Source organism: Mytilus galloprovincialis, chromosome 7, assembly GCF_965363235.1.
Source record: "Mytilus galloprovincialis chromosome 7, xbMytGall1.hap1.1, whole genome shotgun sequence".
NCBI lineage: Eukaryota > Metazoa > Mollusca > Bivalvia > Mytilida > Mytilidae > Mytilus > Mytilus galloprovincialis.
In genome coordinates, this window is record NC_134844.1 from 51,986,497 (window position 1) to 52,047,262 (window position 60,766).

General features: G+C 31.9%; 2 protein-coding genes across 6 annotated transcripts; one reads left to right on the forward strand and one right to left on the reverse strand.

Moving 5' to 3' along the window:
- The first annotated feature begins 479 nt into the window (after positions 1–479).
- On the forward strand, positions 480–47,751 carry LOC143083243 (uncharacterized). 5 transcript variants are annotated; one of them, XM_076259493.1, is made up of 17 exons: positions 480–612; positions 2,445–2,621; positions 3,789–3,907; positions 4,433–4,592; positions 7,488–7,604; positions 11,581–11,763; positions 15,887–16,138; positions 30,176–30,254; positions 32,341–35,388; positions 38,655–38,822; positions 39,751–39,860; positions 40,984–41,125; positions 42,010–42,129; positions 42,844–43,029; positions 44,180–44,332; positions 44,877–44,952; positions 46,793–47,751. In XM_076259493.1, the coding sequence occupies exons 9-17, from the start codon at positions 35,334–35,336 to the stop codon at positions 47,133–47,135; spliced, it is 1,353 nt and encodes a 450-aa protein (XP_076115608.1). In that variant the 5' UTR covers positions 480–612; positions 2,445–2,621; positions 3,789–3,907; positions 4,433–4,592; positions 7,488–7,604; positions 11,581–11,763; positions 15,887–16,138; positions 30,176–30,254; positions 32,341–35,333; the 3' UTR covers positions 47,136–47,751. The 5 variants fall into 5 exon arrangements, with proteins under 5 accessions (XP_076115608.1, XP_076115610.1, XP_076115607.1 ...); XM_076259495.1 differs by lacking the exon at positions 46,793–47,751 and adding an exon at positions 46,161–46,270; XM_076259494.1 differs by lacking the exons at positions 480–612; positions 2,445–2,621; positions 3,789–3,907; ... (3 more) ...; positions 15,887–16,138; positions 30,176–30,254 and adding an exon at positions 31,946–32,076.
- A 598-nt stretch (positions 47,752–48,349) lies between these two features.
- LOC143083242 (uncharacterized) lies at positions 48,350–60,309 on the reverse strand. Its single transcript, XM_076259491.1, has 8 exons — positions 60,255–60,309; positions 56,585–57,135; positions 56,155–56,222; positions 55,421–55,488; positions 54,659–54,781; positions 53,399–53,545; positions 52,265–52,356; positions 48,350–51,695 (listed from the first exon to the last, which is right to left on the reverse strand). The coding sequence occupies exons 2-8, from the start codon at positions 57,105–57,107 to the stop codon at positions 50,866–50,868; spliced, it is 1,851 nt and encodes a 616-aa protein (XP_076115606.1). The 5' UTR covers positions 57,108–57,135; positions 60,255–60,309; the 3' UTR covers positions 48,350–50,865.
- Positions 60,310–60,766: the final 457 nt, after the last annotated feature.

A 60,766-nucleotide genomic window follows, 5' to 3' on the forward strand; every position in this document is an offset into this window, starting at 1 on the left:
AAAATTCACTGTTGTGCTGGTAAATCTACTATTAGAACCTATTGCATCATTTTTAAAATTCTATTCTCGTTCTCTATTTGAAATAGTTGTCACTGAACGGTAAGAAAACAACCATCAAACATGCAACTTTAAGTTTGTGGAATGTATTTCCATGTGTATAGGTCGTTTAGTGCTTGGTCTGTCTAAAGTAAACGTATGTTTTTTTTATTTACTTTTTGTTATGTTTTTTTTCTCATCGTCGTATTTCATACCTTTTCTCATTTTATCCATATACAATATTTTGCTTTTTTTCATTTATTTGCAAAAATGATTTTTTACTATAATTTGATACATAACTGAAACATTTTAAAATGTATACAAAATAATATTTAAGATCTCAATTATACAGGAAACAAGATATAATTGCATGTATTTTTCTTATAAATAAACTAAACCTATCAAAGGAAATTGATTAGATAAGCACTAACTTCCGATTTTGGACATAATTAATAATAAATGGGGTGACAGCACTTGTAACAACATATTTAGTAGTTATGGCGTATGTTATGTCATGGCATGGTTTAGCTTTCTGCGTTGTAACTAATATTTTTGGTTTAGTTAATACTCTAAACGGTAAGTTTTATTTCTTATTTGCATTTTGATAAGATCGAATTCGTTATTAAAGTAGCATTTTTTTTAATTTTTTTGTATTTTTTGTTACTTATTTTTTTTATAGCTACCTTCTGCCAAACGCACAGGCAATCGTGATAGAAAATAGAATTTTACAATATTCTTTTTTATTTCTCTATTTCCTTCTGACCTGTATGAGTATACCTATACACGTGCGATTTTACTAAGGTCGTACGTTATACCGTTGGACAATATTTTTTTTATTTTTTACTATAAAAAAGAATATGTGGTATGATTGCAAATGAGACAACTCTTCACAAGATACCAAATGACACAGAAATTAACAACTATAGGTAACCATACAACCTTCAACAATAGCCCATACTGCATAGTCAGCTTTAAAAGGCCCCGGAATGACAATGTAAAACAATTCAAACGAGAAAACTAACGGCCTAATTTATGTACAAAGAATGAACGAAAAACAAATATATAACACAGAAATAAACGACAACCACTGAGTTACAGGTTCCTGGCTTGGGACAGGCACATACATACGAATGTGTCGGGTTCAAACATGTTAGCTAACTGATATTAAGCTGTTGAAAGGATTTTTAGATAAATCATACTACTGAGGAAAAACATCATTTCAGATTAAAGTTATTATGATAGAGATCCATTGGTGTTAATGTCCAGTTGCCAATATGCTAATGATGTACAAGAAGATGGGGATACTGATAATATTAGGCCGTTATTGTCTCGTTTGAATTGTTTAACATTTGTCATTTCTGGGTCTCTTATAACTGACTACGTGCATTGTATGGTTTTGCTCATTGTTGAAGGCTGAACGGGGACCTACATTTACTTTCTGTGTCATCTGGTCTCTTGTGGAGAGTAGCCGTCTCATTACAAATCATATCACGTCTTCTTATTCTTATATCGAGAGTTTCTGATATAACCAAAATTTGGGGAAAATCAAAACAATACCATGACCTTTAGTCCACTTGGATTTAAACAGAAAAAGATGGATTGAGAAACACGAGCCATGCTAAACACTTTTGGCAACCCGAAATGTCCTGGCTGATAAGCAATATTTCGCAACAAATTCACGTCCTAAAGTAAAAAAAAAAAAAAAACCGCATTTGTGTCTACAAAAGTGCACATTTATCTCCTCATTACATTGTAAGCATTTTATTCATTAAAAGTAGTCTACATACTGTTTCTTTCTTTGAAGGACGATAAGGTTTTACAATTTCGAGTTTATTTTAGGGGGAAGGTTGCAAATAGGGCTTTGATATTAAGCGACACTCTTTCAGTCGTTTGGTACATGTATTTTGGTTAAACATTTTTGTTAATGCCGTTACTGTACCTCCTTGTAGTATATAGTAATATAATATTTGCACGAAATTATGTGTAAAATGTATATCAAACTATGCTCATTTATACTCAAGTGTAGAAATATAAAAAAAAAGAGGATGTGGTATGACTGCCAATGAGACAACTCTCCACAAGTGACCAAATGACACAGATATTAACAACTATAGGTCACCGTACGGCCTTCGACAATTCTTTAAACATCGAATGCAGTGTTCTCTATATCAGTAAAAGAGAGACGCGAAAGATATCAAAATGATATTCGAACTCGAAAATAAACTGACAACGCTATGGCGAAAAACGAATAAAAAAGAACAAAACACAACGTAGAAAACTACAAATAGAGAAAACGAACCCTACCAAAAGCTGGAGGTGATGTCAGGTGCTCTGTTTAGTTAATATGTGCTTTTTGTTCAATGTCTTATTTCAGTTATTCTACTTTAAGTGTTTATATCTATTCTCAGATGAACCGTTACGTGTGTATATAACCAGTCGAAATTACACGTGGTTTGAAGCCAGGAAACTCTGCACCCTATTTAAAGTTGAGTCTACACATGTGCAGATAAACGAGTTGACCGTTACCTCTCGTCTAATGTGGACACATGGGACTGCTACATTTCTACCTTGGGTAGAATATCTAGGTAATATAAAATTTCAGAAATAATTCTTCATGTCAGGATTTATGCTCATTTAATCATGGGTTAACTATGTAATGTCAAACATTGCCTTAGTCACCATTTCACAAAAAGTATTATATATACACTGAACAATGGTGTATAGATCCTAAACATATTTCTAAGCATATCTTTTGTGCGCTTTTTTTCCATATTTAGGTCTAAATATGTCTCAGAACAATGTGTGTATGATTGTGTTTAGAATCGTGCTGAGAAATATGTGTATAATTTCTAAACACTTTCATTTTTAAACACATTGAAATTATTAGAATTCAAGTCATGTTTAGATAATATGTGCTTACTGAGAAATTAAACGTAATCCTAAACACGTTTAGATCTAAACATATAACACAAGTGTTTAATTTCTAAGCACGACTTTTACAGTGTATGATATATGAAAGATGTGATAAGATTGCAAATGATATCACCTTCAACAATAACTCTACCAAATGACACCAAAATTAACAGCTATAGGTCACCGTACGGCCTTCAACAATATTTCACACGGCCTTCAACAATGAGTAAAACCACTACCGCATAGTCAGCTACGTTAAACATGGGCACTTCATGTTCTATTGGAAAAGGAACATTTGCTTGGTCAACCAAGAGAAAGAAAACGTCATATCTAAAAGAAAGTTTTGTACACACGTCATTGTAATATCCAATTAGCAACTGACAAACGAACATATACACACAATACTAATGTAAAACTAAATTGAGTATTAAAATGAAATTGGATTTATTAGAATTTTTGAATGTATTGTTTTCTAAATCTATCATATAGATATAAGAAGATGTGGTATGAGTGCTATAATGAGACAAATCTCCATCTATGTTTTTGTACTTTTTATACTAATGTATGCAATGTATATGTTTGCATTTTGTTTGATTTTCATGGAGGGCCTCAGGGAAGATTAGTTATATAGCTAACTGTGTAGCCCTCTGAAAATAAATATATTGTTGTTGTTGTTGTTGTTGTTGTAGTCGAATTTTCAAAATAAAGTAAACTGTTATAGCCCTAAATAGTACAAGTTATGAAGAAATTGTTAATATAATATAAAACTTGTAAAAAAATTTCACAAAGTAAATACATAAAGTTGCAGAAAATAACATTTTTTTTTCATTTTTTAAAAGGTTGTTTCGAACTGCAGAAAGAAAGAATAAAGGAAGCAAAAAGTGTAATAGTGAAAGAAGGAACACAGTTATCAAATTGCTTGCTGTATTGCCAAGGATTTAAATTCATTGGCTTGCAGGTAAGAGGGAGGTGGGGTAGGACCTTTATCGGGATTCCGGGATCGGGATGTTTTTAGCTCAGAATTTTGGGATTGACCCATTTAGGATCCGAGAATTCTTCTTTTTTTTCGAATTTCGGGATTTGGGATTTCAATTCATTTAAATTCGGGACCTCGGGATTTTGTGTTTTTAAGCCCCGGATTACGGGATCAGGACCCCTCCTTCCCCTCAGGTAATATATATAATTATGAAGACTGTGTTGAAAGAATCATTATCTGTTTGATACGCATATGAAATCAAATCAAAGTTTGAGTGGATTGATGACATACAATTTTCATGAAAACAGTCATAAATTAAAAGGCATTTTGAATAGTTAGCATCCACAATTTCATTATAATTAGAATAGTAATTTCAATTAAAGATGTGCAAGTTTCATCCTTTTCGAACCCCTGCAAGTAAATATATACACACGCGTGTGTGTGAGTGTAAAATATGTCGTTTAAGACTCTATTACTTTTCTGATATCTTTTTCGTCTTTTTTTCAGCAACACAAGTGCATCTGTCTAAATGATATCGAGTGGAACTCTCACTTCATTAGAAGTCCTTGTAATATATACCCGGTTAAATGCCGAGGAGATCCAGACACTTTTTGTGGAAAGCAAGGTGTTCCGAAAGATTCCGGTTTCTTTTCTGTTTATAAAACGGGTAAATACAAAAATATATTAAAAAAATTGTTATAATCATGCTACATGTAGCTAAAACTTTCAAAAAACAGCGGTCAATTTTTCATATGCAGTTGTTTATTTATTAACTACTTTTCTGCGATGATGATTCTCCGTAGGCTGTTAAATTATAGCGTCTAGTATTTCCTGGGACTGATGTAAATTAACATGATCTATTGAATGAATAAAGGTTCCAGCAGTTTCCTGCATCTTTCTGTATTGAAATTTGACAAAGATCTACCAGGTGCTATACACATAATCGTGTCTCCCTTAAGATGGTATTTGTGTCTTTCGCCATCTTGGATTGTAAAAAGCATGGAACCTAAGGGCCAGATTTTCACCAAATTAGCAAAATTTGTTGCAGGGATTGCAGATAACTTATATGAATGTTTATTTTAAAGAACTAATTTAAAAGATTATAAGTGTAGATTATTTTTTACTTTAGTTCAATGTTTTTAAATTGGCATTTTGAGGGGAAGTAGCTCTGAATAGTGCAGATTCTGAAGGAATCTACATATAATTTTCCTATTTTGTATTTTAGCTGGTAAAAACGTTCGATGACCCGGTGCCAATGAGGCATCTCTCCATCAAGTCACAATTTATAAAAGTAAACCATATAGGTCAAAGTACGATCTTCAACATGGAACCTTGACTAAGTTGACTCACACCGAACATCAAGCTATAAAGGGCCCCAAAACATTACTAGTGTAAAACCATTCAAACGGGAAAGCCAACGGTCTAATCTATACCAAAAAAGAAAGAAACGAAAAACACTTATAAAACAAATCAACAAACGACAACTACTGAACATTCCTGACTTAGGATAGGTGCAAACTATTGCAGCGGGTTTAAACGTTTTAATGATAGCAAACCTTCACCCTTATCTGTAAATATTTTTTAAAGCTATTTTCTCGTATTTTAGTTTTTAAATTCTATCCTTTAGTTTAGCTTCTAATCACATAATGCTTGTTCCTGTATAATCCATACGAAATGTGTCATTTTGTCAAATCCTGTAGCTTGAGAAAATGCGCGGTGACCTTTCACTGTTATACGGCTGTCAAAATTTTGACGGGACGTATTATGGTATACAAATGTCCGTCTGTCCGTCTGTGAGTCTGTCTGTCCGGCGTTCACATGGCACATCGTTACTTGAGAACCGCTTATCCAAATGTCATGAAATTAAACATAGTTGTTTCTTATGATGGTCAAACGATATGTATACTTTTTGGTGAAAAAAAGGATTTAAACATTTTTTGATTATTGCTTTAAACTTCACACACTTTTTAATTGTATTAATTAATTATTAAAGATCTGTATACTTTTTGGTGCTGAATAAAATTTTTATCTTAGAGTAATTGAGTAATTTTTTGTAAAAAAGGGGGGTTGGTTTTCACATGTCGCATCGTATCTTAAAAACCATTAATGACTATTGCTTAAAACTTTACACACTTCTTAGTTATATTAATCTCAAGATCTGTATATTTTTTGGCGATGATTCAAAATTTTCTTTTTTTGAGTTAATGAGTTTTTTGATAAAAAAAGTTTTGTGTTCACATGTCGCGCCGTATCTTAGAAACTTTTTATGATTATTGCAAAAAACTTCTCACACAAGACAATGGGCGTATCATGCGCTCATGGCGCAGCTGTTTATTATTATATTTTTATGCCCCACCTACGAAAGTAAAAGGGCCTAATGTTTTCTGGTCTGTGGCTCCGTTCGTCCGTCTGTGCTTCCGTTCGTCCGTCCGTCTGTGCCTCCGTTCAGGTTAAAGTTTTTGGTCAAGGTAGTTTTCGATGAAGCTGAAGTCCAATCAACTTGAAACTTAGTACACTTGTTGCTTATGATATGATCGTTTTAATTTTAAAGCCAAATTAGACTTTTGACCCCAATTTCACGGTCCACTGAACATAGAAAATGAAAGTGGGAGTTTCAGGTTAAAGTTTTTGGTCAAGGTAGTTTTTGATGAAGCTGAAGTCCAATCAACTTGAAACTTAGTACACTTGTTGCTTATGATATGATCTTTCTCATTTTAAGCCAAATTAGACTTTTGACCCTAATTTCACCGTCCACTGAACATAGAAAATGAAAGTGGGAGTTTCAGGTTAAAGTTTTTGGTCAAGGTAGTTTTTGATGAAGCTGAAGTCCAATCAACTTGAAACTTAGTAAACTTGTTGCTTATGATATGATCTTTTTAATTTTAAAGCAAAATTAGACTTTTGACCCCAATTTCACGGTCCACTAAACATAGAAAATGAAAGTTGGAGTTTCAGGTTAAAGTTTTTGGTCAAGGTAGTTTTTGATAAAATTGAAGTCCAATCAATTTGAAACTTAGTACATATGCTCCCAAAAGTATAATCTTTCTAATTTTAATGCCAAATTAGATTATTACCCAATTTCACGGTCCATGGAAAATGGTAAAGGATAGTGCGAGTGGGGCATCCGTGTACTTTGGACACATTCTTGTTGAACATATTTCAATACATACTACATTTTATCAAAGAATGAATTCGAACAAGTTCTATTAGTACAGCAGCCGATATTTGAATATATGATTTCGAAATGTAAAGTATTTTGGTATTGCTTAAGAGAAATACGAGTACTCATTAGTACAGTTTTATTGAAAAGAGAGAATGTTTTATGTCTTCTGAGTAGTCAATGATTTACACAAATGAATTCTAAATTGAGAGAATTCCTTTTCAGTAGTAGGAAATGTTATGTTATAGTGTAAGGATATATTTATTTTTAGACAATGATAGTTAACCTCATGACTGCCTATGCTTATTCAAAAAATATAAGTGTTTTAGGGTTTTTATTAAAAACAATCGAATATATCAAATGAAATTTGATGGTTTTCAATTTGTTTATTTTATGGAAAAGCAACCGTCAATGAAGCAAATGGTTTTGGAAACTGCCTGGCTATTTCTATTAGACCCAGTTCATCATATTTCTTAGCATTGAAATGTTCAACACGACTTTATCGACTTTGCCTAACTAGTAAGTTCAATGTATACAGTTTATATATATCAAATTATTCATGTTATTAGTACCCTCCACGTCAATGCAAACACCATCGGCTTCGGCTTTTTTTCTGCTCTTTGGTCGGGTTGTTGTCTCTTTGTCACATTCCCATTTTGCTTTCTCAATTTTTATCATCGGCATGTTTACTTAGAAGAAATTATATTACCCTTATACTTTTATACTTTCAACCAGTTCACCAAAAATTGTTTTAGTAGATAGTTTAATGAAAATTGAGCTTTTGATAGAATTCTATTAAATTAAATGCAAAACAAATATTTTGCAATTATTCTGTTAGAATTTGATAAATAGAGTGTCATTGTAATGAAATTAAGTGGTAGCGTAGTTTTATAACACAAGTATCAGTTCTGACTACGAACTGTAAATATACAACGTCTATTTGTATAAGATTACTTTTACTATCAGGAGATGTGTCTTTAAATCCTGGGCCAGTAAAATCTTTATGTGGACATGCGAGAAGGGAGTCAGAAAGAACCAATGATTGTAACGCTTGGTTCCAACTAACATGTATAGACCTACCCCTAAACGAATATGCATCCAAAGAACTTTATTGCTGCATATGTTAACATTAACAGTCTCAGATACAAATTTGATGAGGTAAAAGAACTACTCACAGATAATATTGTTGACTGATGATTGCCGATTCAAAATTGGACAGTACCCTTTAAGACAACCTATTTCAAATTGCAGGTTATAAATTACAAAGGCGTGACAGAAATCAGTACGGCGGTGGCTTACTTACCCTGATTAAATCAGACTTTCTATCAAACAATGTTTCGAATCTGATATACTTGAAAATATTTGCTATGAAATTTATATAAATGATGCCAAATGGCTTATTTTGGGAGCATACAAGCCTCCATCCATGAAAAATTATGACTTTATTGAAAATTTTACAAAATCACTAGATAAATGTTTTGTGTCATATGACAATATTATTATTTTTGGTGACCTAAATTTTGATATGTTGTCTGCTGAAAAATCTCAGACTCTACATGATATATGTGATATTTTCAACTTGTCCCAACTGGTTAAAGACCCAACATGTTTTAAAAAGGGTTGTAACCCATCCTTTGTAGATGTTATTATTACAAATAAAAAGAATTTGTGTTTTAAAACAATAAATAGTCCAAATGGTGTTAGTGACTGTCACAATATTATTTCAACAGTTATGAAAGGGAATTTACCTGCACAAAAAAGCAGGGATGTAACATATAGAAGTTACAAAACTTTTGATATAATTGATGAATTTACAAATGATTTACAGAAAATAAAGATTTCAGAAAATTGTACTGAGAAAGATTTAAATAGTATATATGATGATTATGAAGAAGATTTTAAAAACATATTCAATAAACATGCACCTGTAAAATCTAGGAGTCAAAGAAATAAACCACTTCCATGTATGAATAAAGAACTGAGAGGGGCCATATATAGAAAACAGATGCTCTATTCACAATATGCTAAAAACTGGAGTGACAAAAATTGGGAGGAATTTAGAAAACAAAGAAATTTGGTAACAAAGATAAAGAGAAAATCAATAAAAGTATACTTTTTAGAACGTTGCTCTGGTGGGTTAAAATCTTGCGATTTTTTGAAAACAGTCAAGCCATTTTTCTCAAAAAGGGGAACAGTGGAGAGCAAACAATTTAATTATGTGAAAATGACAAAATGGAAAATTGTTCAAATGAAGTTTTAATAATTTTTTCTCCACAGTAGCAGACAAAATTGGAGCAGATGTGGTATATGACCCCTCGAATCCCCCAAGTATAAAAGAAATTTTAATTAACAGAAAGCATGATTCTGATTTTGAATTCAAAAAAGTATCTAAAGACAATGTCGAAAAAATTTTAAATAAAATAAACATAAAGAAGGCTACAGGAGCTAATGTTATTCCAGCAAAAATAGTAAATAATTGTAAATCTTATATTGCACCACAGCTGACAACTCTTGTAAATTTGTGAATTGAAAATAACTGTTTCCCTGATAAACTTTAAGAAGCCAAAGTTACCCCCTTCATAAAAAGAGTGATCCATTATTAAAAACAAATTATAGACCAGCTAGTGTCTTACCCATATTTTCTCAAATCTTTGAAAAAATATACGAAATTCAATTGACTGATTATTTTGATAAAATATTTAATCCATTTTTGTGTGCATTTAGACGTGGACATGGATGTCACACCACACTTCTCAGAGTTTGAGAAGACTGGCGTGAAGCTCTTGATAAAAACCAGTATATTGCAGCGGTATTAATGGATCTTTCTAAGGCTTTTGACTGCCTGCCTCAAAATATTATGCTAGATAAATTATCAGCATATAGTTTTACCCCCAATGCAGTTGCTCTTTTAAAGTCCTATTTATCTAATCGAAAACAGCAAATTAATAAAAGTCAACCATGTTCTGAGTGGTTGGGCAGACATCCATAAAGGCGTACCACAGGGTTCGATACTAGGGCCATTGTTGTTTAACATATTTATAAATGATATTTTTCTTTTTGTTAAAAATTGTAGTTTACATAACTATGCAGATGACAATACTTTGTCTTTCTGTACTCCAGATTTCGATTTATTAATTTCAACTTTGGAATTGATTCAAAAATACTTATTGAGTGGTTCAGGGTGAATAAAATGCAAGCAAATCCTGACAAATTTCAAGTTTTGGCTGTTGGCAAAAAGACCTTTGAAAAGAACCCATCTATACATTTTCAAAATTCGAACCTTACATGTGAAAAAACAGTAAAATTATTAGGCATAGAAATAGACTACCAGCTAAAGTTTGATGTTCATATCAGCTCAATCTGCAGGAAGGCATCACAGCAATTAAATGTTTTAAAACGTTTAGGCTCAGTTTTGGGTAGACTTAGTAAACTTACTATATTTCATACTTTTATTCTTAGTAATTTTAATTTTTGCCCTTTGGCATGGCATTTTTGCACTGCGAAAAATTCCAGAAAACTAGAAAAGGTGCAGGAAAGAGCACTCCGTTTTGTATATGAGGATTTTACCAGTTCCTACTAGGACCTCTTACTTAAAGCTAAGGTACCCTCCTTACAGATCAGACGGATAAGAACAATGGCTCAAGAAACTTTTAAAATTATTAACAACATAGCTCCTGCGTGCTTACAAACTTTGGTGAATGTCAAAAAATCTAAATATTCTTTCAGGTATGTAAATATTCTTGAAATTTCACAGGTAAAGTCAACCCGTTACAGTAAAAAAAAGAAATCGTTCAAATTTGCTTCTGCTACTTTATAGAACAGCCTTCCAAACCATTTCAGGACTGAAAACAGTTTTTCACATTTTAAAAGTCTTGTTCGGTCCTGGAACGGTTTGGAATGTCGCTGTTCTGCTTGCAGATAATTCTTGAGCTGTTTTATTATTTATGCTGCTTTTGGTTGCTCTGGTCTAGCATGTTTTTACTCCATTCGAAAATGTTTTGTTTATTTCTATTGCATGCTATGTATTTGAGATTTCAACTTTGTATTACAGGTTGTTTTATATGTCTAAATGCACTGTTTTTATGTTATTTATATGTTTTTATATTCGGTCAAAAGCTCCTTAGAGCTTGTGTTGCTTATTTGTACTTATGCGGAATGATAATAGTTTTCCTATCTTATTCAACGTAAAAGATGGTTTTATTTTCTAGATAAAGTTAATTGTTGCTATATGTCATTTTATTTTGGAATAAGATTTGCATACACTATAATATATATTTATTGAAAGATGTCGCCTGAAGTTATGTCTAAAACATGATTGGCGTCGTTTAAATATCGTTTGAAAACAGATTTTTTTTGTCTCCGTACTTAAAAAACTTGTATATTTGTTTTGATATTCTTTGTGAGAACTCTTGTGGATGAATATTATATTAGCGAACATACCACATATCCTTAGTTTTGTTTAATTTTTATTTTTTTTTTTTTTTTTACTTTACAGAAAGCGTTTATTCCAATGACTTCTATCAACAGTCTAGTTCTCGCTTGTCGTGGATCAGTTCATTCCAGACATGCCCGGACTCATACATGTTAGCCCGTTACAGTATGTTGTCTAGTAACACACGTTTAACAGTCGACGGGACATATTGGTTATCCAATACTAGGAGGTGGATTCAAGAACAGCGTAAGTGTCCATGTTAGAGGATTCAAAACATACAAATGAATTGTCACAAAAACACCTTCTGTATATGGTTTTCATTGATTTACAGAACATCTTACATGTAGGAACCTGTTGTTTAGCGGTTGTTTGTAGATGTGGTTCGTAAGTATTTCTCGTTTCTCGTTTTTCATATAGATACGACTGATGGTTTTCCTTTATAGATGGCTATTCGGTATGAGCTAAGGCTCCTTGTTAAAGGCAGTACTTCGACCTAAACTGTATTACTTTTAAAAATGTGACTTAGATGGAGAGTTTTCTCATTTACACTTATATCTCATCTTCTTATATCTAGTGGAAGATATTAGCAAGCAAAATCGAAGGAATTGTGCAAATGATGATACAAGCATGAAAATTACCACAAAGCATCATTATTATATTCTTTGTAAGAAATAACTGCTGGCCATTAAAAAAAATATGTTTTTCAAGATGACCACGGCCATTTTCTAAAATGGCTGTTTTCTTTAGTTTGAAAATACGGATTTTTCTTGCAAACTTTTCTTTCAACTTCTTTTAGTAAAACCAATTACAAGGTTTGGTGGCTACCTTCCTTACATCACATATTTATTAAAAATGAATATTTGACATATCCAGCATTTGCGCATGCGCGAAAATGTAACAAAATTCTTTCAATGTTTTTGGATTTCTAATGATAAAATTATTATGAATTGGTTTAATAACATTTTTCAAGGTTATGATACACATGTGTTTCACACCTTTGCGCATGTGCAAACTTTTTATTGAAATCGAGAGCGATTTGTATGCACTACCAGGCAATTCTCAGGTATTCGATGGCTAAGGCGAAAATGTAGTTGATCTGGAGAAACATCAAATGTAACTGCAGATCAGCCACCTTTAGAAATGCCTAAGCAAATTCAGTGGGAATGGCCTGATTTGTAAGGAAAATATAAGTGTATCGTCATGTTTGGTGGATTGCACATTGAAATGACTTGTCATAAAACTCTGGGTGATATATTGCGTGATAGGGGATAGGACGTGTTGTCTTACTGAAGCCAATATTACAAGACCAAGAACGGCAGATTTTTTTTATGTATGTTCAAATGTACCTAGGACTAGACAGGCGCGTCAGACAACTGCATGTATTTTGCTTAAAAATTATTAATTTCAGATTATGAAAGCTAAACTCAGAATATATAATTATGTCATGACACTGTGACGTTCAATGATTTAAAAGACTGGTGTAAGGAAATAGAGTCATCTCGACCACAGTTTAATTCCTGGCGTTCAATTATAAATTAAGAACTTCTGATTTTTGTATTATGCTCATTTCATGAGTGAGATTTCGTACTTTTCAAACAGTCCATATAAAGCATGATAGCTTATTGTTTTAGGTCTTGATCGTGTGAATTATGCTTGATCGTTACCGACTCATCTCCGAGATATGACTTCCCTTCCCGAACATCACCCACAGGTGGCAATGGAATTTGAAAATGATAATTTCACTGTACGTAAGACCAGTAAATTTCTTTCTTGTAACACAATTGATCAGACACAAAAACAGAATAATGCAATTGTGAAGGGCGATATTGGTGTCATAGGATTAACCGAAAATCCCATTAAGACAAATGGATGGTAGCTGGACCAGGAGTCAGTATACTAGAAGATTAATTTGAAAGATCTAGTCGTTTGGGTCATTCTAAAACAGACAAGACAAACGACATAATGAAGACTTTACGAAAACACAAAAAAGATTTCTTTAAACAGCTTTAAAGGCTTTGCAAAGTGATGTACGGGTTTGGAAATTCATTTCTAGAAGAGTCGTCAGATTTGTAAAAAAAATCCTCCATTTAGGGAATTGTTGATTCGGAAACAGCTGGTAAGATATGTAAATAAACTCCAAGATATTGATCCAAACAATGCGAAGATCTTTTGAAGCAAATGCAAAACGAAGGAGAACCTGCTTTTTACAACCAAATAAAAAAGAACAACTTCGTATTTTTGCCGAAAAATGAAAATGGAAACGTCTTTGTCAAAAACAAAGCTAGAGAACCTTAACAGTGATTTCGATATCTTTTCGATATCTTTTCTAGACTTTTCATTTCTTGTCACAGTAGACAGTTTTACTTGGAATATTTCTTTATCCATAGAAACCAAACTGCTCTTCCGTCTTTATCTCAGGATGTCACTTGAAATAGTGGTACTAAATCGCTGCAAATGGGTTTACTTGAAACATTCTGCGATTTGCTGGTCCAAATACGGACGCATTTATCGTTGATGGGGCAGCAATGGTTAATTCCAGGTCACAAATTTGGGCAAAAATATTTGATGATTATGCTAATGATGTCATACTACCTTATATAAAATCTTGCATCGATAAGTATTCAAAAGTAGACACTGTATTTGATGTTTACTAAATGAATAATTTAAAGGCTGTAACAAGACAAAGGCAAGGTTCTTGTGCCAGATGGTGTTGGTTCTGGTAGAACACCAAAGGTATGGAGTAGATTTCTCTGTGAAGATGACAACAAAACGAAATTGTTCAAGTTTCTTGCTGACAAAACTGCTTCTTAAGAGACTAATAAAAATGTGTATGTTACTCATGGTGAAAATATTCAATAAAGATACTTGCTATCTATCCCCTTGTAATCACGAAGAAGCAGATACACGAATGTTTGTCCATGTTTGGCATGATTATGAAAAGTGTTGTAAAATGTAATTTTAGGTAGTACTGACACAGATGTAATAGTATCAAGAATTGCAGCAATCGCAAAATTAGGTAGAACAAATTGTGGATAGCTTATGGAAGGAATAACGACTTTTGATGCCGTGACATATCAAATGCGGTTGGTCCTTGTGTAGCTGCTCTTCCTTTCGTTCAGGCATTTATTTAGTGGATGTGGCACTTTGTCGAATTGTCATGAGAAAGGCAAAAGGTCAGCTTGGCTAACAATGGAAGGTTTTCCAAATGTAAAGGAGGTTTTTGTTTAGGCTTAAGTATGAAGCGAGGCACGATGTGAATTGTTTGCCAGGAAGCAGCGGCATTGTGATGCAATTCCGCCTACAAGAGGTTCTTTTCCAGAGCACATCAAAAGAGAAGTATATCAAGGAGGAGTTGTTTGGGCTCAGTCTGATTCATGTAAATGATGTATTCGACAGGTACGTGTTCCAAGTCATGAACACTGGGGTTGGATGAAAGATAAAATCAATGACAGTTGGAAACCAAAATGGACTTCTTTGACTGCCGTTGCATCCTCGTGCACCCTTTGAAATGCAGAGGCGAAAATCGAGCTGTGTTGGTAACTGTAGATGCTACCGTTCTGGCCTTCCTTGTACGGGTTGTTGTATAGGCAACTATCAGATAACTATAAAATAAGCAACCTGTCTTTCTAACCAAACTAGGCATTTAAACTTAACAAAGAGTGTTAACACTTGTTAAGTTGATGGAAATTATAAAAATATTTTCGACGTATTTCCCGCAATTTTGGAACCGGAAGTCACTATTTTTCTTCATTTATGTGTTGTTTTGTCGTACTTAGGAACTTTTTTAAACGTTTTATCATAACTTACATTGGATTATACATCCCTTGTGAAGTTGCTTGAAAGTATAAAAATTGAAACTTTTGACTTTTTTGCCGGCATTTTGAAACCGGAAGTCACCTTTAGTTTCATTATCGTATTGTCTAGTCGTAATTTAGGAACTGTCATTACTTTTTATCAAATCTAACATTGGATTTTACATATAACACACATTTTAAAGGATTAACGAATTATTGTCGATTTGTAATGACGCCATTTCCGAACTGAGTGGTGGCCATCTTGAAAAAAATGATTTTTTTTTTCTGGCCAGCAGCGGATTTTTTTTAAGTATCATTTAGTCAACCTGTATACCAAATTTCATGCTTGTATCACGATTTGCACAATTATGTCCATAATATCTCCCACTAAATGAATGAAATAAAATGCTATAGAAAAGTAAAAAAAAAAAATTGACTGGGCTATCCTATCATAGGAGATAGGAGTAACAATATTTTTTTATTTCTAATGATGTTGTTTTATTTCCTTTTATTTACAGTTATATCTAGTAATTATATATGATTTAATAAAATGTTTAATTTGCATCTTTATTTAGTGACAAACCCTGAATATTGCATCGCTGCAAGGGTTCAGCACAATGGCTATCTTGAAAGTTTTCCCATCAGATGTAATGAAAAATTCCCAGGTCTATGCATAACTCCATCATATAGTCCACATGATGGTTCCACTGGAAGAGAAATGTTAACCTCTCAAGCTCCAACTGGGGAGCCAAAGACAGAACAAAATGGAAATAATATGATATCAAAAGATCAATATGGAGTGACTACTGGTCAGAGTTCGACTAAAAGTAAGTTTTAATGTTATTCTTAGGAAGCTATTATTTGATTTTTAAGGGTGAGGGGGGATTTTTATTAGTGTATCTTTACTTTCTTTATATAAATTGTCATCCTGCCTTTTTTTCTATTTTATCTATTTATCTTCGACTTTGAGGATCATTGCAGATTTGGGTCAATTTTAAGCATTAGTGTAATCTAATGAAAACACAATTACTGTACAGTAGTTATATATGTGTCAGCTTACGCTTAAGAAAAGCATGAACAGTTATAGCAGGAAATGTTTACCTTAAGGGCAAGATACAATAACAGGGGAATTAATGACATTGTTATCCTAAACTGATATTGTTTGCGACGTAAAACTGCTGCATTTCGAGAAAATATGCATTTTCGAGTGATGAATTCACAGAATTTAATACAGACTTAAAGATTAAAATGATGCGCCCGGTAAAAATAACCATTTGTTTAATCTTTGCATGGTACCTGTTTAGCCCATTCATTAAACCATCTAGTAAGTCCCTTATCAATTAAGAAGGGAGGTTTTTATATAAAAAAGGACAAATAAAAATGAACAGTTTGAATTTTCACATAATGTTATTCGTCCGTGTACATTTACGCCAAACATTTTTCATTTTAAAATGAAAAATAAATTTTCAAATTGCTCTGCAAATCTTAAAGGTAGTTGGTTTGAAAAATGTAACAAAAACCTATAGAAATCACTTTCGAAAAACCATTTTCTCTATGAGATTTGAAATTTGTTATTTTCATGAAATTATATTTTTGATTTAACGAAGATATTGAAACAAATAACAATAACTTGCTGTTAAAAATGATTTTATTTTGTCAAAAGTTTAAAATTATTAAAACATTTGTATTTGCTTGCTTTAGAAAACAAAACATATTTCAATCTCATTCTTAAAAGCAAATATTGCAAATACTGACCGTTAGCATTTTTCAATTTAGTTTACAATATTGACAAATGGAAAATGATCTAACGTGGAGCATTTTTCAATTTGACTTACAATATTGAAAAATGAAAAATGCTCAAGCGTGGAGCATTTTTCAATTTGTCTTCAAATATTGAAAAATGAAAAATGCTCCAACGTGGAGCATTTTTCAATTTGACGTTTAATATTGAAAAATGAAAAATGCTCCAATTTTTCAATTTTCATTTTACTGTGCAATATTCAAATTTGAAAAATGTTCATTATTTAAATGTCTAATAATGGGAACGAAATGTAATTTGTTTCAATGTAGGCGTTTTAAATGTTAAAATTGTCCCTTTTTATTAAATGTTTTACTATTTCCGTTTTTTTTTTTTTTTGTCTTGTTTTCAGCGCAATATGTCTTGAAGATCTTTTTAAGGTGTGTTTGTGTGTGTGTGTGTGAACTATGTGTGGTATCAACAAATTCCGAACAAGAATGGTACACTGACAAGTACGATAATGACCACAAAGAATCATTCTTTCTTTTTATCTATATACAATGTATATAGCTGTCTTTGTAGCTACGTGTTTATATCTATCTTTCGATCTATCAATCTGTCATTCATTGTATATATCTTGCTATCTGTCTATCTATCTGACTTGTTTTTCTTTGTCTTTTCTTTCCGTAAGTCGTTTTTGTTCTGAAAATGGAATTACTAGGCGATGCGGAGTAGACGAAGTTGCATTGAACCATATCGTGGCTGAACGTGTCAAACATGTTAGAAAAGAAGAGAAAATATTAGATTATAAGATATTGTCCCTGTCAGTTTCTTTACATGCTCAAGGAGCAGGGTTCGCGATTCGAAAGGGATGGGGAGGGATGGGTGTAGATGTTAAATTATTCTGATCACTGTGCTAGTATATGTTTTCAATTTTGTATTTTTCTACATTGTACAGCGTTTCCTAATTTTGAATCTGTTTAATACAAACTTGTTTTTCCCAAGCTTATGATATTCACAATTTCATTCGCAGAATTTCAAATAAGCAATCATCGTATAAAAGAAAATATGAAATTAACTTGCATGCATGTATGTGTGGTAAATGTATATTTCGAAGAATGAAAGACTTCTTATATTTGCTTTTACCGAAAACAAAATGTAGCAAAGAATATATAATAATTATGTGAATAGTATTTCAACAAACATGAAACAGTTCCCCCGAGGTTCTGTATTATGTACATTCCATTTTCATGTCTTTAATATGATTTTACATCTTCAATATGTGAAAGCAAAACGAGTATTATAGGACAAATATGTCGACACAAATAAGGGGTCTCAGTCAGTGACAATCTTCTTTTGAAATACAAAAAGGAAAAAATAACAGATCGACACAAATGATCGAATTTCAAACCGTATGCATCATGTACATGGAACAAATACTAGTAGTTACATTTATCAAACAAAGGAATCAACGTGTGTGAAGCTAGAGTTGGTAAAGCATTAGCGATAGTTAACCCTCGCTACCATCATTTACGACAGCAGCAGTGGTTGATCCAGAACTTTTCATAAGGGGTGGCACTGACTGACCTTAAGGGGGTCCAGTCATGCTTCGGCGATTTCCTATATAATCAACCAAATTTTCCCCACAAAAGGGTGGGGGAACCAACGGAAATACATAGTGTTTCAACTTCTGCAATGATGACAGCGTATAATGCACATGGTCGACGCTTCCACAAAGCCAAAGTAAGGGACAACATCAAAAGTTCAATGTAGGATAATAAAAAAATACTTAATTTACATATATAGTTTTTTCACTGATTATTTATTCTTAACTTAATTTGTGAAATATTGATTGTAAAAAACGGACATATGTAAAATCGATTTTGGATAAACAAAACTCGCAGCAATTCCACACCCCTCCCCCTCTATCACAAACATCGAGCACGCTTGTCTCTGTACTATATGTTTAGCATTTTTTATAACTTGTTTCTTTGTTTGTATACGCCCGTCTAAAACGGGACATATTATGGTATACCGTTGTCCGTCCGTCGTCCACACTTCGGACAATTAATAAAAAACGCTTCCACCAACTTTTATGGAACTTTATCGAATTGTTTATATCTATTAACGTAATCTCCCTTTCGATTTTTATAAAATTCAAATTTTTCGTTTCCATGTTATGAATTTTTTTTCCTTAAAAAGGGGGGAGTTTTCCAGTTTTCGGAGACTAATTCTAAAATGCTTCCATCAACTTAATGAGACTTTGGTGAATTGTTTAAATCTATTGACGTATGCTCTGATTTAAAAAGGGGGAATTTTCCAGTTTTCGGACAATCACTCATAAGCACTTAAACAAAATTTTATGACAGTTTAGTGAACTGTTTAAATCTGCTGACTTAAGCTACCTTTCATTTTTTTTAAATTTCAGATTTTACGTTTTTTAGTTATGAATTTTTATATTGAAAAAAGGGGATTTTCCCTGTTTTTTTGGACAATAACTCAAACACGCTTTTACCAACTTTTATGAAACATTTACATTTTTGGAGTTATGAAGTTTTTATTCATAAAAAAATGAGGCTTTTTTCCAGTTTTTCGGATAATAAATCACTGCTTTCAGCATTTAATGATTAGACTATGGTGACTAGTTAATATATCTAATAATTAAACTAAGTACCCTTTTGATTTTTATATAATTTCTGATTTGATGTTGTACAGTTTTGGGGATTTTTTCTTCTGACAAAATGTCGGGAACGGTCAAGGAAATTTTGCATGACGAAATTGAATAAATGGTAATAGACACAAAAGAGAGTACTGACAGTATAACATGGAAAGACGGAACAAGAATTGTGGAGCTTTTAAGTATGGCACTGAATAACTGCAAAACACTGCACGGCCCAGCGGAATCTGCTCAGCGTAGAGAAAGAAATATTTCAAGGAATTGGGATCTATCTTACTATTTGTTGCTTAAACTGTAACATGCTGAAAAACAAAATTCGGAACAAAACGACCTGCAATAGCTAATTATGAGTATTGGTAGCTGCTTAACGTACAGCGGCAAATATTTTTGCACATTTATGACATCCAAATGTTATTTTAATGAAACTTAAAGAAATGAGAAAACGTATGAACCCGTAATTAATGAGAAAAATTTAACAAAATCTATGGCGCGTAGGGTATCCGAATCTGGTCTGGTGTTGAAATCCATACACAAAAGTCATTACTACGGCGTGTTGTACAGCTGTGCAATATTTTTCATGACGAGAACAGTTATTTTCATTTATTGATAATGAATTTGAAGTAAATAATACTATCTTGAATTCTTTTCTTGTTTAGCATTTGGCAGCCTCCAAATTTTACGGAGAATTGTCATTGTAAGGCCAAATTTAACATACTATCAATGAAATAACAAAACCGACTGCATGTGCGAGACCCTCATTGGTGGACAAGGTCGTATAACACCTCTATTCGTAAATAGAATAATAAGTAAAGAGAGTGTCTCATCCTATTCTGAACTTGAAATTGGTACATAAAAAAGCCGATTTTAATTGATATTTTAAAAACATATAATATTGTATGTGTATGAAAAAACTGTCAATAAAAATCCGTTAAAAAGATTTCAAAAAATATATTGGTGTCGTTTTTGGTTTGAATTTAAGCAAAATATTATCAATAGATGCAGCATTGTCACACGTTAGTTTGTTAAATTGGTTGTACATGTATTCTTTTTGTATATGAAACTGGATGTAATAGACCAAAACAAGAAAACGCCCGTTCACATGCTGTTAAAAGGGCTTGTAATTAACGGTGTCTTTTGCTATTGTTCATCATATTTGTATTTTGTTCATTGTTTTGTACTTAAATCAGGCCGTAAGTTTGAGTTTTTTTGCATTTGTCATGTAGGTGCCTTTCATAGCTTACTATGCGGTATGGGTTTTACTCTTTGTTGAAGGTCGTCTGATGTCCTATAGTCGTTTAGTCATTTGTCTTCTTATTTGTAAAAGCATGTCCCTATTGTACATTTTTTACTTCAATGTATTGAGAGATAAAAATTGAAGTATCGGCAAATGTACACTAACTGCAGACAGACAGATCAGAAAGTGTACACACGTTAAAACTCGTCGTATAGTTAGACGATCAGACAGACGAACAAAGTGTTTTCAATATAGCTCTTCTTCTAGACAAACAAGTATGCAAATATTCATACGTATACGCCGTAAAAAAAATGTTATGTAACTTATCTATTGATAAAGACATCGTTCAATATCATTCTCTTATACCGGCTGCAGTACTTCCTATGAAATATTATATTACAACTTCATTTTCGGTCGATTGATGCAATAATGGCATGAGTTAAATTGCACAAAACAGCTCTTAATATAAAACAAGAAGTACTGCTCATAATTTAAATTTGAAAGATAATTATCTTTTGAGTGTAAAAAAAAATAAAATCAAAGTACGTCGGGACCTTTTAAAGTTGATGATACGGTATCGGTTTTGTCATTGTTGACGGTTATATGGTATGATCGCCTCACTTAATTTATAGTTGGTTCACATTTTGTCATGTCAATAATGTTGTCTATCATCCTACAGTACATCAAGCAATTTAGAACTAATGTCGGACGGAGATGCACCTTTATACTTCTAGCAGATCTACATCTGACAAAGCAATCTGCTAGAATCCTTCATTTATATAAAGTATCAACGCTTTGAAAAACACCTGCATAAACTTGACAGCGAACTCGTGTACGGCGGGAATGATTACACGACGTTGTTGCGATTAAAACTTAATTTAACGTAATTTAGCGCCATACTGACAGACGTCGTAAAAAATAAAGATGTATGGCTTTTATTGAAAAAACAAGCACATGGACCCCAATTGTTTTCTTTTGCAATCAATCAAGTACTGTTTCAAGAACACTACACCAAAATTTCAGGAAAAAAACAACGATCAAATTTTTTCTGCACTTCCGAAAAGACGCAAAAGTATGGTCAATTTTTTATTTCGAATATAGCAATCTTAATCCGGAACATGATGATTTGGTTTAACCTTAAACTTGTTTCAGTATGTTGATGTCATGGATCAAGGGAATATTTTACAAAAACCCGGTTAAGTTATGACTTTTCGTTCAAAAGTATTGTTACTTTCTTTAAAAGTCATAATTTATAAAATTTCAGGGATTTTCTTCCAAATATGCAAATTTCGAACCAAATTATCTCTAAAAGTAGGTAATGAAGGTACTTTTTTCTTTGCATATTTAAAAAGTACACATTGAAATTGACCTTCTATCAAAATTTTAAGAAAAAATCAACGAGGGATCTCTACTGTATCGTATGCCCTTAAAGCATAAAGACAAGAGGAGTACCATGCGCTTACAGCGGAGCTCTTTATTTATTTATTTGAAAAGTCTTTTCAAAAGAGGGACGAAAGATACCAAAGGGACAGTAAAACTCATAAATCTAAAATAAACTGACAACGCCATGGCTAAAAATGAAGAAAACAAACAAACAAACAATAGTACACATGGCACAACATAGAAAACTAAAGTATAAACAACACGAACCCCACCAAAAACTAGGGTTGATCTCAGGTGCTTCGAAAGGGTAAGCAGATCCTACTTCACATGTGGCTACCGTCGTGTTGCCAATGTGATAACAAATCCGGTAAATAGTGTTATTCGGTAGGTCACATTCATGAAAGGGAAGGGGATTGTAGTTACGACGTAAGGAACATATCCGATATCATTTGTGAAACGATTCAACTGTTTTTATAATATGCTTTTTATCACTGTTCAATGTTAAGGGGATGGTTGTGCACATAAAACGAGTTTAATCACTAAGAGTCCTATATATGCGCCGTAAAACTAATTTTTCTCGAATGAATTGAATTGTTTTTAAATTTTTCTTTTTGGATTCTCTTATAGATTGTTGTGCGGTAATGGTTTTCATCAATGTTGAAGACTGTACTATGAATTATACTTGTTCACTTCATCATCATTTAATGTCTGGTGGAAAAAATTGTTTCTCTCGCAATCATACCACATCTTTTTTTTTGTGAAATTATGAATAAAACAAAGTTTATCACTAGTATTCGTCAGTTTAGTTACAGAGCATTCCATTCACGAATTGAGTAAATGAATACATGGAGAGCGCAGCGTTATTTATTTTCATGTGCTATACATGCTATACATATATGAATTTTTATAAATGTACATGTATCAATTGGTGATGTTTTTTGTACTTGCTACCTGGGAAACTAAGAAAAAATAAGATAGCACAGTTTCTTCGGTATTGGTTATGTTTATTGATTACGTTACGACCAATAACAATAATAACAACAGTTGAAATTACTGAACAATAAGTGATATATATTTCACGATTATTAAAAAATGTATTCTGACACGATGAAAGCAGGAAACGTACGGTATCAACAATTCAAGACAAGAACCAGTTGCTCATTTTGATCAGTAGGAAAGGTAGAGAAACAAGGAGCATGTTTTATGCCCAAGTCACACTAGACCACTATTGCACCACGCTCACCACGATCTTAAAGGTGAGGTCCCGGTACGAGCAGGATGAAAGTTTGGATTTTCATTGTTTTCACGATGCTACTACGATCCCGCTACGGGTCACGTTCTCATCACGCCTATTCTGAGTCTTCAATACGATAATCACGATTTATTACGCTAATTACGTTTTCATAACGACAATACATGCGCGATTTATTCGATTGCAACACGATCTTAACACACTTTTTCTGCGATTATAGACCGCTCTTACATCGACCGGTCTAAGTCCTTTCCACTTTCAAAACGTAATATGACTACGCTCTCGTCATTATCATCAACATCATATTGCATATACATACTGTTTATAAATACTGTTCCCTTTAATTCTTCTAATTGTCATTTAAAATACGTAGAATTCTCGCAAACAACACAGACATACCACCAAAATATACCAGAACTAGTGGGCGTGATGGTAGAGATAGAGGTAGAATCAGAGGAGCCTCTGATACGAATTCTGATCCAGTAGACATATATGCATGTCAGATCAACCAATCCAACCTGAGTCACAACGCGATGTTGATCCATCGAGATCAAATGGCGATATTTTATTGAACAATAGAGGAAATGATATAGATGTGTCAAGCATGGTTGTGCTTATCAAACCTTGACCAACGTTAAGTTTTTGATATTTGGTCTTTTTTTCTAACACTATATAATGCAATATGTAATCTTTGTTTGGTGTATGGAAATATTTAATGATGTGCATGTCAGTCTGGCAGGATTTATTTGGCCTTGACCTCATTTTCACTGTTCATTGCACAGTATTCAGTTTTTTTAGTTTTGTTCTGATTTTCTTAAACTATAAGAAATAGGTTAACTTTACTTGCTGTATGGAATTGTAAGTTGTACACTTCTGCCTGCCATGGTTCAGATCCTTGACCTTAGTTTCGTGGTTCATGTGTTTAGTTTTCTCGGTTAAGTCTGTGTCTTAGAAACTATTAGCATGGGTCATTTATACTTAGTGATTTATTGTAAGGTGTACATGTATTTCTTGTTTTGTTTATATGACCTTGTCCTAATTTTCTTTGACCATGTAAAGTTTATGTGATAGTTGTAGTAAAGCTTTATATTTAGGACTATCAACATAGAGGGTGGGCAGGACCTTTTTCAGGACGTCAGGATCGGGTGTTTTTAAGCTTGTGATTTCGAGATTAACCCTTTCGGGACCCGGGATTTTTTTTTCATTCAGGACCTCGGGATTTCATGTTTTTAAGTCCAGGATTTTGGATCAATATAGGATTAAACACATTTTTTCTAGAGGTTATTGATGGGTAAACCGGGGCGATTAACTCACAAACTGAATAAAAGTCCGAAGGACTTTTATGTTGAGTTTGTGAGTAAGAGCCCCGGTTTACACATCAATAACCTCTAGAAAAAAATGTGTTTAATCCTTATAATTCTTCAGCCAAACATTTGTGATATTTAATAAACATTTTTGTTGTTGATGGCTACTATATATATTTACCATCAAAAGCACAATGGCAAGTCGTAACTAAGGAGTACGCCGCCATCTTGACTTTCTAAAAACCATAAATGTCCGATAAATAAAACAGAATCTTAAATGAAATAGCACCTACCTCAAAAACTTCATTTTAATTAAATGTTATCCGAATTTGAAGCGTACACGTAACGAAATAATGTTTCCCTTGAAAATTTCCATTCGTATGACGTCGTGCTTTGCCATCACGTAAATTCGCCCGAAATCCTTCATGAAATTTCGCGGAATTTTATTGAATTTTATTTTTATACATTTTCGAAGCTTTAGTGAATTAAATTTATATCTTTTTTGTGTTATATATGCACTAGAATAGTCACAACTGTTATGCAATTGTTTTATATCTCAATTTGCTGACAATCCCGGGATCACTGCAAGCTTGTGTATCGCACATGAATAGATTACAAAAGTAGTTTCGGAAACATGGTTTATCGAAGTGTAAACTTAGAAAAAAATTATAATTGACCAATCCAATTCAAGTATTTATAGATATGCAAATCATATAAGAATTATCATAATATCAATGATTAGTAAAGAAGGCGAGACATTTCAGCGTGTGCACTCTTTTCGTAATTTGAGAAATTTTAAATAATTTGAACATTTATCGAAATTGCCTCTTTGTTGATACTATTATATTTTTTGTAGCTCGTCCGCTCCCCTTTTATATTCGTTATGTAAACAGAAAGTCACAACTGTTTTGTTTTTTTACAGGGATCACGAAACTTTTAGCCTGATCCATATCAGGCTGATAATTCTGAGCATACAATCCATCTTGATCAAAATGAATTTTGCAAGTAGCCCCAGAAGTGGGATATAGAGAGGGGTGCTATTGAGGTTACAAAAAGGGATGGTCGGATATAGGATTATTAAAATGTGGGTAATGAAATCAAGGGGACACCAAAGGTGGGATCTGGAGAACAAACAAAAAAGATGAATTTACGGAAAGGCGCACACCGAGTCACTCCAACCTCATTCACGTGAATGAAATGAAATCCCATCTGTAATGTCAGAATAAGATTTTAGTGTTGTTTACTTTTTTTAGGGGGAGGACGGGCGGGCATCATAGGAATATCTCCCATCTCTGACTCAAAATATGGATAATTTTATGTCAAGGGTTTTATGATTCTCCCTGACAGCTTCAGACATAATAATTTTGTATCTTCTATTTTTTTAAATAGACAATCCAATTGAGAATGGAAATGGGGAATGTGTCAAAGAGATAATAACCCGACCATATATATAGAACAGACAACAGCAGAAGGTCGCCAATAGGTCTTTAATGCAGCGAGAAACTGCCGCACCCAGAGGCGTCCTTCAGCTTGCCCCTAAACAAATATATATATATATACATGTACTAGTTCAGTGATAATGGACGCCATACTAAACAAATTAAAAACTAAAAACCTAATTTAAAAATAATACAAGACTAACAGAGGCCAGAGGCTCCTGACTTGGAACAGGCGCAAAATAAGTGGAGTTAATCATGTTTATGAGATTTCAACCCTCCCCTGATACCTCTGACCAATGTAGAAAAGTAAAGGCATAACCATACACCCAGTAAAATTCTGTTCAAAAGAAGTCCGAGTCCGATGTCAGAAGAGGTAACAAAAGAAAATAAACAAAATGATAATAACACATAAATAACAACAGACTACTAGAAGTTACTGACATGTCAGCTCCAGACCTTAATTAAACTGATTTTAAGATTACGTCTTCATTATAGGAATATCAGGCAACTCCCGTTAGGGGTTCAGTATTATACAAATTATAAAATATTTAAGAGAAGAACATAACCCGTGTCATGCCAACAACTGGTTTTTAAAAAAATATGTTTAATCCCGATGTAAAGACCCTATAAGTGAAACAATATTAAAACCAAAATATGCAAACTTTAATAATCTGACAACCACAACAGAATCGTACTATATCCCTTCTTCCTAAGTCTGTTTAACAGGTTTTTTTTTTATCTTCTATAATGTTCCTTGTTGTTGTTAGTTGATGTGATTCATAAGTGTTTCTCGTTCTGTATATAGATTATATCGTTGTTTTTCCCGCTTGAATCGTTTTACATTAGTCATTTTGGGAACAATTTATAGCTTATTGTTTTATGTGAACCATGACTCTGTGTTGAAGACCGTACTTTGACCTATAATGGTTTTTATTTTAAAAATTGTGACTTAGAAGGCAAACTGTCTCATTGGCACTCATACCACATCTTCTTATATCTAGAGAAATGTAAACTAGCTTCACATTTGAAGTTAATTTTTAGCTAAAATGCCACCGCACATTCATTCCAAATAAAAGAAAATCTGTCTCAAAATGAACAAACTTTAAGTAATCAGCAATATCAGTCTTGACAACATTAAACATATTTTGACTATACATTGACACAAAATGTACCAAATAAACCACACTATAAAAATAAAAGACCACAGGAACAATTATACACCTACATTTTCAAAACTTGTCTCCTAAAGACAGTCGTATTTAATTCCACCGAGCACTGACTCAAATGTCTGCTTCATTTCTGATTAGTTTTCCCAAAATATTGTATTTCAGTTTAAAACAGAAAAATCGCTGTAAAATTCAACATCAACCTCGCGGGACCAACATTTAGCATTAGTAATTCTGATTGAGATTCGGAGATGTAAACCACAGCTTGTTCTAGTTGTAAACAGAGACGATGGATGCCAAATGTTAAAGCACTATTGGTATTAAAATAGCTAAGTAATACTACCCCCCCCCCCCCCCCCCCCAAAAAAAAAAAAAAAAAAAAACCACAGTGAACAAATTATTTAATTCATTTTATCTAGTTAAGAAAGGGAGCATTCAATGACTTCCAAAATGAGCTGTATTTAGAAGGAAAATGGCATATTAATCAACCTTATACAGAGAGACTGGGAACATAACAGCTTTCCTAGGTGTTGTTTTTATCTTTACATATTTTCTAGGTTGTCAACGAGGGTATCACCAAATCCGTAGCAATTGCATGAAAGTACAAAATCTTATGTTACAATATTTTTCATTTACTATTTATTGCTGAATAGCTCTCAGCTTTGGTGAAGCTATTCTGTCGTTTAGGGTTTTATAGGGCATATTGTAACTGCTTTCTGCTATGCTAAATCCTTAAATAGCAATAACCGAACCGTGTTGTTACGAGCAGGGTTATATATGCCTTGATGTATGCCTTTCCGTATTGCTCAGATGTTATCATAAATGTATATTAACTTTTTAAAGAAGTTTACAAATGTTTTGCAACGGTGCAAGTACTAAACTTTGGAGTAAAAATAAATATCTCTATCAATGAATTAAACAAACCAATATCCATTTGATTTAACAGATATAAAGATAATATGTAGTTAACCTGAATGTGAATAACAAAATAGGGAAATATAAAGTTAAGGGTTTTAAGCAAGGGAAATAACAATAATTTTTTGCCTAATAATCCTGCGCCACATCACAAAATTTTGCTGGTGCGTTGTTGTTCTCCTATCTTTTCGGGGTAAGGTAATAAATGTGTATACACGGGTTCACACATACACATATGTGTATTATATTTAAAGCATAAAATCAAAACTTTGATTAAACAAATTGAAAAATCCTCAACACAAAAAAAAAAACATTTTCATTTTTGAGAAAAAAAAATTAAAGATGAAAATTCAACATTTTTCATTTTTCAATATTTCAAAGCAAATTGAAAAATGCTCCACATTGGAGCATTTTTCATTTTTCAATTTTTAAAGGCAAATTGAAAAATGCTCAACGTTGGAGCATTTTTCATTTTTTGATTTTTGAAGGCAAATTGAAAAATGCTCCAGGTTGGAGCATTTTTCATTTTTCAATTTTTAAAGGCAAATTGAAAAATGCTCCACGTTTTAGCATTTTTCATTTTTCAATATTTTATGGCAAATTGAAAAATGCTTAAGGTTAGCAATTTCAATATTTTGTCCTTAAGAAGGAGATTGAAATTTGTTTCTTTTCTAAAACAATCAAATTCAAATGTTTTAATTTATTCAAACTGTTGATAAGATGAAATCTTTTTAAGACAAACTTATCATTACTTTTAATATTATCCTCGTGAAATTAAATAATGTAATGTCATGAAAATTACAAATTTCAATTCTCATAACGAAAATGATTTTTCAAAAGTGACTTCAACAGATGTTTGTTACATTTATCAAACCAATTGATTTTAAAATTTGTAGGGTATTTTCAAAATCTATTTGTTCAGCTTAAAATGAAAAATGTTTGGCGTAAATATACACGGTCTGTTATTTCATTGTTAATACTTTTTTTCTTGATGACAATTTAATTTGATCTTTCGCTTTATAAACAAATACCTTTATTTGGAATATTGTTCAAATCTATGGGTTCCATCATGTTATATGACGTTATGAAAAAGATCTGCCATAGATTTGGAGAAAACAAAAATCGGCTATAGATTTGATTTGTTTGACGTTTGTAACGTCACATTTGCCATAAATTAGGAATCTGCCATAGATTTGAAACCCGCCATAGATTTGAGTCCTACCTATATAAGAGAGATAAATGTTATAGAACAGCCATTGCATAACAATAAAATACAAGAAAATGGCCAACATAAAAACATTATTATTTTAATCATATTGTGTCATAGATCCAATTTATTCGTTCAGTGTATGTTTTCTTTTTGTAAATATGTTTCTTTAATTGAGTTTAACCATTTATAGTTTGCTGTTCGGTGTGAGAGAAGCCTGGTGTTAAAGGTCGTTCTTTGACCTTTGACATTGTGTCTTGGGTTAAGATTTGGCACTCTTATCACATCTTATTATTTATAGTTCCATACAAAACAATAAGTTAAGTGTGATCATTATGCAACTATCTTACAGATTTCTTTCATATTGGATTACTTTTTACACATTGTGTCTTAAACGTTTGATAGATAGACTCATCAAAGATACCTGGATTGAAATTTTGTATTAGTGACAGGCGCGCGTTTGGAGATTTGACATTCATACCACATCTTCTTATGTCTAATTAAATAGAAAATCAGTTTAGTTTTGATCATTATAAAACTATCTTGCAGATTTAATTCGTATTGGATTGATAGCTGTATCAAGTCTGACATTTCTAGTGGTTCTTGCAATAATTATTGTGTGCATAAGGTTTGTATAATATGATCATTTTATAAGATATTATACACTTAAATGGTTTTAGTAAACGACTCTACTGTATATTAACAGTTAAAACATATAGGTATTTTAATTCTAGCTAATTAGTAAGGGCTTATAAAGTCATGTATATATGGATTTGAAAACTAGTAAACTGTACGATAAAAAGGTATATCAAAAATGCCGAACTCCTATGTAAATTCAAAAAAACAAAGTCCACAATAACCGATAAAACGAAGTTCTGACGTGGTACAAGAAATGTTGAAGAAAATTATAGTTTAAACTTGACGAACTGCAAACGAACTACACAAAGGTAGTCGCTGGATTATGAAACTTGCACATGTTTCAATAGAGATCTATTCCAAAATCTATTATTACTTAGGTGTGTGACAAAACGGATAATTATTTCAGATAGTAAGAATGAATATACTAAATGATAGAGTAAAATGTATTGTGAAAATAAATATGTGATACGATTGCCAATGGAATACTTCTAAATGACATTATAGAATTTAGCATCAATGAGCAAAACCCATACCTTATATTGATCTATAAAATGAGTAGTATATAATTGAGAAACCGTATCACTGTCAGTAGCAACCGATATATTCGGTTTTATATACAATACAACGAGAAGACATAAATAATAAAGAGGACAATACAACAATACTACTCACAGAGTAACCGACAATACCTGAATCAAACTAAAAACGAACAGACATTCATCAGACTACAAACTTTACCCAGTAATCTAAAGAATGAGCAACATAAACCCCACTGAAAAAGCTTGATGAGCGAACCAATCTTTGACCTTCCACGAGCTTGTATATCCGCACATATACATATATCTTTTGTGTGATAATGTCACTTGTTGTGTGTCCCTTATTATTTTCAATTGTTGATGAAACGGAAATTTTGATAAAATTGCTTAATAGAACGAATAGGGAAAAGTATATAATCAATATCCACACCACGTTGACTAGAAAGGTACTCTCGATCTTGTTTCTTTTTCAACGTTCATGCCTGGACTAAAGCGTGTTGTTATTTTTGTTTGTGTTTATTTTTTTAGTCATTATTTGTTTTTAAATACAATATTCTTCATATCGTCCATTTATAGTATTTTCTCAAGGAGCACAGAAAGTTAAAAAAAAAAGTAAAATCGCAAAACAACCAAACTCTGAGGAAAATTCAAAACGGAAAGTCCCTAATAAAATGGCAAAATCAAAATCTCAATCACATCAAACGAATGGATAACAACTGTCATATACCTGATTTGGTACAGGCATTTTCTTATATGTAGAAAATGGTGGACTGAACCTGGTTTTATAGCTAGCATAATCTCTCACTTGTATAAAAATCCATTATATTGACAACGATGTGGGTACAAAACAAACAGACATCAAAGGTAAAAATATTAAAATAGGGGTACAGCAGTCAACATTGTGTTTTAATCTTAATCACTATAAAAACAAACGAAATATGTAACAAAGAAACAAATAAAACACAAATGAAAAATAAAAATACAAGAATTTATCAAAAAGAAACAAATGTATACCATAACACGTTATATAGATGATAAACAACGTCAGTGCTCAGAATCTAAACTTCAAGACCATCGGGTATTATTTTTAAAGTTGATATAGAATATAAAACAAGGACTTGGTATCTTGCGATGATTTTTTTTTTTTTTTTAAAGGTTGAGACGTTCTTTGACATTCCCTTGTTTCATCAACTTTCTGTTCAGACACTGAGTCTGAGTAGCAGCTACAAGCTCTTGAATACCAAATAAGTTCTGAAATGTATATTCCATACGCAGGTGAAGTTGATATATTGCTACTAAGGTGGGGGGGATTGATTACTTAAAATATTAAAAAGAATTATGCAAAGTGATGCTATTCTCAATTAAAAGATTTTGATTTTACTGTTTTGTTTTTTGTTTCGTTTTTTTTTTTTATCCCAAATGAATCAGGCTTATTTTGAGCTTCACAAGCTTTTGGTTGTATTACACTTACACGTGACATGTGTCCTGAATCAATAAATCTAAATGCAAATTATATTTCATACGTTTTGTCAATTGTAGAATGAAGAAACTACCTTCAAATTCTCAAAATCATTCAGCGCCTGGAAAGGATGTGGTTTATGCAAAGGTTGAAAAGTCAATTAATCGAAAAGGAAGCACCAATCAAACAGCAGTGCCCTCTACATCAGAGGACACATACGATCATATAGACCATCGTCTTAATCGAGAAAACCCAGACGGAAGTACGTATGACACAATGCAGAATGTAAGAATTGACGAAGAAAATGAATACGAATTTTCAAACGAATCAGAAATAGGAGAGAACTTGTTTATTTGCGATTCCATGGGTTACAGTCAAGTCAGTGAGGTTGTTGACACATCATAAAGTAAAGACTTATAAACTGAGTTTAATTATTGAATGTAGTATTAAATTGCTTTGGATGATATCCCTATCTTGTGATAGAAAAAAAATATTTACTGTTTATTATATTATAGTAATTTCAAGAGTTGTAAGCAATTTGTTCTTTCTTTGGATGTCAATAAGAAAAACAAGTATCTTTAAAGATTTGATTCAATTTATGAACCATATCAATTTAGAGATTATTCCATTGAATGAATTGTATTTTCTTTTTATTCAAGTAAATACGAATGTATATCAGAATATTATTCATTATGTACATATATCAGTTGTGTTGATTAACAGTACTAATGTCACAGGCAGAGGGCATGTCTATCTATAGAATGAATATGTCATATGTTATAAGCAAACACTTATATGAACCCAAACAGACGAATTCATATGTAGTTCTAAAAATTAGTTTGAAGTATTTACATGCTCTGCAATCGATTTTAAGAGTATGTTCCCGTCTTACAGAAATTTCTGGGAATATGTCATGTCAAGACGTCTATTACAGAACGAATGAAAAAATATATGCTGTACAATGATCAGAACTGTTTGATACATAATTCCTCCGTTTACAAATAACTAACAAAATGATAAATTAGCTGCAAAAATAAAATTTAATTTGGTATGTTTATGGGACAAGTTAGCCACATATAATAACAGGCTTTCAGGTACACTGTATAGGTGAAGGAACTTGAAGGTTATAATTAACATGGTTAAATTATATGAAACATATATTAATGACTGTCACTTTTGTGAAATACATAATATTCTAAAACGCGTAAAGATTACTTCTGATGAAAATCTATTTAAATTTGTGTCTCCAAGAACAATTAATAAAAACAACGGGGTTTTTATAATAAGTAAAAGATGGTTTTTTTTTATAGAGAATAGACTCATAAGGGTAAAACATATTTAGCGCTAAAACAGAGCTTTGCACGGAACAATATCTTTTCGAAATTAAAGCAGGGTTGTGAATTGAAGTGAATAACATACATCCAATCCCATCGAAACAACGAGATTGAGAAACATACCGATAAATGAGACATTTCGTCCGATTTGTTATCTTTTCTTCGAGATTCTTACCACGATGTACTATGCGCAAACCTTTAAAATCATGTTATATTGAATGAATAATATAATATGCAAACGTGGAAAGGGTGGTTGATGTCCCAAAATTTTAACTAAATTTAAATGTTATATATATATATAACGCCTTTATTCATGATAATGTAGTTTAATTCACCACCTATATCATGTATTACATGTATGTGCAGTTATCTATTTTGTAACATATAATCCCGTTACACAGTCTTGTCTGGTTGGGATTCCTAATAAATTATATAACTATCTGTTTCACATTGGGTTTTTTCTCTAGTATCTTTTGTAATGATAAAATATGTACAACTTTCAAAATAAAAGTACCATATATCTTTTTCTCATTTTAGATTAAAAATTAAAATGTTAGTTAATGAATGTGAAATAGAATTTTTACAGTAAAACATATTATTTTTGAATATATTGCCTTAAATTCGGAGATCATCTTGTTAAGTTTATATAATGGCGTCAAGGCTAAATTACACCCGAAATGCTGAAACATTTTTCATGCTATGTCAATTGTTGAATTTTGACCCTTTGTAATTTGGATATACGTACGTTTTAGTGTGTCACAAATCAAATATGACAATTTCGGTGAACATTCATTTGACAGTTAATGCCCTTTAAAAAAAACAAATTAGGTTAAAATCGTCTCTGCTGTTACAGACTTAGGTATCATTGAATTGGTTCGATCATGCCGAAAGTCAAATACCTCATTAAGTGGAACATAAAATAATGAGCAAGATATTGTAGACTAGATAAATGAATTTAAAACATCCATTAAATACTTTAAAATACAATATTTTCATTTGAAGGAACTTTGTGGCCTATGTAGCTTTTATTCCTATTATTGAAAAATTTATAAAAAAAAAGGAAAATAAGGGAGAAAATGCATTTTATTTAATTTAAATTTGGTTATTTATTCATTGTTTTTATTTTTTTATTAGTTTGTTTTCTGTTGGTTTTTTTTTTTTTTTTGTTTTTTTTTTTTTTCGTAGGGCAGGGGTCACTAAATGTTTTTCCAACAAACAGGTTTTTTTATTTTTATTTTAATTACAATAAAGGTTGTACATTTCTATGTTAAACATTGTCGGAATATCCGTAAAGTTATAAATCGCATGTAATACAATAAAGTTAACTACTTATATTCGCCATAATCGCAAAGGTGTACGCACGAAGACCATATGAATCACATGTTTTCTGAATAAATTATATATTTAAACCTTGATCTTTTTTACAGGTAAATTTCATCTCTCATGTATTATTCCGGACACGAGAAAAAGTACATGTGAACATTGTTTAAGCATATGATTATCAAACATTATAACCTGCAAATAACATATAGGCCTAGTGTAAATCTTATAGGTTTATGAGTGTACATCTAAGTGATGATAAAAAGACGGATGTAGCTGTCAATATGTAAAGTATTATGTGAAAGTGGTACTTTCTCAATTGCTTCCGTAGTAATGACAAGTATTGATAGTTCAACGATTGTGTGTCGTTTATATTGTAATTTGTGAGCCATGTTTGCCCATTAAAGATGTAACGAGTCATGAATTTTTTGTGGAGCCTCACTATTTTCTGTGTATATATAGTTGATTCTGAAGGTAAGTCTTGACGATGTAAATGCATGATATGTAATGTCTTAACCTTCGTGGAATCTTGTCATATATTCCTCCAACTTAATATCTTAGGCTACATGTATTTGTATTTCTCCCCCCTGTTCACACTATTTCAAAGGGATTACTGTCGATGGAACCACTCATACAGATAAAGAGTAGTGATTTTTAAAATAAAGCGATGTAGGTGTTAATTCTAGCTTGTAGCCCTGAAGATGATAAGTGTAGCATCTAGCGCTAATGATTTTAAGTCCAGCGTTTAGCGCTTAATATGTTAAGTTTAGTGTCGCATCCAACGCTGGAAATACAAAATCCTACGCTGTAGATGTAAACTAAATCGCTGAAAATGTGCCTTTCAGCGATGTTGATATATGATAAAAATAATATTCAAGCGCTATAAATATAAAATCAACCGTCTACCGCTGAAGATGCAAACTCCGACTCTGGAACTGTGCTAAAATATTTAGACAACAGTGCTGAAAATGAATAACCTAACGCTGTATTTATATTAAAAACATTCCTCTTTACATCTCCAAAGCTACACTGTACATCTCTAGAGGCTAATCTTACATCTACATGGCTTTACTTTATATCTTTATCGCCATCCCTTAATCTACAGTACTAAATTATTTATATATAGTTAATACCATGTAGATATTGCGCTAAACTTTCTTAAGCTGGGGTCACACATTCACGATTTTTACTGCCGTCCTTGACAGGACCATTCCCGTTTAACATTTGTCAAAAGTCTGATAAAGATCCTGTGAATTGTTAATGAAAATTCAAACTTTAATTAAAATTTGTAAAATAAATAATTTAATCACGACAACAATCAGATATTGTTCAGGAAGCGTCAATATTCAACCGTTTCCAAGCGAATTTTTCCCGGTAATCCCGTTCTCAATCCGCTTCTGATCCAATTTGTATTTTTCGCCTGGTAAAATTCGACCGAGTCTGTCACGACTGCGTCCCGATTCTACCGAATGTAATCCGACAGAGATCATACAGTGACCAGACAGTGGACCGACGCTGACGGAAGTTATCCGTTTGAAAACTGTGGGCGTACTCGGGATGATCAGGTAATGTCGGAACGTAATCCTATCACGGTCCATTCTATCGCATTTCAAACGGCTTTGTCTGGTCTCAGCCGTATTGTATTCTGTAATTGTCACGACTCTGACGTGGGTGTTATTGACGAATTTCGTATTAATAACGGGACTGTTTCGGAACGGTTTTGGCAAAAACGGTTCGTAATCGACCAGATCTGGATGCAATCTGGACTCAATCGACAGAAAAACAGCAAAGAAAATTTCTCAAGATCATTCCCGTTCTACAGGACACCGTACAGAATACACAGAACATTGTTAGGATTTTGATCCGATACAGCAGAGTCTGTCACGACATAGGCACGATTGTAATCCGACTAGACAAAATCGGCTGAGTTTCCCCGAATGTTACGGGATGCACCTAACTGTTGGGGTGCTTCGCCGAACTATTCAGACCCTTCCCGACCCGTAGGAATCTGATACGAACTTAAACGACTGAGGATAGTAATCCGACTTTTTCTCTTTTCGTGTCGTATTGCTGTCTGATCTCAAACGGGAGCAATCATCGGCAATGTGTGAACCCCGCATTATGCAGTACTTGACCTTTTACTCTCTCCAGCACTGGTTTTGCGATCTACAATGCTAGACATGCCATTTTTGGACTTTGTTGCACATGATTTTAAATCCCCAGATTATTTAGATTAACAGCTTATGCTATATGTCTTCAGCTATCTACTTTATAACTACGGCTCTCGAATTTACATGTTAATGTTAATACAAAATCAATAAAATATGGGGTGAGATGTTTATCGCTATATGTTTTAATATGTCTACAGTGTAGTAGTGGTTTGGTGTAGATTTTCGGTGGATATCTCTATATCTTCCTCTCTACTTTATTTCTACATGGTTGACTTTTAAAACATCATAAACGCTGGGTGTTTCGTCATAAGCGCTTGACATTCAGGGTGTACTAAGTTGAAATTAAATGAATTAAAAATGTATACCTAAAGTTATTAGAACAATACTCAAGGAAAAAAATAAGCTGAAATATTGATAGGTTATGTAGCTCCTTATCGAGATATTTAATTTTCTAAAAATGGTTAGGAAAGGCTGACTCTGACTTTTACTTTATACTTTTATTCATGTTTGACAAATGTTTAACATAAAATCTAAAAACCTTACTTTAAATCTTTAGCTAACGTTTATAAATTATATTGTATAACCATTGCATTTATAAGAAATACATGGAAAACATACTATCATTTCCTTAAAATTGTTATATTTAAGATGATAAATTGAAAGATGAAAGCACGTCTTCTAAAAAGACAAATAAATGTATCATACATCTGTCATATAAACATTTATCTTCTTTTAATATATCTATATAAAATGTTACGCCAATAATACTCTTGTAGTCAACACTTATATTTTGACAGGAAAGATCATCAATACGTTCTGTTTCTGTAAATTTATTGATTGTTTAATGGTAAATTATTCAATTCATTTATATCTCATATTCCCAAGGAAAGTTAGCCATTATATAAGAGATGACCTTAAGGCCGTACGGTGACCTATAGTTGTTAATGTCTGTGTCATTTTGGTCTCTTGTTGATAGTTGTCTCATTGGCAATCATACCACATCTTCTTTTTTATATATTAAGCCGTATTACAGATTTTTGATATCAGTGCTCTTCAACATCGTATTTCATTCAGCCTTCTAACTGGTTAATTAGTGCACCACTAATGAGTCTAATGTAGACAAAATGCGCGTTTGACACAATAAATTATAAGCGTGGATTGTTAGATAAATGTATTCATCTATATATAACCTTCTTTGGTGACTGAAAATTAAATTGGATATTTTATTATTTGGTAAAGAGTGGAATTTATGTCCTGATCCTTAAATTTATTGTTTGAAAACGGAAGAAAGCAACTGATTCTTCATATTTGATTTTACGTATTAGTTCGACGCATGCGTTCTTGCTTTTCTGGTTTATTTACTTCTTCCAAAAGGTTATTGTTTGGTTAAAGTTTAAAAGATATAAGTTTCCAATCGAAAGTGTCTGGGTCTTTTTAAAGGTCATAGTTGTAAAGTTTTTATTAAGAACACGCAGAATTAAACATTAATTCGAATAAGTCCAATTTTCTCTATAACATTTCATGACTTTTATCGTCTAGGGTTTAATAAACGTTGTAAATCCTTTACAGTAAAGAGCAATGAGGCATTTATCACAAATGACAGTTTCACATGGATGCAAGCAAAATCAAGTTGTAAGCTGATTGGACAAAATAGTAATGTGAAAACAGCATCTGATATGATACAGGCAGTATGGATAGACGCAACAGCTACTTACTCCCCATGGATAGAATACTTAGGTATGTGCGTATTAATTTTTCTCAATGCTCAGGATTTCACAATCTCCAACCACAATATTAAAGCACGTTGCGGTTTGTGTAGTGGATAAAACTACTGAAAAAAGTAAAATAAAAAAAAAACAGCGATAAATAGTCTAACGGAAAGTGCCTAATCAAGTGGCGTTATTCTATTATATTCAGAACGATATATGACAAAAAAAGTTTAGAATAGAGGTAAAGCAGTCAATATCAGTGCGAGTGCGAATAATATGTAAAAAAAAGAAGAAATAAGCACTAAAATCAACCTGAATTACCACGCGGAAAGTGTTTTATTTAGATTGTTGATATCATATGAATGTATTTCAGAGGACTTTTAAGCATGTATAAAAATTAGATGATTTGGCTCTGTACTTATAAATCCCGTCATTGAGATATTGTAAATTTGTGTATTCTTGTCTTTAATTTTTGCTGAAATGCTTTGTCTATATGCCATTTTGTTAAAAATTTGTTTGTTTTCATAGTGATTAATATTTCAACACAAGAAGGACTGTTATACCCCTATTTTGACATTTTTACCTGTTATGTCTGTTTGTTCACACATCGTCGTCAATACAACGGAATTTGGTGCGACTGTCATACAAGCGAGAGGTTTAGCTACCTTTTAAACCAGGTTAATCCCCCATTTTCTACATAAGAAAATGCCTGTACCAAGTAAGAATATGACAGTCGTTATCCATTTGTTTGATGTGTTTGAGCTTTTGATTTTTCCCTTTAATTAAGGACTTTCCTTTCTGAATTTTCCTCAGACATTGTCAGAGTTCAGTATTTTTGTGATTTTACTTTTTAATGGTCGTCAGTAAAATTTTATTTCGAGTTAAGATTCCTTCGAAAATAATTAATAAAACAGAAAGTGCATAAGGAATCTTAAATCTGCATTTTTTTTCTTAAGGTTGCTTTCAAGTGAACAGACAAAAGAAAGCTTTTTCGTACGTAACAGCAGGGAAACAAGTCCATGAGTGTTTGCAAATTTGCAGTGATTATCAGTATATAGGAGTCCAGGTAGTCTGACCTAAATAGCATAATAAAAGTAGATTTAAGTAATAGCTATTATAATTTGGTCCCTTTTAGTTAACCATTTAACTCTTCACGTTTTTCTGGTCTGGGAATTCAAATATATGCTTTCCAAATTTAAAAAAGATTTTCGGACGCATACGTTTTATAAAGTTTAATTATAGATATTATATACAAAATTCTATAAACTATTTAAAACTTAAGGCATATATTTTTACTCATGCAAAGCACCGATTCCTTGTTCGGCTTTGGTTATAAAATTGAGAATGGAAATGGGGAATGTGTCAAAGAGACAACCACCCAACCATAGAACAGACAACAGCAGATGGTCACCAACAGGTCTTCAATGCAGCGGGAAATTTCCGCACCCGGAGGCGTCCTTTTTTATACCTTTTTATGCCCCACCTACGATAGTAGAGGGGCATTATATGTTCTGGTCTGTGCGTTCGTTCGTTCGTTCGTTCGTCCGTCTGTCACGCTTCAGGTTAAAGTTTTTGGTCAAGGCAGTTTTTGATGAAGTCCAATCGACTTCAAACATTGTACACATGTTCCCTATGATATGATCTTTCTAATTCTAATGCCAAATTAAAGTTTTTACCACAATTTCACAGTCCATTGAACACAGAAAATGATAGTGCGAATGGGGCATTCGTGTACTGGGGACACATTCTTGTTTCCTTTTATGTGTATTAGGTTTGTTAAACTTCATACTTTATTTGACCTTTTAAAGTGTTTTATTCGAGGGTCAAAGATTAGTCCTTGGTAGACGAAGCGTACGTCCGGCGAACACAATTATAATGCTTGTATCTTTGATAAGTGTATTCATTACTTTTTTAATTCGGTTTAGATATTCAAATATTTTGACCTCGATCATCACTGGAGAAACGTAAATCGTCGCATTTGCCATGTAGTGAAGAAAATAATATAACCTAAACTGTATTTGGTCCTCTATGCTCTTCAAATTCGTACATTATAATGGCTTTTTAACTTTTGTTTTATTCGAGTTCACTAATGAGTATTTTTTTAGATGAAACGCGCGTCTGGCACAAATACAACATTTCCCTAGAAGTTCAGAATTTTTGTGATTTTACTTTTAACAACTTTTTTACAGCAAACCAGATGTATATGCCCGTTATCAAATTCTATGGTAGAAATTAATGATCAAAGATGTGAATCGAAGTCCTGTGTTCAAGACAATGATGGTTTGTGTGTCGATGATAACGAAGAAGTTATGTATGCTGTATATAAAAAAGGTGTGTTGTTTATTTTTATTCACTGCTCACAGCTACCAGAAAACATATACAAATATAAGAAGAAACATCATGGACTAATAGCAAAATATTTAATACAAAATATTCGCCGAACTTCGTTTAATGTGCATTTAAAATTGTTCATCATGTAACATGTGTAGATCATTAAATGCATGAGATCTTATTCAAGAACTTATAAAGCATACTATTTTTTTTAATGTTGTATCAGTGTGTGTCTTACCATTTGTAATACCCTGACAAGTATGAATTCTACTCTGCAAAAAATAGGTTTAATTGTTTAGGTCAAATATTGTCTTTAAACGTATACTGCTTCTGAAGTTTATATTTGAGTAGACCAAACATTGATCTGACAAATCCGTAGTCTCTTAATTATCTATATAGACAAATTCCATGCCATATTATTTATTTTGGCAATCTTATAACTTCATATTTATCGTTTTCCATACTTTGGAGTAAGAATAGTTCTTACCTCTCTTTAGAACTGTCAGATTAATTTGTCATTGAACTGTTCTATCCGAGAACTCGTAGAATCACTTTTAGGGTAGAACTATTCAAAAGTATTCCAACTGTAAAGATATGTTCTGGGTAAGAATTATCAAAAACTCTAGTATGGAACTGTTTTCTGTTTTAACTGTGCCATAAGAACTGATCAACAGCATTTTTCCGAAATTTTTAAAAGAGGTTCAAACTCTTCAAAAATTATTACATAACATAATGCTGATGAAATGACGACAAATTGATTAAAAATAAAATATCCAGTGAATCATCTAATACATAAATACCGTTTCTTCGCACATATTTTTATCTTTCTATACTGCAAAATGAAAAACAAATAAGATGAATGCTTAACTTATTATTTGTTATAGTATCAATTGAAGCAAAGGTAGGAATAGGAGACTGCTTGACAGTGGTAGAGAACAATGCTGGGACAGACTTTTATTGGGCAAGTCGCTGTGATTTAAGATTATACCAAGTTTGTGAACATGGTAAGAGCAATGTCAAATAAAACAAATGAATAAACGAACGAGTAAAATAATCAGTCAGTGCATAGTGTGCCTTATTTATCATATGTGCTAATAATTAATAATTTGCATGTGCAACTAAAAGTTTAAAGTAAAAAGCTAAGTATTTGTAATCCACGACTACTCCTAGAATAAATAAATTTCTTTTTATCGTCATTGTTTACTTTTTTCATTTACTTTATATATTATTTTTTCGGGTGGATTGTTGTTTATTTGCACTTATATCATCACTTGCAACTTCAAAATTCAGTAAAATCATGTAATACTTCAATAAAAACGAGAAAAGAAGATGTGGTATGATTGCCAATGAGACAACTCTTCACAAGAGACCAAAATGACACAGATATTAGCAACTATAGGTCACCGTGCGGCCTTCACCAATGAGCAAAGCTCATACCACATAGTCGGCAGATGTTCATTTGAAATATGAATGTCTCTTCAATGATGATCGAAACCAAAATATTTTGCAATCATAAGCTCTTTTCAAAAACTTGAAATTTGATTTAACCGACAGGGACAAATTAAATTAAGGAATCAGGGTTTATTTACGATTAGAATACCTATTACGGGTTTATGTCGCTTATACTTTTGCCTCATATGTCGCTTATACTTTTGCCTCATGTATTAACCGTATGTTTGTTTTGTGCAATTATTTTTCATCATTATACTACGTTATAGAAAAGAACAAGACTAGCATACAAAAGGCGGAGAGAATTCATGATATATGGACACTGTCTCACACGCACTGTTCTAGTGGCAAACTAGGATTGTATTCTGTTACCAGTCTACAGAATCTGCAGCTTATAAGCGATACCTATTATTGGCTAGGCGATATTAGACGTCCTACATATAGGTTTTACAGCGGTATGTTACTTTTTTTTATCAGATTTAAAGAAAAGGATTTCCTTTATAAATATGTATTAGTGAATGTACCTTCCAATTGTTTTAAACAAACAAAAGAAATTGAAAGTAACGATATATACAATTTAAAACTTACATTTGAATGTCAAAGTATCTCATGGCCAAATATATATCAAAATGAAAGCCAAATTCATCTACCCAGTGCTTTTACATGTTATTAACTCTTCATAAACTTTTTGCGGCTGGAGTGCTTTTAATGATTTCTTTCATCTGGAACCGGATCAGCAAATGAGGGGATATAGATTTTGCGTCAATAATGTATATAAAGTTCACCATTTCCCGTGTTTTTTGTTTACAAAATAATAATATTCAAGGTTTTATTTTTATTTCAGATCGTTTATAAAACTAGATATAAGAAGATGTGGTATGAGTGTCAATGAGACAACTCTCCATCCACATCGCAATTTATAAAAGTTAACCATTATAGGTCAAAGTACGCTCTTTAATACGGAGCCTTGGCTCACACTGCCCAAGAAATAACTAGTGTAAAGCCATCCAAAGGGAAAACCAGCGATCTAATCTATATAAAAAACGAGAAACGAAAAGTACTTATGAACCACATCAGTAAACGACTGAACATGAGAATCCTTACGTTAAATTTAAAAACAAAGCCAATTAGGTGTGTAGATTTGCAATTGATTATTATTTTGATTGCAATCCTCAAAGACTCTTTTCTGCAACAGATGTTTGCAGGTATACCTCTTATATCCTTATAAATTTGCAACATTTATGACTTTTCTTGTGATACCATTGAATGAGACTTATGACCGAAATTTGCATTTACCAGAGTTGAGTTGCTAAGTTTTGACAATTGTGTTTCTGGCAGGATCTGATACAATGTTCGTGTTCAGTGTAAGATTTGTTTACGTACCTTTGGAATCTGATATCATTTTTTTACGAAAATTATCTGAAAAATCACAGTCCACTCCTTTGTGTCTACTGTTTCTCAACATCTGCTCAAAATACTAATTTGGTAAAAAAAAATTTAAAAAAAACAGCGTATAATCTATAACTACATAGACACCGTGATAACTATTCTTAAGAAAAATAATGATCTATATTTTGGTGTATACATATTCAAAATGTTTTTAAGACATAACAAGTTCACGAGAACACTGTGTAGCTGCCACAATTGACAGAAGTGGTAACGTAGAAAGATATGTAGAAGATTGTAATAAATCTTTGCCAGCGTTATGCAATCACCCGGATGTAACAGTTCCTACAGGTGGTTTAGAAGTAGAACGCGGTATGTAAGATAATTAAATGAAACAATTAGGAAACGACAACTTGCATACAAGACTTAACAATAGTAATTAATTTCACAAAAAAAAATTGTCTTCTCACCGATAACCGATAACACACCATGACTGTGATAATAATAATAATGATAATAATAAAATAAAAATTATTAGGAAAATTATCATAAAATGTTATACATTATATTGCGGCTGTGCTTATATTGCTGTTTCTATATATGTGTTACTATATAAATGTATTATATGAGTTTCAAATTAGAATAAAAAAACAATTATTCATTTAGCATTAACCTCTCCGATAAATTACTAAGGTCACATGTGATCTTTGTAAAGACAGATATAGTTAATCTATATGCTTATATGATTAAACGAAAAAGCAAATGAATAAAAAAAATCCGCAAAATGTACAACTATGTTCACAATTTTCGTATACAAAACGAAGGTACAAATACGAAATAATTCTGGTAATATTTTATGTGAGACTAATAAATAACATAATGATGTAAGATTTTACATGTGGTGTTTACTTTGTAGATCATATTACCTTAATAGTAGTTCTTATATCAGTAGTAGTTTTTGCTGGATTAGTACTTGTCCTTTTGTGTATGAGGTAAGTACAAACCCGAGCAGTAGATGCTTTGTAATGTCTCAAATCAGGACCTTTAAGTAAACTCACAGACCGTTGTTTCTATGGCCATAAATGTTTGAATCTCAGCTAGAGTCGAGACGTCATTTGATTCGTAGGCTTCGGTTATATTTTTTTTTAATCCAATACAAAACACCTTCTATGTTACTAATGTTAGATGATGATCTAATACATCGAGATCTTTTAAATATCATTAAATTCAGAATACTGGTCAGATCTGTAAATATGATTCTTGTGTTCTTTTCCCCGTCGTCATATTCTGAGTTTGAATTATCTCTGAAGTAATGTATACTGAACAGGAAACGTTTAATTTCTTGACATACTCAATCTGCTCTATTTGGAGGTCATTTCTCTATTTTGTTATTTTAATTTGTAAATCAATAATTGATTTTAGAGATTTGTACATCTAAATCTACATTATTTCCGTTAACTTCAATTTGTGGAAGATTACAAGAAAGCACATGCTTGGGAATATGAAAAAGATCCGAAAACTTCTTTTTAATTATATGTTTGTATATAGTTAAAACATGTCTTGTGCCTAGCAATACCGGGTATACTCGTATTGTCAAATGAAGAGTAAGATCATATAATCCTTCCGGATCTATTGGGATTATCCAGATCTTTAGTCAAATTTTATGTTGCCATCTTTGCATTTTTTCCTTTAAAGCTGTGTCATTTCTAATAACAGTATCCTTGTTTTGGGTTCATGAAAAATATTTCTAGATGAAAAACAACCATCATTTCAACAACGAATACATCAAAGATGTGATGTCAGCAAAATGCTTAACTTTTATAATCACTTATTGATTGAGTTTTTGTGGATACATAATTGAATTGACAATAGATATATCAATTTGATTGTACACAACTATTGATCGATTTCCTTTGTAGCATTCAGGGATGTTGTTTTGGCTGCATGTTTGGCGTAACAACAAATATTTATGAGAAATGTGAATAATATATGTATTAGCTTTTTATATATATCTGCTTGTTCTAACTTTTATACGAACTCGGACATCTACATTTGATAATTGTTAATGAACCATTTAAAACAAATTGCCCACTAGGTCTATATATTTAATATTATGTACCAATCATCCCTTAGTCTTAAATCTACCAATCCAAGACGACTACATTGCTATATATATTAAATTCAGCCATTTTGTCTTCAGTTAAAATAGTGAAAATTATACCTTAAGCTGGCTTGTGCTGAAAATTGCAACATACCGTTAATTGGATAAAGAACGGACTGGTTCACAGTGTTCCGACAGCACAAAACAGGTATTTACGATTGGTGAAATCTCTTTCATTTCAAGATAAACAAGCTTTTGTAGAATATAAAATACATTCTGCAGGGGTTCGACTGTTAAGATAGGTCCAGAAGTAATTATTTCTTACAAAAATGTACCAAATATTTATTTCATTTTGAAAGTATTATCTACGCGTAAGAACTATTTAAACCCTGTTGATCTGTCACCATTAATTGATGTATCCTTTCACCTGATAATTTCTTTTTTAATATATGCATTACATGATCTTCAGGGTAGCCTTTAAAATTGTTAAAAACAAAATTTGGAATCAATTGTCAGAGTTCGTATATTATATATGCAAAGTTACTATACAAACAAACTAATGCTTTGATTGAAAAATCTAAATTCTAATAATTTGTTTTAGGGCATTAAAGAACGTAAACGGAGAGCATGATACCATTGATAAAATAAAGCTTGATAACAACAATTCAGCTAACATATTTTAAAGATATGAATAAAGCTAATATATATCTTAACTTATTATTTTATTTTAGGATAAAAAAGAATCATTCACACCGCCTCCATTCTAAACATCCTCCTACAAAGACTATAGATTGCGATAAAGCAAATGCTGAAATCAGAAAGACAGATACAGATCTCAAGCAAAATTCAAACATTTACAGTGTACAGACACAATCGGAATATGACCACATTAATCATTGCAAAAATGGGACAGAAAATAAAAATGGAAATATATATGACACTACGAATTCTATTGAAGAATGTGAAGACTCATATGATCATACAAATACAAAGGACCCTGACAAACAGTTTGCTGTTAACTCGGGAGATTATGTGCAAATATCAGTTCGCATAAACGAAGTTTCTCCATTATGAAGTATATCTGTATTTTAATGATACAAAGCATACAAACATATCGAAACAGTTCTTAAGTATCATATTGAACACTGTATACCTTAAGTTCAGTTTATGCCGCTTAGCTCTGATGCGTTTATCAGCAGGGCATTTAATAGCTCATTAGTCCTGACCAAAATGAAACGTTTCAAATCTTCATTTGATGAATTAAGTTTCCAGCGATATTCCTTTATTCAAATTATACCCAAGTGTTTGATACAATTTTTATAGATGTTGGCATATTTTTGTATTGATCTGACAATTAATAAACAAAAATCGAACAAGACCAAATATTTATACCAGATACAAAACTGATATAAACCATAAAGCTGTGTATCGCGTGGTTCTGAATGTCCAATAAAAGTACGTATTTTTTTTAATTTGCATTATAATTGTTAGATATATTCCGCGCAGTATTAAACTTTGCTTTTATGTACATCTTAAATGAAGTGTGAAAAATCTTGTTTTATATATCATTATTACAATCCGTAATGTTCACAAGAATATGCAATGTATAGTATTTACATGATGTATAAGCAGTCTTTGACTACAACAGTATGAAAGAAATCATCAAAATATGATAGTAATGAATATTCAAGGACTTTTGTATTTTTTTCTGCATTTTCTGTATATAAATATAAGAACAAGTTCACCATCAGGAGTGCAGTTATTGCCTATTAAGACAACAATAGTCTCTTCAATATCAGCGACTATGATTAAGTGTCAAAATTCTGCCGGGTTGTTGTTCTTTCTACTTTGTGTTATGTCTAATTACAACCTGTTTGATTATTTGCATCTTTTGGTTTGGTTTAAATTTCAGATGATACATTGTTGATCCTTTCTTTTTTCTTTTTTTTTTTTTTGTTGTCGTATTCTTGCCTGTTTTTAATAGATTCCCTCCCCCCTGAATCTTGTTTTATTTTGTGTTGCAATGGAATAAGTATTTTGATATTGGGTTTAACAGTCGTATATTAAAATAACAACTTCACAGAGGTTATCATAGGATGAAATGTATCTAAAATTAATAAATAAACAAACCACAAGACACAAAATAACAATGCTGTCGACAAATGCTACGGGTTTGTTTTTGTTTGAGTTTTTTCATGACTAGGCTTTTCTTATTGTTGCTTGATTTGTCTTTCTTCTCCCATAGTTTTTTTTTTTTTTTTTTTTTTTGTATTTTTCATGCAATGCAATGCATGGGATGGAAAATAGAATGATAGATATACAATTAAATAGTGTTTATTTTGTTGAAAAAATAGAAATCAGCAAATACAGTAAACAAATAGAGGAAACATTTTAAATGTACATGTAATGATATCATCAATTTTATATTATTTGACAAATACATCATATTACATTGTCAAATAAATATATATTACAGAAAGGGTTTTTTTTATCAATTATGATATTTTTTTTTAAAATGTCTCCAGTATCAATTGAGTATTCGACTGTTAAACTGGCTAATGCTTATGAAAAACTAATGAAACATTGGAGTGTTATCATACCATACATGCAAGCAATTCTCATCAGTATTACTCAATATGAATAGTTGCAAACAAAGACAATAACAATGCCGAAGAACTTTAAAAATAGTAGTCATGGATGTTACACAATGCATCTAAATAAAAACACACAAAATATTTAAGCAATTCATATCTAGAAATTTAAAGAGCATGTTAATATTTATATGATAAAGCATAAAGATTAAGAAAAAAGCAAATTACAACTATGTCATAACCAAAAGGAGTGGAACCTTTTGTCAGTTTTATATGATCTTGAAAGCCAAGGTCCATATAGTTAAAATTATGGATAATAACTTAGAAATTCAGTAAACTTGTGCACTCATGTTTTTTTTTTTTACCTGTATACCAATGATAAACCAATGGAGATGTCACAATAACTGAGCATGCAGTCAAAATCTACCCTTTTACTACAAAAATTCAAAGAACCCGTCCATATGATTTTAAAACCGCATGTGTAATGTAAGGGCTTATAGTTTATAAGGATTGAAAAGAGTTATGGCTAAACAAAAATTTATAAGTTTCAGATAAATAAGTAGAATCCTGTTTGGTCGAAATTAATGATTGATACATAGAAAAAGTAAAATAACAAAAATACCGAACTCAGATGGGAAATTCAAAACGGAAAGTCCCTTATCAAACGGCAAAATCAAAAGCTCAAACACATCAAACAAGTAGATAACAACTGTTATATTCCTGACTTGGTACAGGCATTTTCTAATCATGTTGGAAATGTAGGACTGAACCTGGTTTTTTAGCTTGCTAAACCTCTCACTTGTATGACCTTCGCATCAAATTTCATAATAGTGACAACGATGCGCGAACTAAACAAAAAACATAATAGGTAAAAATGTCACAAATACAATTTGGGGTTTAGTATGGAGTTCATTATCACTGAACTAGTACATATGTTTGTTTAGGGGCCAGCTGAAGGACGCCTCCGGGTGCGGGAATTTCTCGCTGCATTAAAGACCTGTTTGTGACCTTCTGCTGTTGTCTGTTCTATGGTCGGGTTGTTGTCTCTTTGACACATTCCCCATTTCCATTCTCAATTTTATTTTAGCAAGAATTAAAGAACAGAATACACAAACTTACCATGGTACAATAAACCAATGACGGGATGTATAAGTACTACAGAGCCACATCATATATGTCAATAAGAAATATAAAAGGGCATATAAATAGGCATAATACTGAACTATTCACATTTTGTTTTCTCCTTAGTGCATATGCTTATATAAATTAGTCATTTGCCATGGTTAATTATTGTCTTCAATAGATTTTCAATTTTCAAAATATAAGCAACAAATAACTTTTGAGTGATACCTTATTTACATACAATTTTTTCAATAATTCAACACTTACTACGAATAATGGTTTAACACATTTTTCTCGAGTATCAGGTAAGAGACCTTTTGTTGACATGCGTATTTTGTAAAGTACAATTGTTACATTAATGTTGTATAAACCTTTGAGTCAAAATTATAAGCAGTGGAAATATTAAGAAACCAACATTTAGTACTAACTGACTTTATATTCTAACATCTCATTATTAATTTGAATACTTTGTATTGCAAAAACCCGACCTTTACACAATTTTTAATATAATAACAATTCAGAATATCAAACGAAAATATAGGATAACTGTAAGTTGTCTCTGGTTATATCATAAAAAAAGATATCTTTTGGTTAATTCCTTTATAGATTTGACAATTTCTGAGAAATATCCCGGTATGTAAGGGCTACGTAAAAAACAAATATAAACCACAACCTATTGTAACTTTGTAAATATTGTTGAAATGATAAGATAAAATGAAGTGAATTTAGATATAAGAAGATGTGGTATGAGTGCACTTGAGATAACTCTCCATCCAAGTAACAATTCACAAAAAAAGTAAACCATTTTCGGTCAAGGTACGGCCTTAAACACGGAGCCTTGGATCACACCGAACAGCAAGCTATAAAGGTCCCCAAAAATTATTGGTGTAAAACCATTCAAACGGGAAAACCTACGGTCTAATCTATATAAAAACGAGACCCGAGAATTCATTAAAATGAAAATTATTTTTTTTAAATTGCTTTCTTGCATCGATACTTGATATTTAAACCTATTTAGTTTTAATATTTTACAATCGAAAATACCTGAATGGACCTGTACAACCTTAGCACATATTCTAGATGTGTTTTCTTTAAGCAGCATGTAAGGAAGTTTGGAACCCGTTCTTTTTGAACAAATTAATCAGCCGAGCACATACGATAGGATCCTCTATTTCAAGATCAATTTCTTCAAATTGTTCCAAAGGCAATAGGGCATCTGGTACTTTTGCATATCTGGCTACAATAAGCACCAAATGATCGTATATTTTGATATCGGACTGACAAGCCTTCTTTATGGTCATAAACACTTTATTCATTTCCAAATGAGACCGACATAAACTTTCTGTCACAATTAAGAATGAAATATTGGATATTTCATAGGCATGTGTGAATGAAGTCAAATCACTCTCACCTGGCAAAATACTAGATTGGTATAATTCTGACTTCAAATTTCCAAAAGCTTGCATCAACATTTTGTCTACTTTGTATTTGTTCTGTTTTGCAATCTGAATATCATCAGCATGATACAAGAACACAACGTCATATTGCGCATCGTGTTTTTGTTTTTGTCTGTATATTGACATCGGGCATCCTGTTAGACCAGGTTTAGGTTGTGTAAGCAGAAGGAGGGTACATGTACTTGTTTTGTGTAGTTTTAATAACATTTTGATTTCGTACATTAGAATAGTAGGAATGCATATATTCTTGTTACCTAATACCAATAATACAATAAAAAGTGATTTGATTTCACTCAGGTGGTCAAATATTGAATGACCTGGTATTACCACATCACGTGAGGAAGATAACTGTAAACCACACACTGCTTCTTGTAAACACTGCAGATGTTCTTTGTCTTCCGTGCTACCGATATTTTCCGTTGTTATGTATACGATGTCATTGTCAACATCTTTGACTGCGTCATCTGAAAGAAATAGTACATTAACCTTTTAATTGTGTTGTACGACACAAATTTGATATTTATATTTATATATTGCATCCTCTTTCTGGTTATAATCACCTTTTTCAATCTTTTTTCAAATCAATATCGCTTGGTTGTATAATGTTCTGTAAAACTGTAACTCTTTGCTTGTTTAACCTATTACCTTTTGTTGTATTATCAACAGCTTAACAATCATGTGCAAATACGTAATGCTTGCCATAAAAATTGAACATGGCTGACGTATTCCTTTATTCATTGGATTCGTGTATACCAGAATACAGGAACAAAATTATAATAGCTTACTTATTTATACATTCCTGTTTCTGTTTTTTTAATAACGTCATAATATTACAGTTACAATGTTTGATTTTAAAAATTTTAAATGTTCGTAAAGATAAGGATACTTACTTTATGATTTTTTTAATCATCTGTCAATCATTTTATACAATTCAAACAATTTTGATAATAAAACAAATGCAGAATATTTTTTAAGAATATGCTGCCAAAATTGCAGTTTGAAAATTTATCAACCGAATGATTAAACTACTTACAGGCACTGCTTAATATTTTCGCTCTGACTGGTCCATCTTTTTTCTTACTGTTTCCCTTTTTATGCCAAACAGTGTTGCATTGTGTCATTGTCCTAATGGAAAGGAAGAAAAATAGCTACATTTACTTTTTTTTTTAAATCAGAGTAGAAGATATCAAAATAAATAAGGACACTTAATGTCCAATTGAAATAAAATTGAAATCTAAAACTATTATAAATCTACCAAATCATTTCAAATGTTCATATGAAGTTAGTCTATCAGACACCACTTTTTAAACTTTTGACCTTTGTCTTACTTCAAACTACTTACATTTAGAGATTCAATAGGTGTAATATATTTTATAATTTCTTTGGACAAATGACTGTCTTTATCATATCTCCTCCTTTCAAACCAGGAAATTTACCTCTACCAATTTAAAGAAAAAACGATAGTTGTTTTTCGTTTTGACTAACGCTTGTTTATCGGTTTTTATGTACACATCTTTTCTAATTCCCTTGGAGTTCTGTATTTTATTTATACCTTTTAGTCAATATACTAAAATATGCGACAAAGCTAATGGATTTGGATTAACTGTGTGGAATCAATGTTGGGAGTTTCTTTTAATCAATGAAACTATATATGCAATGATAATAAGAGGGCATTAAAGCATTTAAGAGCACGTTGATATTTTGCAGCACATTCACGTCAGCATAAGGTATGATTTTGACATGTCATGACTTTCACTAAATACTTGAATTAAAGGCAAAATAGATAGAATTGTCCTATAACATTTATCAAAAATATCGGAAAAACCGACCTAACATCAACAACTAAACTATTATCTTTTATTTGGGAAGTTGTAATCGTACAATTGAGCCATGTCAGTGTTCCAGACATCGACAGCTAACACGCATTCCAACACTGTGTTTTGTCTTTGAGCAATGGATAATGATTGTTGACATGAAAGTATATTACCAGTGAACTTGACCGTTGCCTCTAAGGTAAATATGCTTTATGTTTTTTTACATTCGCGTGTCTGAAACACAACTTTTTATTATTTTCTGATATTTGTCCCATGGTTGCAGCTGTCCCATGGGTGCAGCAAATTAACATTCAGCAATAGAGAATATCTCATAAAGTAAAATAAGTATTTACTTGTCTATACTCTGGAATTCTTTGTGTTTCATTTCTGGCCCGTTCATGAAATCTGTGGATACAGCTTGTAAGTTTTGCATAACTGGTCTCAGAATGAATGTTTCTATTGGATATTTCTGCTTGCCCATTCTATTCTGTACTTCACGCCTGTGAAAAATGTTGTATGAATCTTATTAGTCTGCCATTTTTACAGCTGATTTAGTTTAACTATACCGTAAATAGCGGAAATCAAACGAACATTCAATGTGAAAATACCACTGCATTTTATATATCTTTTATTACTTAAGATTCACGTTTCAAATGATTCATAAACCTGGAACAAAAGGATGCCTTTGATACTCGCTGTTATCTACATATATGATAATTTCATTCGTACTGAAGCATATATTTCTACGAAGATCATTGTCTGATTTGCTGTTTGGTATAATGTGTGTAATGTGAAGGAAAACTTTTTTAAGAAATAATTCAATTAAGTCATAATTGTGTTGGACATTTACACATGGCCTCGGTCGATATACTTGATTTTTATCTCACACGTTAGCGACGGATACAATTAACCAAAATAACTTCCGAGGACATGTAAAAATGATTAAAAAAAAACTCTGGTTTGTATGAATTATTTCGAATGTGATAGAACAAAAACGGTAATTTAAAAAAAAGTCAAAGGTAATTTTGCAGTTTGTATAGCTGTTCTATTTTTCACCCTGTATGACAAAAGCTACAAAATTCAAATAACATTATGTCTTAAATAACCAGTAGAAAAAAATATGTCCAATACTTATCGTTCATGTTTATTATTTGTTGACTTGCTGAAATCCATGAATGTGCAAATGATGCAAAAGAGTAGAAAATTAAACAACACGTACCTCAAAACTCCATTTAAATGCGATATTGTCTGAATTTCGAACGTATACGTAAGGTATAATTTTCAGCTCGAGAGTTTTCATTGTTATGAGGTTCTTGCTCAAAGATCATTTGAGAAATTTTGCGGAATTTTATTACCTTTCGATTTTTAACGATTCTTGTTCATTAATTATTTTTTTATGCATTAGAATACGAATAACGGTATTCATTTTCCATTTGAATACAGCGAAATCCAAATATAGATTCTTATACATGTGGATTTGTAACAACCATTTATATGTTCATCTCTGAGTACAGATATATTGGGATTTTATCACGTTCTTGTTTAAAAAGCTAGAGAATCGAGTTATATTAAAATTTCTGTTTTAACATGAGTTGATAACAAATACAAAATACCTCTTCAAATTTCCATCATCTCCATTCCACTTTTGTTGTAAGTCTTTACAATTCTTGTTGGAATACGATAAACTCTTATATCTATGAGGTTGATTTTTGTCGTCTTCTGTTTTGTGGTCTTTCCTATTAGGATATAGTTATGAAGTTTTAAAACAAACATCAAATAAGTTGAGAACACTATAAAAAATCTTCAATTCTAAATGTGTTGGTTATATTATAAAAGGGCATAGTGTATTACTTATTGGACATTGAACAGTATTTACATTTGAGTTGTTTCTTAGTTTGTATGTAATAGAAAGATTTCGGGCCAATCAAATGTTTTCCATGTTATAAGGTCTGTAAGAGTGAGTTAATAAAGTAACAAGATATGGTGGTGTGACTGCAAATGAGACAAACATTGTCCAAAGACCAAAGGCATTTTATAGCTTGCTGTTAAGTATGAGTTTGCTCCTTGTTGAAGGACGACGGGGACATATAGTTGCTTGCATCTAAGTCGTTTTGTATCTCGTTGATAATTGTCTCATTTTGGCAATCATACCACATCTTTGTTTCCATATTGGTATCCTAATATGTAGACCTGTTTAATATTAGTGTATGGTTATCATATAAACACATTTCTTTTCATAACAGTAAACGGCAAGATTGCGTACATCCCCTGTTGAACTATTCTTTTCTGTGATCGTTTTATCTGTTAGTCTTTATGTTTAACCATGTATGATTTTTTTTTTCACATGAATTTCCAACGTATTGTTTTTTATATACCTGTGAAATGAAGTGACTGGATTTTCTTTACATGGATCATTCGTAATTCGATTGCAAGCATAAAATTCCTACAATGTAAAACATAAAAGGCGACCAAAATCGAAAAATATGCAAGTCTTAAATCAATTTTAATGTGGTGTTTGATAAACTTCAACAAATGTAATGAAAATATAAATCCATATATAGATAGAATTGAAGAAACGCATCATAACTATTTGCTAATATACATACATATAATTTAAATTCGAAACTAGGTGTCTGTTTTTGAATTATATCTTGATGTAATAATCAGTTATTCAATTATCCTCATGAAATGGATTTAAAGTTTACCGATACATTCCTCGTTGTCTTGTAAATTGTAAGCTGGGGGTAGGTCATCATCATTCCAAGTTCTTTATTGAAATGAAATATACACCATGAATGTATTCTAATCTTCATTTAGTTTTTTTACAAAAATATTTGAAAAAATAAAATACAACGTTGCAACAAAATTACTTGCCTTCACTTGCTGGTGGAAGCTTCATTTTAGGGGATTGTGTGACCAAGTCTCCAAAAAAAGAAAAATGTGTAATCATTTATCATGGGTTTTTTTCTTTAGAATATTAAAATAAATCTCTCTCTCTCTCGGACAGACTTCATTTATGATATTTTCGTGTTTTGATTATTTCATTTATTCATTTCGTTTAAAAAAGTGAAATATTTTTAGCTTTAATTATTGTTATTAAATAACTAACCTTTTCGTATCGTGTCTTTACTTCTTTTATACCCAAAATTTCGTAACATTGAAATCTACTTCCTAAAACTAAAATAACATATGCAAATTTATATGATGTCATGTACAAAATTAATGGTTAAAAAGAATTCAATCAGTAGTATTCCAGAAAATGAAAGAGATAGACAAGTATGTGTTTTACGATTTGCAGTTATCATGGTTTATAGTTCAACAAGACAAACAGTTTAAAAAAATCCGTGACATATAGCCCATTTACCGTTCCTTAACCTTTACTCAGGATGTACTTTGCAATGCAGTTTTAACTTTAGTATTCTACAATTTTTATAGTGGGCAAATCTCTCCTAGGCTTGCAAAATTTATAAGATTGACCCTTTCATGCTTATTTCATGTCTAACACTATAAAGATATACGCAATCAAACCAATAACTTACCTTTCAAAATTGCATATTTCCTTCTCATCGATTCGAAAAAGCTCAAGTAAATTGAATTTACACAATTAACGTACGAACATTTCTTCAAATAAATCTCAAATCGTGTAGCCAATGTTCGTAAATCATTTATCACGTCCACACACAAATTCATCGGAAGTATATTATTGTGAAGTAATATATTCCGAATTCTTCTGAGGTGGCACACGTCATCATACATATTAAACTTGCCCAAATTGATATTAGTTGACGATGACCTGCCTGGTATGATAATATATCTGATGAGTGTGGAAAGCATCATAATATCGACTTGTTCTTTACTTTTCGTAACCGCATTGTCAAGATCATGAAGAATTCTCGGAGTAAGCTGGCCAGATGACGGAAGTTGACATATGCGTCTACATATTTCTTTTTTGTCGAGCCCAGTACTTTGAACAACATCTGTAAGTATTCTTTTGATCAATTGTCGTATTCTTAAAGTAAATGCACTTTGACTTATTTCATAATCTTCAGATAGTGAGACCATCGCCACATGTGCGTATATTTACTGGAATCTAAGAAATATTGAATATTATGTACTCAAGATGCAAATAGTAAATTAGTGAAATACTTGATGAGTTTTAAAAAAGGAACAAATTCCAATAAAATATTACAAAAATTGTATCGTCAATCAAAGATGCTTTTTGATGGTAGAATGATTACAAACAATTTATTACAATGATTATTTTTAATTCTTACTGATGTATAGTAGCAAAATTCAGATCAGAACATAAACCTACACAAAAATCAGATACCTTTATCTATCTAACTTATATCGATGTTGAGGCATATATTTTAACACTGGTACATCTTAGATTCACATTGCAGTTTATCATGAAAAAAACTATTCGAGAGAGCCGCTTATTTACCATCAAAAGTTAGTGGCAAACAGATGACAAGTGATTAACATACCAGTGTCACTGATAAAGGCTGATAAATAAAGGCGTGGATACTAGTATATGAAGGCAGCATTACGTAGTCAGTTCGAATACAAAACAGTCTAAAACAAAAGGATCCCAAACGGGTGTGTCTCATTTCAAAATTTAAAATCTATTTCAATTCATACGAATGAAGACTATTCGACCTCGATCCAATACCTTAAAAAACATAAATGAAAAGGTATAATTTGACTTGTGTTCACTGGGACGGATTAAGCAAAAGAAAAAATGTATAGACATACATATTAATTGTTGAGAGCATAATATTGACTTGTAGTTATTTGGTGAGCATTATGAATTACTATCTCATTGACATTTACCCCTTATCTTCCTTTATTTGTGCAGAATCGATGACAGAAGAAATCCATTTAGCAAGCTGAAACCGTAAGACACGGTAACAACCAACCAGTATGACCGTAAATCATAACTAAAAAGTATTCGTTTCAGTCGATTTGTTTCATTTTTTTGTCAGAGCTTTTATGTGAAATAGCACATGTTTATTATAAAATGTAAATATCAAACAATTTATCGTGTCACTTTTGGCAATAGTAGATACATAAACGCTTGGTATAGGCAGAGTGTTTTTAGACTTAGATTTTTAAATGACCTTCACTCTTTTTTTAAATGACGATTGGCATATGCATACAGATACGAAGAAAATATTGCGCGAACACTATGTTTTCATCTCTTTCAACTTTAGAAACCTATATCTGAATTTGATGTTAGAAAATAGTCTTTGTTATTTTCTTAATTTCAAGTTAAAAATCTTTAAAAAGTGGTTAAAAACCTGAAAAAAAAATATATACAAATTATTCCCATTGCGCTTTCGAACGTTAATATTTAATTATTCTTTAAAATGACTATAAATACAAGAGAGTCGGAAGATGCACAATTCATCCTGTAAACTGTTTCTTAAGGTCTAAACATGTCGATTCTGCTTTACTATTCATATCACTTCAGGAATAAATAATTACATTAGATGTATGTTTCGTTATAATACGTTATTCTGATTGGCTACACTGCAATCTAGCATTATTCCTGAATCCACTGCATTGCACAATAAAACTTATCATCCATGATGACACGAGGTCCCAAATTAAGTACACAGGTAAATTAAATAAAAACTTGATAAAAATCGTGTTTTCACGATTCTAACTAAAAAATGTAATTATAAGTATTGAATGCTTCTTTTTGTAACTTTATAGGGTTGTAAAAGCGTTGACTGTGCGCACATTTTTAGGATGAAGCGCTTCCGCGCTTCATACAAAATGTACTTCGGTCAACGCTTTTACACCCCAATGAAGTTACAAAAAGAAGCATTCAAGTCTAAAATAAAAAAAAATACCAGTTTTTAAAAAGATGCACGCGTGAAAAAATACTATAAATGAAATGGACGTAACACAGGTATCTGACTGAAAAGAAATATCCAACTGGCAATAACATTTTTTTACTTTGGCGCGGGTCGAAATACTTTTCTGAAATATCGTTTGCTGTAAGATAGTGTGTACTGCTGCGGATACTAATAGTCCATAATACAAGCATACTTAAAAGCTACACCGGTAATGAAATGATTACCATAATAGTTATTACATTGGATTAACCAAACTGAACCAGTCAATTGTAATTCGAGAAAATGTTTTTATAACGCCAATTAGAAATTTAAAGTTGAGGGTGACTCATCTTCTTATGTTTAATGTATCAATGTGAAAGTACAAGCAATTATCATTTCGTAATTTGCACTTTCGTTTCTTCAATACGATTACGTCATGTCTTTTCAAGATATTCGACGGAGGCCCACACAGAGTAGGCATGTTTAGGATATTAAAGTTAATTAAGAAAATTTGAGTAAATCGGGATCATAAAAGAAAATGTCTTATCTTTCACGTATAAGGTATGTGCAATGCAATTTAAATAAGTTTTTTTTCTTCTAAAAATTGAAAATTTATCAGATAATTGATAACCATTTGCATTTCACATATTAGTAACGTGCACATTATAGAAACTATAAATTTGTAAAATAATTTTCTTCATATTTCTAATAATATTTTATATATTTTAAAGTTGTAACCATTGTTATATCCATGTCTAAAATTAGAAAATTATCTAATGACTGCATGGATTATATACATATTTTTTTTTCATAAACGAAACTTCCATATTAGGGGAATGCCATGCAAATAACGATAACATGTTTGCATTGATCATGTTGATGATTAATTATATATGGTAATCGACATTATTGAAGTAGAAAAAAAAGAGATAGGACGTATGACGTATATTGTTATGACGGGTGTTTAAATTTGACATATTTATATAAATAGATATGATATATATATATATTTAAATATCATGAATATATTGATGAAAGAAAGTAAAATGCAATTATGTGTTTACAAGTAATACTTTCATTTCTATACTGTTCAAAAATCGGCGTTTCTCCGGGAATTTAAATATACAAGCGTACATATGATACAAATGTCCTGAAATAACATGAAATCTCGCAAAACATAAACAGGATAAATGGAAAATACCAGGAAGATCAATAATGGCCACAATGAAAATAACCAAACGAAAACTTTTGAAAGTCTTTACCATGTTTACCATTCTGCTGTAATGGCTTAAAGTTACCCCTTCGTGATTCCAATTTGTTTTGTTTTTCCAATTACGAAAAAAAACTTAATCTAATTAACACTTACAGTTTTATCAGATCACTTGCAATCAAAGATCTCCACTTGATGCACTTCACATGCGTATTAATTGACACTCAATATAGGTCGAGATGGAAAAAACAGTGTATAATATTACTAATCAAAATTACCTCCTGAAGAAAATCGATGTTAATCAACTGATCATTTCGATTAAAAAATGTTTCTTTAATTTTCAAAATTAAGCATATTCGAAAATAGTATACATTTCTGTTTAGGGGTCAGCTGAAGGACATCTCCGGGTGCGGGAGTTTCTCGTTACATTGAATACCCATTGGTGGCCTTCGACTGTTGTCTGATCTATGGTCGGGTTGTTGTCTCTTTGACACATTCCCCATTTCCATTCTCAGTTTTAGGTTCGACATGATATTATCTAAAAGCACATTCTTCGACGTATACTAAACTTCCAAAACATGTATATACCTGAGCATACAAACAGATAAATTGCCATTTACATGAAATCGGTATTGTACCAAGTGTCCTTTAGCAAATTAAAGATTTCT

Coding starts and splice junctions, on each gene's coding strand:
- LOC143083243 (XM_076259492.1), top strand. CDS start 534: ATGGCGTATGTTATGTCATGGCATGGTTTAGCTTTCTGCGTTGTAACT. Junction 613..2,444: donor TTTAGTTAATACTCTAAACG/GTAAGTTTTATT, acceptor ATCTATTCTCAG/ATGAACCGTTACGTGTGTAT. Junction 16,139..30,175: donor TGGTCAGAGTTCGACTAAAA/GTAAGTTTTAAT, acceptor ACTATCTTGCAG/ATTTAATTCGTATTGGATTG.
- LOC143083242 (XM_076259491.1), bottom strand. CDS start 57,107: ATGGTCTCACTATCTGAAGATTATGAAATAAGTCAAAGTGCATTTACT. Junction 55,489..56,154: donor TAAAGACACGATACGAAAAG/GTTAGTTATTTA, acceptor TTTACATTGTAG/GAATTTTATGCTTGCAATCG. Junction 53,546..54,658: donor GATGATGGAAATTTGAAGAG/GTATTTTGTATT, acceptor CATTTTTCACAG/GCGTGAAGTACAGAATAGAA.